The sequence below is a fragment of the Numenius arquata genome, chromosome 6 (genome assembly GCF_964106895.1).
Source record: "Numenius arquata chromosome 6, bNumArq3.hap1.1, whole genome shotgun sequence".
Taxonomy (NCBI): domain Eukaryota; kingdom Metazoa; phylum Chordata; class Aves; order Charadriiformes; family Scolopacidae; genus Numenius; species Numenius arquata.
The window spans coordinates 12,640,947-12,710,169 of NC_133581.1; the positions used below are offsets into that span (position 1 = coordinate 12,640,947).

General features: G+C 38.3%; 2 protein-coding genes across 2 annotated transcripts; both read left to right on the top strand.

Annotated features, from left to right (window-relative positions):
• Positions 1-1,750: 1,750 nt before the first annotated feature.
• ATXN3 (ataxin 3) lies at positions 1,751-16,673 on the top strand. Its single transcript, XM_074148585.1, has 11 exons — positions 1,751-1,800; positions 5,367-5,531; positions 6,066-6,110; positions 7,480-7,565; positions 7,979-8,045; positions 10,609-10,696; positions 10,949-11,081; positions 12,187-12,362; positions 12,794-12,911; positions 13,667-13,746; positions 14,354-16,673. The coding sequence occupies exons 1-11, from the start codon at positions 1,777-1,779 to the stop codon at positions 14,446-14,448; spliced, it is 1,077 nt and encodes a 358-aa protein (XP_074004686.1). The 5' UTR covers positions 1,751-1,776; the 3' UTR covers positions 14,449-16,673.
• A 4,945-nt stretch (positions 16,674-21,618) lies between these two features.
• On the top strand, positions 21,619-56,451 carry TRIP11 (thyroid hormone receptor interactor 11). Its single transcript, XM_074149814.1, has 20 exons — positions 21,619-21,968; positions 24,503-24,579; positions 25,566-25,676; positions 26,822-27,097; positions 28,231-28,299; positions 28,997-29,162; positions 31,454-31,819; positions 32,485-32,525; positions 33,532-33,735; positions 34,821-37,850; positions 39,515-39,655; positions 39,872-40,065; positions 41,110-41,273; positions 41,600-41,703; positions 42,044-42,143; positions 48,336-48,417; positions 49,059-49,173; positions 49,706-49,828; positions 51,964-52,111; positions 54,182-56,451. Exons 1-20 carry the CDS (start codon positions 21,842-21,844, stop codon positions 54,388-54,390), a joined length of 5,847 nt encoding a protein of 1,948 aa, XP_074005915.1. The 5' UTR covers positions 21,619-21,841; the 3' UTR covers positions 54,391-56,451.
• Positions 56,452-69,223: the final 12,772 nt, after the last annotated feature.

A 69,223-nucleotide genomic window follows, 5' to 3' on the forward strand; every position in this document is an offset into this window, starting at 1 on the left:
GTGGCAGCCGCGCTCTCGGACCGCCCCCCCCCAACCCCGGCCGTGAGGGGAGAGTGGGAAGGAAAAGGCAAAACCGGTGGGTTGGGACAAAGGCAGTTTAACAGAACAAGAAAACAACAACAGTAACGCGGGCAGAGGAATATATAACCACGATTAACGATACCACCGCTCACCGACCGGCTCCCCCGTGGCGGCTTCCTGCCCCCTCCCCCGGCCAGCTCCCGGCGCCCCCCTGGGCATGGCTCACATGGGGTGGGATACCTGTGTCCCTGCTAGATCCTGGGGAGAATTAACCCTACCCCCGCCGGAACTAGCACACCGGTTCCTCTCACTCTCTACACCCTGTGCCTTATAGGTACCTAAGCACGATTTCGTGCTCACCCCTCTACAGTGCACAGAAAGATCGCTGTGATTGAAAAAAACAACAAACCAACCACCCCCACAATCCCCGCCAACAAACAGGGAAGGGTAGTACATCGACACAACCAATGTGCAGAAAACAATCTTTTCTGCCATGTACTGCAGTTAATACTCATGTTTCCAGGGATGGGGCATCTCCCACCCTCTCTGGGCAACATTGCCAGTGTTTTACTACCCTCATTGTAATAAAGCCCTTCCTTATATCTACTCTGAATCTTCCCTCTTGTAGTTTAAAACCATTACCCCTTGTCCTATTGCAACAGGCCCTGATAAAAAGTTTGTCCCCATCTTTCACGTAAGCCCCCTTTAGGTACTGGAAGGGGCTATAAGATGTCCCCGGAGCCTTTTCTTCTCCAGGCTGAACAATTCTCTCAGCCTGTCTTCATAGCAGAGATGGTCCAGGCCTCTGATCATTTTTGTGGCCCTCCTCTGGACTCGTTCCAACAGGTCCATGTCTCTCCTGTGCTGAGGACTCCAAAGCTGAATGCAATACTCCAGGTGGGGTCTCACCAAAGTGGAGCAGAGGGGCAGAATCACCTCCCTTGACCTGCTGGCAGCACTTCTTTTGATGCAGCCCAGGATAGGGTTGGCTTTCTGGGCTGCAAGTGCACATTGCCAGCTCATGTCCAGCTTTTCCCCCATCAGTCCCCCCAAGTCCTTCTTGGCAGGGCTGCTCTCCATCCCTTCATTCCCCAGCCTGTATTGATACCAGGGGTTGCCTGGACCCAGGTGCAGGACCCTGCACTTGGCCTTGTTGAACCTCATGAGGTTCACATGGGCCCACTTCTCCAGCCTGTCCAAGTCCCTCTGGATGGCATCCTGTCCCTCAGGCGTGCTGACCGCACGGCTCAGTTTGGTGTCATCTACAAATCTGCTGAAGGTGCCCTCAATCTCACTGTCCACGTCACTGATGAAGATATTGAACTGTACTGGTCCCAGTATGGAGCCCTGAGGGACACCACTTGTCACCGATCTCCACCGGGGCACCGGGCTGTTGACCACTACTGTCTGAATGCGACCATCCAACCAATTCCTCATCCACTGAACACCCCACCCATCAAATTCCTATCTCTCCAACTGAGAGAGCAAGATACTGTGTGGGAACTGCATCAAAGCCCCCAGAGAGGCCCAGACAGGCGGCACCCGTAGCTCTTCCCCTTGTCCACTGAGGTAACGGAGAATGTTTCCAATCAGCCGGGATTCAGGACCCGGCACCGGGCGGGTGCCGCCTCCTCCGCCCGGCGGGGCCCAGCCGGGCCCCGCGCGGATTGGCTGCAGCGGGCTGTCCAGCAAGGGGAGCTTTGATTGGCTGGGGAGGTCACGTGAGGCGGAGGCCTCTGGCCCTTGACAATAAACATGGAGTCGATATTCCACGAGCGGGTGAGTGACTGACCGAGGGGCCTTACTCCTCGCCGGTGGAGGGGGCAGTGCTCCGGGGACGGCTCTGGTTGCACTGGTAGGGGGGCGCCCGGCCTCTGCCCTGCCCGGCCGGGCCGGGCCGCGCTGCCCCAGACACCTTTCTGTTGGCCGGGCGAGGCCGCGGCTCGGTGTGCTCTGTCCCGGGGCGAGCCGGGGCCCTCTCGGCTGCGGCCCGTCCCTGCTGGGCTCGGCGGGGACAGGAGACGTTGTCAGCGGAGATGAGAGGGTCAGGCCCGAGCTCTGCGTTTCCCCCCGCGCGGTGGCTGTTCTTCTCGGGCCTTCAGAAAGGGACTCCGGGCAGGGGGAGGTGCCGGTTGCGGCTGATGCCAAGAGAGCCGGCCGGGGTGAGGGCGAGCAGCGGCGGGCAGGGTTGGGGCTGCGCCCTCCGTCCAGCCTGGCTTGGCCGGGGCCGTGTGGGGAGGAGGGGGAGGGAGAGCTGTTAAGGAAATCCGGATTCATCTGCTGTGCTTCTACGTGCTGAACAGCATCTCCTCTTCGAGAGCACAAATGCTGTTGTGAACCGCTGTGATTTGTCCAGGCTCCCAAACAGCAGATATTTCTGCTTTAATGCTATTCAAATATAAGTGTTTTTTTTTTTTTTTTTTGCCATGTGCTTTGTCAGTGCCTCTGCACCATTATTGCATTAAGATTAACACTAGTTTACTTGGCAAATAAAGCAAGATAGCTGTACAAGATTCTTAAAGAAAAAAATTTAAAAAACACTTTTCTGAAATCCATAGAACCTGAGGAGTGTTCTTTCAAACTAGGTTTGGGTAGCAAAGCTTGGGAAGTGTTGTGGTGTTAAACAGCTGCCAATCAGCAGATGAGTGTTGGATTTCAGTCATTATGGCCCCTGCCACAGTGACCTTGAGTTCCAGTCTAGGTTTGAAAATGAGTTCAAAACAGGTGTTACCTTTCCCTTTTCTGGCCTAGCCTATCACATAGTGAAATTATAACTTTTTTATTACTAGGTTGCTTTATGGTTTAATAACAAAACTCTGCTGAAATTGAGGTGACAGCACATTACATTCAAAGTTACAAGTCGATTGTAGTTGCTAAAGGTTTTGGGGAAGGAGGTTACAGCCTTGGGTGTCTTGCGTGTGAAATATAACTGCTCCCTGGTAAGTTAGTTACACCTCAATGCCTCTTTTAAACTGGAGTACCAAATACATATTATCTTGTTATCATTATATTCTAGGGTAAACTTAACTGAACCTCTGTTGGTTTGTTTTGTTTTTTTCTTAAGGGGTATGTTTTTCCCCCATCGAGTGCACTGTCTCGGTTCCTGTCAAAATACTTGAAGTGCTGCATGTACACGCACACCCTTCACTTGAATCCACATGCCTCAGGTGTTACAATAAAAAAGCATGAAAAACATATTTTGTTAAATTTCCTTTATGAATACCAAAGACTTAAGCAATGTGGCATTTTTAACAGGGGAATGACAATTGCAGAATGTAGGACTTAAGGATGGGGCTCAAGGAGCCCCTATCTTAGAAATTCGCCTTTTCTTTGGTAAGATACAAGTGGCTGAAAACTCTGAAAGCAGAGCAGCAGTTCATATTGGGATAGGTTTCAAGAAAGGGATTTCAGATTATGGGAAGGTGCGGTATTGTCTGCACACGCGAAAAAAAAGGAAGCTAATTTCTGTTAAAAACTGTAAGATCCGTTTTCTCTTCTGCATTTTGCACTTAATATGTACAAATTCTGTATATGAAAATTAATGTTTAAGATAACTTTTAAGATAAAACTAAAAATACAGGAAGGTCCTTTTAGTGAAATTAAGCTTTAACCCTGTAATACAACTCATTTTCAAAGATTTTTTTTTTTAATAGCTCTTTGTTTCTAAATTGTTTTTCTATAATTCTGGTGGAGAAACCTGTGATGCTTGAGCAGGTTCTTCTGTTGCAGTTTCATCATGTGAGCAGCAGCAGGGATGAGGTCCCGAAGGGATGGGAGCTGGTGTTTAGTCTTAAGTTCATTGTTGTGGGAAGGCCGTGAGCTGGAGGAGGTTTCTGGATTCCGTTGGACCCTGGCTGTACAGCCAGTCCAGCTTTAATAACTTGTTGCTCAACTGAGGGGTGAAGCCCCAGGAATATTCTGTCATCTGGGGTACAGGGACTTTTGGAGGTTCCTGCTGTTAGGGAGATCTTGAGGGATTTGTCGTATGACTTGTATGAGGCTTTCATGGAAGGTTAAAGAATATTCCTTCAAGGAATGCTCTTGTGTTCTTTGTTTGTGTGGGTTTGGGGGAAAGGAGGGGTGTTCTTTATTTTTGTTCAGGGGTTTTAGTTCTGTTCTAAATGGAGTGCATGCATATTAGAGTTCTTAATGCAACTAAAAGTGAGGACTGATTAAAACAAAAGAGAAGATCAGGGTTTTAAAACTGATGTTAGTCCTGTCTTGCACGTGTAGCTTAGTTATTTGTAAAGAAAGATTGCTTTTCATGGGAAACTAATTTGGTTGTTTGGGGTTTGTTTTCTGTTTGTTTTTTTTTACAAGGCAATATTTTATTTGCACTTATGAGAATGACGGAGTTTGATGTGCGTTCATTCAGACTAGATATTTATGAATTTGTGCTACAAAATCATGACTTAGCATTTCTGATTTACTCATTTTTAACTTGGGTTGACAGCGCAAAAATGTTATATTACATTTCTGTTATCTCCCTTGTGCTGGATATGCAACAAAGTATCTGAAGTGTTTTCCATTTAAATGCTTTAGCAACAAAAATATTTTTGTTGTTTAATATGCAGAATTTAATATTTTTTTCTTGTCATTTTCATCAAGATTTTAGAACCAGTAGCACTAGCTTCTTTTACCTAGGTCCTATACATAAATTTCACGTGGAAAATGAGCTTTACTGCTCCTCCAGCTCCTAATCACTTTCTCGACAATAAACAAATTGATTATAACCTGGACTGGGTGAGTAACCTGAAATGAAGGAAATAAATTCTGTAGATGTACAGTTTTAAATCTCTCCAGAGTCCTAACAGTCTGCCTTTCTCTAGCTTTATGTGGAGAGCAGGTTGCCGATAGCCACACCTGGCAGGGAAGAGAAATTAAAAAAGAAAGAGAGCATCCGTTGCAGAAAAAACTTGTTACTGGGAAGTAGAGATCTAAACCCTTTCATTTTCATGTGGTGGTCATTTGGAAGAGGACAGAATCCATTGTCCTGCTGGCTGCAGAGTCCTTGTGTGATTTGGTCGGGCCATTGGCAATAGTGTTTTCACTAGTGTTTTCAATAGTGCAGTAGTGTTTTCAAAATAACATTTTTACATGAAATTTATTTCCTCAAAGGAAATAAAGTCATGTGTGTTGGGTTGGGTTTTTTTCCCCATCAAATTGATGGGAGGGTTGTATTGTATAGCTTGCAGTGTGATAGATGTGAAGAATACATGGCATCCTGGGTGAGTGGGGAGGGCAGGAAGTTTGCCAGAATGAAATGGTTGAGTCATTTTACGGAATAAAACATTAACATGTTTTTTTTGTTGTCTCTGGTATTTTTTTCTCTCTTCCAATGTTAGCAAGAAGGCTCACTGTGTGCTCAGCACTGTCTGAATAATTTACTACAAGGGGAATATTTTAGTCCTGTTGAGTTATCCTCTATTGCACAGCAGTTGGATGAGGAAGAAAGAATGAGAATGGCAGAGGGAGGAGTGTCTAGTGAAGAATATAGAACGTTTTTGCAGGTAAAATCTTTTCAATTTGAGGTTGCTTGATATTTGCCTGAAAACTACTGTAGTGTAGCACGGACCTGCTGTTCTTGCATATCTAGAGAAGGTTAATCTCCTAGTGCTCAAACTTCTTAAATTTATAGGCCTTTGCATTCACATATCTTAAATTTGGCATTTTTAAATGATACTAGTACAGCTTTACCATAATTCTACAAAAAGCTATGTGATTTTCATCTTACAGTTAGGAAGGTCAGGCATGGCGAGGGGGAGGATCAGCGATTTGCCTTTTGTTTTTGTAAGCTGATGGCAGAGAGAGGAGCAGATGTTCCCATACCTGTCTGTCTCTTAAGCACTGAGTGTTTCTGATTTAAAGGTTTGAATTTTTAAGTAATAAGCTTATTTAGACATTGTAATCAGCCTTATAGACTAGGACATGTTTAGTTGTTGCTTTAAGTATGTGCAGTTACGTTTATTCTCAAAACAATGATTTCTGACCTTATATGCTTACACCATTTTTCCTTTTCTCCCTCCCAAATTCACACTGAGCAGCAGCCTTCTGTAAATATGGACGATAGTGGATTCTTCTCAATTCAAGTAAGCATGGCTCTTTACTGACAGAATTTTTTTATTTATGCAATATACATTCTCTCATAAAATTTAAATGGCATCGAGCTTTTTCATCTAGTTTCCAGTTTACAGGCTTAATGGGAATAAGTGCTGCACTTCTAAATCTTCAGAGTTTTCCATTAAGAGCAGTGACTTGCAGTTTCTCAGTTCCTGGGCCCTTGAACACAGAGAAGTATGGGCTCCTGAACTGTGAAAAACTGTGTCACCTGCTGACAATAATCTTGATTTCCAAGTTGCTTCTTATGGGGGACTTCAGGTGTAGACCTTGGTTCTCATAGACTACAGGTGAAAAAGCAGACTTGACATTTTCTCAAATTATAAACTGTAAAGCCCCTGGCAATGGTTACACGGTTATCACAGTGATCTGCTGAATGGAAAAAGCTGCAATGTCTGCATTGCAGTTTTTATAACACTCTCCAGATACTTTAGAACGGGAGATTTTCTTTCCTTCTTTTTTTTTTTTAAAGGACCATAAGGGAAAATTAATTAATAAGAAACACTTAAACCGGAACAACAACAAAAAAAGGTATTGAACACTGAATTGGGGCATATTTCTAGATGAGAGCTGTAGGCAATGCTTTGCACCTTTGGCTGTCTCCTGAGCTTTCAGAAGTGATTGTCCACGTTCCAGAATTTCTCAAGAGCCTCTCTTCCTTATGGCAGGACAGGGCTGTTTTTCTACTTGGTGAAAGACCATTAACAGTTTGGCATTTCTTGTTTGCTTAATTGGGCTGCTTCAATATTGAAGTTGAAAAATAAATGCTTCCTCATATTCTACGTTTTTTGTCCTGTCATTGCTTTGCTCACTAGCTGCATAGTTGGCTCAGTGAAAGGAAGATGAATTGTTAATTTAAAATTTCTTACAGTATTATTTCAGACCATTTTAAAGAGTTATTGTGAAAGTGTTTGTGCTAATGTACCTGACTGATCCTGTGATAATCCAGTGGTACAAAATTTCCAATAGTTACTGTGGGGAAGGATGACGTTCTACTTGGGGGGAAAGAGGGCAGAGCGGTACATTGAGAGCTGAGAGATGACAAGTTATGAAGTGTCTGTGGGAGGTGAAGCTACAGCTTTGTCTGGGGGAGTAATCTTATTAACACATCTCAGTTAAATCCCAGTTTTGTTACTTCCCCTTAGATATAGTATGCATGTTATGTTTGCATGTAGATTCATGACAGTTTCTTTCTGAATAATGTGATTCCTAGATTTCCTAGCAATGTTTTGAAATCTAAGTTTTATGAAAACAGAATTGTTTATAGCAGCTAAGATGGTTGCATTGCTTAAAATTAGATTTGACTGCTTTGACTCTTGAAAAGTGCTATTTTTTTAACAGGTCATAAGCAATGCCTTGAAAGTTTGGGGTTTAGAACTAATCCTCTTCAACAGTCCAGAGTATCAGAGGCTTGGGATCGACCCTATGTAAGACTTTTTTTCTTAGCACCCTGCTTTCCTTTTACAGAAAAATAATACTTTTAATCTATCATTTAAATCTTTCTTTAAAATTACTATTTCAAGCTGTGTTGCATTCTGATGTTTTTATTTTCTCATCTCTCTTTAATTTTCTCCTTTTGGGAGTGTGCATGAGTATCTGTCCTCTGTGCCTTCATGATACTCAGTATCTGTGGCATCACAGGTATATAGAGATGTCAGTAATGTTGACAACTTCCTAAATGTTATAAAAGCAGTATGAGTACTCTAACAGCAACAGTTGTATTACTGAAATTTTATGATATAAGTTTAAATTAGTGATAAAAAAAGAACTTAAACATTAATATATACTCCAATATTAGGGTATTTAATTTTTTCTATACCTTTTGTTTTTCTTTTTACAGAAATGAAAAATCATTTATTTGTAATTATAAGGAACACTGGTTTACAGTTCGAAAGTTAGGAAAACAGGTGACATTGTCTTTTTTTATTTAAAATTTGACTTCAGAATGGGGGGTGGAAAAGTGGTTGCGAGTAGACCATGTGTTGGCCTTTTGCAAGCCTTTGCTGCAATTTGCTTTAATAGTAGGCCGTATTAAAAAAACAAACAAACAAAAAAAAAAAACAACAACAAGAAAAAACAGAAAAAAAGAGTAAATGTTTGTTATATCCAAAAATGCCAGGCAGCTTTTCATGAAGGTTAGCCTGGGGAAAGACCCTAGGACCAGTTCCCCAGTGAACTTGTCCTCAAGGGAGCTACAGCTCTGGTAGAGTCTGTGCAACACCTTAAGCTCTTTTCTTTTCTGCATGAAAAATAGCAGAAAAATTTACAGGGCAGGAAGAGGGAGTCCTAAACAAGGATTGGGATCCCTATAGAATGCAAACTTATTTCAATGCACTAAATTATTGACGTAAAAATATTTTTGCTCATTTAAATGGACAGTGGGTATAAGAAAAAGTTCCAATTTCAAATTTATTAGTATTTGTGGTTGCTTGTATTTATGGGATTCCCATCAGAATAAGGTTGGGGAAAGTAGAATCACAACTTTGCACTATTTTAGAAAATTTTCTGAGACAGTTGTACTATAAGCAGAAAATAGTTATTAAAGGTAAGGGATGGCCATAGAAGTATATTGTCCATATATATAATGTCACACTTATGTCCCTTGTAACACCAATGCAGTGCTTTATTTCAGTAGCCAATCATTATTCTGGATCATACTGCATAAGCTTTTGTAAGATGGTTTGGTGTTTGGTTGGTTGTTTTTTTGTCACAGAAAATGTTCATGGAATAAGCTTTTAGATCCTACAGTAGTGGACAGGAATATCTTTACTCATTTGGTTCAGTTTGCAAGCGGTGGCTATGGGCTGGAGCACCTCTCCTATGAAGACAGGCTGAGAGAGTTGTGGTTGTTCAGCCTGGAGAAGAGAAGGCTCCGGGGAGACCTTGTAGCCCCTTCCAGTACCTAAAGGGGATATAGGAGAGATGGGGAGGGACTCTTTATGAGGGAGTGTAGCAACAGGACAAGGGGTAATGGTTTTAAACTAAAAGAGAGATTTAGATGAGATAATAGGAAGAAATTCTTCACTCTGAAAAATTGACCTGTGAGTGAAAAAACTAAACTCTGCTGTTCTGCTTTACTTTAAAAATATTGCTAGTGTTTACAGGCAATTTTTGTATATTTGATATCAAAAAGGCTGAACAGTCTCTTAAAAGTACAGGAATGTTCCTTATTATGAAACATGTTGTGTGGAATTTTATGAGATAAAACATTTTGGGCCAGAATGCCAAGTTGTATGGGGGATGTCTTTTGCTTGTACATGTGGCTTGTAGCCACATGAAGACAATACTAGGTGTCTGTTATCTAGAGAGTAATGAGAAACAACAGACAAAATAGATATAGTTAGATTTGACCTGCCTCTCTCATGTCACAGTTAAAGCAAAATTAGTTTACCAAACCTTCCTCCTCCATGAGGAAAGGTTTAAAAGTTTGTCTGTAATCTGCCTGTCATATTTGTTTATGTAACTTTTTATTCCTCACTCCTACACTGTTGGTGGTCTTACCCTTTCCTAGTGGCAAAGGGTGTTTTTGATAAATGAAGTGACTGAATGATAGAATGGTAGCTGGTCACTTACCTGTATCCCAGGTGAATTATAGTATGGGCCTGACTGCAACTGTATGACTGCATATATGGAAGTTTGGGTAGATTTTTCTGAGAATGGAGATAGAATTCTCCTTCTATCTGAAATGGTGCTTCCTGGTTAAAATTAGGTAATATTAAATGAGTATGATATAAAAAAAGTTTTTCAGATTGTTTGCAATATATTTGGGGTTTTAAAGGTAGAATATTTTGTTGTCCATGTTGACTATATTTTCTTTCTAGAAGTAATATAAATGACTAGCTCTCTTCTTCGGGGAGAGAAACGATCTCTGTGTATTTATCTCAAGTGTCCCCTATTGTAATATTATGCTGTACTATCAGCATATTAAATTTGAGTTCATTTTTCTTAATTTTTAAACTTAAAAATTATCTCAGAGAGAAGTAAACTATAGTTTTCAGCATCAGCAGCTATTAAAGGCAGCATGTTTAATGAAAGTATTTCATGGAAAGAATTTGACTTCTACTTCCTGTATCTATGAGTTTCTTAAGATACAGCATTAATTTATGAAGGGTTTCTTCCTTCATTAGTCTCTGAGCACATTTAAAACTAGGATTAAGCAGAATTTTACAATGATGTCTGAAGTAATTCTTCTACCATTATATTTTATCTGTTTTAATCTGGTACCAGTGTTCAGTAATGGGAGAGAGCATGCAGCCATTGCCCCGCTTCAGATCTCCTCTTAGCTGAAGGGTATTTGAAGGGTAACCTTTAGCAGTATAGGTATTGTGCTTCAAAAGACTTTTGATAGTTTATTTCACTAGATTTATTCGGATATTCCATCATAGAAAATGACCACAATGTACAGAAATGGATTACCGAGTAATCTTTATGCTAATTTGTTCTCTCAAACCTTTTTTTTCTTAATTACAGTGGTTTAACTTGAACTCTCTCTTGATGGGTCCAGAACTAATATCAGATACATATCTTGCACTTTTCTTGGCTCAATTACAACAGGAAGGTAATAGTAACTTGCAGATGTTAAATCTCATTAATTAAAAGTAGGTAATAATCATTATTTATTAGAACTTATGTATTCAGTTAACTACCCTTAGTTTTATGATTGAAATAGTGAAATAACCCAAGTCCTTATAATGAAAGGTAGAGCCTTACATTGTAATAAATTGCACATCATTGTGTTCCGTATAGTGTGCATTTTAGAGTGTTTATGCATGCACCTTAATGCTGTAGACTTACGGTTTGTTTTTCTCAGGTTATTCCATATTTGTAGTAAAAGGTGACCTGCCAGACTGTGAGGCTGATCAGCTATTGCAGATGATTCGGGTACAGCAGATGCAGCGACCAAAGCTAATTGGAGAAGAGACAGCACAGTCAAGAGATCAGAGGTAAGGTAAATAGAGATTTCATTTTAATAATGTTCGGTATGAGTGGTTTCCATGATTAATGCCTACATGGAGACAACTCCCTTAAGACGTAATTCGAAGTACCTTTAGCGCAATATGCATACTACTGTTGCACACAGTAGAAGCAAGTTGGTAGAATACAAATGGTGTATTTTCGAGTGTGCAAAAACTACCTTAGTAAGGATTCAGTCTTTCCATGCGTGTTGTGTAGTGCAGATTTTTAACTTCATGATTATGATTTCTTTCCAACTATAGTGAAATGGGTAAGCAAATCTTACCACCCTATGGTTAATAGTAACCGATCTATAATTAAGACTAGCTTGTGCATTCTGTCATAAGTAGAAAAGAATGAGAAACCCATATCTGAATTCCACGTCATATGAATCATACATATGAATCACACATTCCCCTCTGGAATAATTTAATTGTAAATGTTGTGCCACTGTTGTGATGCGTACTGCTAATACAAAGCATATAAAGTACTACTTCTGCAATAATTTTATCATGTTTTCATAGGAAATAAATTGCACACTGGTAAAAAAGCTTAAGGCTTTTCAGAGGAATTAATTCATTACTATTTCTTCCACTTTATAAAGGTAAACTGGTGTAAATTGATGGAATAAAAACAAACTACTTGGCAGTAACGTAGAAAGTGTGTATAGTTTACAGAGGGCCTGTTGCTCTCGTGCAGTCATCAAAGCTTCCTAAAAAGGAGATCACATCCACTATCTTCTGCTGGTGTAACTGTTTAAATAGCAATAGGTTTGAATAACGTGTATTGATTACTTTTTGTAGCCTTACTGAAGTTTTTCCTATTGAACAGATTCTTGTCACGATGTGTGTGGGTTTAGAATCGCAGTATTTTAATTTTTACAGCTGTAAGCTCTATTTGCAGCTCTTTTCATGCTTTTTCATGTAGAAATGGAAATATTTGTTTATATAACAAGATTTTCACAATAGAAATGTTTTTTCTCCAAAGTTAAAAAAAGGTAGAGTTAAATCAGCAGAACATATTTACTTTAAATCTCACAATAAAAGGTAGTATCGTTTCTGTATGAATTCTGCCATAAATGTATCAACCTCACAGGCTACCCAGAAGTGATGTGGACCAAGCAATAGAAGTTAACCATCCTTTTGATGGAACAGGCATGTTAGATGAAGATGAAGAGAATTTTCAGAGAGCCCTGGCTTTAAGTAGGCAGGAAATTGATATGGAAGATGAAGAAGCTGATCTTCGCAGAGCCATTCAACTCAGCATGCAAGGTGCAGTGCTTATCTAAATTCCTCTTACAATGGTCATGTTGCTTGTGCTTTGGGCAGGTACTGAAACTGGCATCAGGCAGCCACTTTCTCCAGCGTGCATAAAGCTCTCTGAAAAGACTGGCTTTGAGGCATGGAAGGACAATCCAGAATGTCCCGTAGCTATTTCCCTTCTGCTTTTTGAAAAGTTGCAAGTTTCATGTTAGCCTTGATCATTAGGAAGCAAGAACAAATTGGCAAAGGGTGGCATGAGGGAGGAGAAACAGTCCGAAGGTGAGGAGGAGAGATAGTATCGAGTGAAGTTAGCCCAGGTGCTTATTCCTCCAGCAAGTCTCTTTCTTCCTCTCAAGTTTGAAGACATTTTCTTAAGCTATATTTAATTTACTAACTTCATTTTACTGTAATTAGTAGGATATGGCATGTTCTGGTTTTAGGTAGTCGTCGAAGTCAGTTCTCGGACTCACAGAACGTTCCTCAGTCGCCTCACACCAGTCAGACAGACTCCCTTTCTTCAGAAGAACTGCGAAGGAGAAGACAAGCATATTTTGAAAAGTAAAGTAGTTGATAGAAAACTGCATGGGGAAGTACATGGTGTATTTTTCAGTGCTTTTTGGGGTGTGGATGGGTTTCTGACTGAGGTTAACTTAACTTTTATCTCTTAACACTGTTTTCCTAACATTACCTGAATTTTGCTATTCCCAGGTGGTTCCTATGAAGAAACCTGTAAGAGGGGATCTGTTTGTAATGTAACATCAGTCTTGTGAAGAAAGAAAACATACATGTTATAGAAGTCTTTTAAATGAAATCCTGTAAATTTCTGTAATTATCTTCCTGAAGAAAAGTATTCTTTCTCTAAGACTTTGCTTCTGGTGATGATGCCTCTAATGCAATCACATGAAAGCATTCTCAGTGATACTTTATGATGCTGTTCTGGAGTACCTTCTTAATATACAGTTGGGGTAGTGTAGCTTTTCTGTATCTCTGTCTCCTAGTGATGGAGGAAATAAAGACCAGGGAGAAATGCTATGGATTGGAGGAGTTAGACTTTGCATGAGAGGATGAGAACGGAGGACAGCCAAATTCGGGGGGAAAAAAAAAAGTTGCGTGGCTTGGAATATAGTGTTGGAAAGATAGGAGTCTGAAGGTTAGCACGGTGGAACGATTGAAGAGATCTTAGATGCAGGTGTCTTAACTGTACCAAACAGCTTCTACTTCTTACTCTTGGCCTTCCTTACAATGAGATAGACTTGACACGGGTCTCATACTGTTGTTAATCTTACTCTCTTATAAATTTATAATACTTTCAGGCAGCTACAGCAGCAAGATCAGACCCCGAACATACATGCTAAGCCAACTCAAAGCTCAAGCACTGCGGAAGCTGACCCAGGTATTGTTTTTTAAACTTATTTCCAACACTGAAATATTTATGTCTTTTTCACCTTTGTGTTGTGCAACTTCCCTTGTCTGCCTGCTCCTTGCTTCAGCAGCCATCCAGACTATGTATCACAGCCATGACTCTCCTTGGCAGTGAAGCAAAGGGTCGCTTTCTTGAAAAGCCTGTTCTGTGTTGAATGTCAATATCCTGTTTCAAAGTGAAGAGTGTTACTGTTAGACCATTTAAGTTCTGGCTTGGCTTTTTGTTGTTTTGTTTGGCTTGAGCATTAGAAATTGTAATCTTTGGGATTTGTGCCAACTGTTTTTTTAGATAGCAAAGTAATAAACTACTGGAACCAGTTTTCAGTATGTAGGCCTTATCAGTATTAAGTTTTGTTGATCCAAAATTAATGTGTATTACTTGTTACCAACTGACCATTGTGGAGGGGAAGCTAAGTGCAAAATATTCAGTGATTTTTAAAAAACCACAACCAAAACCAGTATTGGGAGTGGGGTGGAAACAGGTGGGTGTGGACAAAAGGAACAAAGAAAGCATTTAACTACAGTTGAGAACTACCTCTTTGCATTAATTACAAGTTCTATGCATTTATTTTCTTTAGGAGGTGATATGAGTGAAGAAGACATGCTTCAAGCAGCAATGAATATGTCTCTGGAATCTGTTAGAAACCACTTGAATACAGAAGAGGAGAAATGACATAACTTTTTTTTCCCCTCTTATTGTCAAAACACTAAGTCTCCATTATAACTTTACTGTGTGGATGTTGCACAAGCAGGGTTCATTTCAGAGTTCTGGAAGCAGGAATGAAAAGGGAAGCTGGAGGTGAGAGTTTAGAGGGAATCTGCAAATACAAAAAAGATTGCACTGATTTAGAAAACTGTAGCACTCCTATTACAGAACATCTGTTCCCAAGAGTGGCTGTATCAAAATTATTTAAACTCATCACGTGAACAAAGTTAGGCACGTGTAGCAGCTGTAACTTGCATTTAAAAAGGAAGTTTAAATTATTCTGAAGAATTCTATAGAAAATACAAAAGGTGTCGAAAAGCAGCACCGATTTCCTTCAGTACTAACGGAAAAATACATACAAGTAATAAGTTGTGCTCATAAATGACTAAGGCCTTTATAAGAAATCACTTAAAATGGGAAGAAGAATTAAATTCCATTTATCTTAGATAATTTATGTTGTGATTGCTTATTCTGAGTGTCAACTTTTTGATCCTGCTGTCCACTTTTGAAATGACCCATTCTGCAGGAGAAACATGAATCCATAAATTTCATACTTTGCAATTAGAAGATCTTCATTGTATTGTTGATTATGATGTTACTCCTGAGTCTGTCAGTTACTTCTGACCTTCTGACGCTTTCTGGTTTTACTTTCAGTTCCAACTGTAAAATTTTCAGTTCCATGTTTAAAAGTAGGATTTTTGCATTGCGCTGTTGTCTTTTGGCAGATGACTTGCCGCCTTTGGTTTGGATTTTTTGTTTTTGTTTTCTTAGGCTCTTTCTAGTTATGCCACTGTTTTGACTATAAAAGTAGCGTATAATCAGCTGGGTTAAACAGGTTTTCTTTTCTACCTCCTCTGGGGTCTTTTTTCCTCTTCAAGCTCAACCCTTCATTCTGGCCTTGCAGTATGAAAGAGCTGTAACTGAGTCTAGGAGAGAGGAGGAGGGGGTTGAGGTGCCATAAAGTCAGTGCCACACACATAAGGTGCATTCCTGCAGTCTGAAATGACCCCTGCGCGAGTAGCTCTTTTGAGAATGAATATTTATGTCTGTGTGGATGTTCCTTCTGAAATGCTTTCTATGAGTGTCTGTCAGAATGTTGCAGCTTTTTCAGGAATGGCCTTTATTCACGCACCTTACAATTTTTTATCATGCTGTTTCTGATCCTGAGAAAATGGGGAGCAAAGTATGTGAGAGAGTTTATTCTATTGGTTGTAAGGCATTTGCTTTGGTATCTGGGATGAATGTGTAACAGGGTGACCAAACCTGACTTTCAACTTCAGTGCAACAATTGAGATGATTCATTTTCCTAAATGGTGCTTGAAATACAAATTCTGTTTACATATAAATTATATGGGGAATATGTTATAGATAGAGTATGTAAACTCTAGTCCACTTAATGCATTAACAGTTAGCACAGGCATTCAGAGAATCTTTTGAAGATTACCCCAGATTTCTTTATCAAAATATTCTAAAGTTATATCATTGCACAATAGTAACATTTAATTAAAATTACTATGAAATGAATGGTAGCTAGATGGAAATATACATTCAACATCAAGTAGTACTGTACATGAAAGGGCTTTTACCTCCCAGCAAAGATTTGTTTACAGCAATGGTTTCTTGATAGCTTAGGATATTAATATATTATACATAATTGGGCTAAATTCTGTTTTCCTCACCTGTGTGCTGAATTTCCACCAATGTTACCAGAACCAGAGGTATATCTAAGACCATATGGATTTTGACAGGAGACAGCATTACTTTTTAAAAACTGATTTTAAATTTTGTCTTTTTAAAATAATCTTTTTATGTACATTATAATTAATATCAGTAATGTCTCAGTACAGCTAAACAATGGCTTTAAAAGTCTGTGTGTGCATATGCCATTTTTAAATGCTATTATTTTTCAGGTTGTAAATTTCTGCTTTCAGTTTAAAATTTATATGAAACTGAAAACAGGAAAGGAGTCTGCAAAGCACTGAATTATTTCTCTGCTCATCTGTAAATTATCCACAGCTTTAATTTCCCTTCTTTTGTTGTGCCATAAACTGATTCTGAAATAAGATTCTCCTTTTTATAAACAGGTATAGGCTCGCAATTTGATACCAGAACTTGGACCTTTTATCCTCTGTTATAAGAATATAATAAAAATGTATTACTTCTATAGCTATATAGTGTAGCAGCCCTATATTAAAAAAAAAAAAAACCACAAAAAAAAAAAACAAAAAAAACCCCAAGCAAACAAAAAAAACAAACAAAAAACCAAAACAAAGTCCCTTGAATTGCATTAACTGTAACCCATGGCAATTACATGTTTTTATAATCACTAAAGCACGGAGGTTTATGTTTGAACTTTCATGTCGTTTTGTAAGTTACTTCATCACCTAAGTGTTCTGATACGTGAGGAATATACAGGAACAGTGCCTGAAAAGCAGAACTGTGTCAGTCATTACAGGGCTTACCCTATTCCTTTCTGTGTTGAAACGTCATTCTACAAATACCAATTTTATGTTCAGAAGAATGTCAAGGTTAATGAAGTAGGTGCATCTGCCTAGTGAAGCAGTTCAGAGGTAGCAATTTAAGCTATGTATGTTAATTGCACCAAAGGAAAAGACTAATACTAATTGCTGACAGTACATATTTATAACCAAGACCTAAAGTTCAAAGTGTGTGGACCTGCCAAGAAGCTGTCAATAAAAAGCCGATCCCATTTTTTTGGCGTGCATTCTTTCAGTGATGAACAGTTCTCAACGTGGCTGAACTATGTTCATCAGGCGTTTACTAATTTTAGAGCCTGTTCCTGGTGTTATCTAGTCTGTCAAGCTGATGGGTTTTTTCCCACGTTGTAGCTTCAGGCCAAAGTTCATTGTGAAGGAGCAGTTTTATTACAGTATGATATTTGAGGGAGCTTCAGATTTCATTCATCCAACAGATTTTTACAGTCTTCCTCACTGTGAACAGTCCATGTGACGTAATTTGTGGTTTTCTGCCTATAGCAATCAAAGGGGTGTTGGGGGAACGAGTGATATTTCATTAAATATCTTCCAAAATTTGTTCTGTAAGTGTAATTCTGTAAACTGCTTTCGTGGTCTTGTAATGAGGGCAGGAGGAAAAAGTGTTGTAATGCAGTCATGCTTGAATGCAGTTCCTGTTAGGTACAGCAGCTATAAATGTGAGCTATTTAAATGCTCACATTTTTCTGGACTTCACACTAACCTGATACAATACTGGCTTACTCTCCAACATTTGGGCTCCTTGTGCCCTTCAAACAACTTCAGCAAGTTAAAATGTAATTTTTGGCAAATATACTATTATTATTTTTCATACTTAATTTGCAGGCTACTTGAACTAATACAAAGTTAAATCTCCACTGTGTTTTAATGTTGGACTATTGTTTCTATTACAAATCTATAAAATGGCAAGGGACTTTAGCTTCTGCACGTCTGCTAAACAATTTTATTTCTGTATCTCAGACAAATATTGTCATTTGCAAGCTGCTTTGCTTTGTTACAAAAATGACAATTAGCCTTTTAAAAATGGATATGTTACAATTCTAAATGTCTGAAATTTTCTCAAATTTAGTTATTGTTTCAAATATAATGATGAAAACTTACAAGTGGTGGCCTTTTAACTGAGAAATATAACGGGGAATAGTATTGGAGAACTCTAGAACTCAGACTTACAAAGAAGTATTAATTGTACAATTCAGGTTACCAGCACATATTTTAAAGGAATGGAAGAAAGAATCCAAGGAAAAGAAAAATTGAAGTGGAAACTGTTCTAAAGGGCTTAGATATAAAATGATGTTGCTGTCTTGGTAAGCCATTACTGGCTTGCATAAAACAACTCCTGGGAAATCTTCATAGTTACTCACAAATAATTTAAAATAAAAAGGAAAAAAAGGTCCAAGGGGTAATAAATATATACCCTTTCCCCACATACACAATTAGTTGTTCAAATAAGAACAATACTTCATATTGATATTCAATTCTTTAATTTCAAATTAGTTGCTTATTTGAGTTATATCCAGGTTTGCATCTTAAGCATGAGCTGTTTTGCAATAAACTTTTTTTTAAGCTGTATACACACGTTTCCCTTATTTGCATTTCAGACATGGAGGAAATGCTTTAGTATTTAACCTGCCATAGTCACCTCTTCCCCCCAATTACAGTTCATCAGAATGTTAATGTATATGTGACTTTTCAACTGCTTTTACCAAATCAAATTTTTGTTTCCTTTATTTTCTTTGTTAAGAAAAGCAAATAATTGTTACTACACTTAAAATTATTTTTTCTACCTGCCCCCGGTATAGCAACTGTGTGAATTCAGGAGGGGAAACTTATAAAAAGGTTTGAACAGAAAGGGATGTAATATTTAAATATTACGGGGGGTGGGGGGGAGGAGAAGAGAAAAATCTTGATATTGTCTTTAAAGCATGCAAGCATTGATAACATTTTATCTTTTGCTACATGAAACCCCATGTGTACAAAACAGTATAAAGTCAGGATTTTGTAAGGGAATTATTTTTTCATCTCTTGCCTAATAGTTGTGTATTTTAGAAATCATTTTCAGTAATAGATTTTTCGTCTTGAGACTCTGCTTTCAATATCCTGTCTTTGGCTCTGGATTCCTGTAAAATTTTTGTCTCTATTTTGTGTATATAAAGCGTATGATACTGAGAAGATTAAAAAAAGGAAAGCTGAAATGCTTTGTCATTGTTTTGACTGGAAAATGGCAGCGCTGTTTGATATTTTGAAAATGCTCCCCAAATAGGCACAAATATATATGGTTGTATTTGATACCATTTTTTAAAAATAAATATTATTATAGCTTCTAATGTTTCTCTCTTGACCTGAGTATTTGCAGATGGGCTTTCCCTTTATATGTGGATTGGACACAGAATCATCAAACATTGAAATTTCACCTTTGATACCAATGGGCTTTGCACCAGATGTTGAGTAAATACATCAGCTGTGGGGTAATTTTCTGTTGCTCATAACTGATGTTTTGTCATCTATGATGCCTTTTCACCTGTTGATATTCAAAATTTATGTAAAGACACTCCTGTCAGGAAGAAAGTTGGTGCTAATTATAAGTTGGTGCTACATCTTTAAAAATTGTACGCTTTCCAATTTTAAAATAAGCAAACATTTGCAGGTTTACTACCAGAATACACATTCTTTTTGTAGCACAATGCACTGTTTTTGTAGCTTAGTCAATCCACAGAGTATACTGGATGACTTCTGTGTACCTGTCACCAAGAGATGAAGCCAGTCAGCTAAAAATGGGTTGCAACGCTAAACAGTCAGTTTCTAGTTTTTCAAGAGTAGTACTTCATTGACTTTTTGCCTTACTTGCCATTATAAAATGATCCACAATAGATGTTTTTATCATCTCTAAATATTTTTTAAAAGTCTGGAGAACATCCCTGATCTTATTTGAAAAATGTTAAGATAGTTTCCCATAATAATTAATTAACCAAACACGACTGGAAAAGATGACAAACCTTCTATCTCCTTTGGACCCAGGGTCTTGTAATCTCAAAGACCGTGTGATAAAAATAGCTCTAAAATAGTTGCAAAATCAATCCATCCCTGGATGGGTAAGCCATTCATTTTCTAGCCCTGGAAACAGTTGTGAAGCCGTTATGGATACAGCTTGGGGAACCAGGATCTTCTTGAGCTGCAAGGAGACTGGGACATTATTCATTGTTCAAAATGGAGTTAGGAGAGCTTACAGTGATCACGTCAGATAGAGCTCATCTCCCAAGGAAAGCATTGTGAACTGGGTGGTGGAGAAGTCCTGAGATTTTCAAGTACCGGACTTGGGAAACCGAAGGAAAGAAACGGAGGAAGGATGAATCAGCTAAAAGTCTGAGCTCCTCTTTAAAACCATTGAGATTTCAGCTGTGAAATGCTCTTTTTCTTCAGCTTCACTTTACCATGGATGTAGTGCTTTAATTATTCATCTTTTTATGGAGTTATTAATTTGCAGCTAGCAATGAGCCAGCTGCCCTGTATTTTATTTCCATTATTGACCATTTTTTATATCAGTATTGTTCTTACTGTTTTAATACTGCATTTTCTGTAGCAGTGCAGTACTCTCCTTGTAGTTCCTAGTAATTTTAATTCATTTGATCAGAACAAAGAAGAACTTTGACTCAGACCCATGTCGGCGTTGTGGCTGGAAATCCAAGCAAGCACAGAATCATAAGGTGGTTTAGGTCGGAAGGCGCCTTAAAGGTCATCTAGTTCCAACCCCCCTGCCATGGGCAGGGACACCTCCCACCAGACCAGATTGTTCAGAGCCCCATCCAACCTGGCCTTGAACACCTCCAGGGATGGAGCATCCACAGGTTCTCTGGGCAACCTGTTCCAGTGTCAAAACCCTTAGAGTGAAAAATTTCTTCCTGATACCTAAGCTAAATCTACCCTCTTCAAGTTTGAAGCCATTACCCCTCGTCCCATAACTAAATGCCCTTGGAAAAAGACCACCTCTGGCTTTCTTGTAGGCACCCTTCATCTAGATGTGTTCCAGATTTCCTCCCCAATTGCAATAGAATGAACACACTAATGAATAAATTTCCACTAGCAAAGTTAGTATTTGAATTTACATGGTTTCCCTTAGGAAATGGTACCTTTCAAACCAGCACAGTAAGAAAAGCAGCATGGAGAACATCTGCGTTTATATACCTAGCTGCTATTCACACCAATACAATTTACATGTAATATTAAAACATAAGAAACGACGAGCTTTTACCTCATTTAAAAATGGTCTTTTACCTCATTTAAAAATTTAAAACCGAACTACCCAATGTGATTTTTCACTACTTTTGTGAACGCAACAAGATAAAACCTGTGTGAGGCACCTCAGGGAAACACCCACCCCCGCAGCTCAAGGGCCCGACTGTTTCGGGAACTTGCCAATTTCGCAAAAACGCATATTCCAATACAAGGACGCGGTGTCTCGGTAGTGAGGGGTGCCCCAGGTATGTGAATGAAGCCGGGCTGAGACGCCCCTCTCCGCTGCCGCCGGCCGCCATCACCCGCCGGCCCGGCACGCCGCTCCGCTCCGCCGCTATCCCGGCATCCCCCGCTGCCGCGCACACGTGACGGCGGCGGCGCTCTGGCCGGCAGTCGGTGGCGGTGGGGGCGGGGGCGTTATGGCTACCGTCGAGGTGGCAGAGGCCGGATCCGCCGGGAGGAGCCGCTGAGCCGGACCGCGCCGCGCCGGGGGAATGCGGGCGGAGGGGTGGCCGGGACCGGTCTGCTGAGCTCGCAGCAGAAGCTTTGGCCCTCCCTAGCCAGGAGAAGGGAGGAGACGGTTGAGCGAGGCCCGGAGCCCTCTTGAGCGGGCGGTGATGGCGTCGTGGTTGGGCGGGCTGGGCCAGTCTCTGGGGCAGGTGGGGGGCAGCCTGTCATCGCTCACCGGCCAGATCTCCAGCTTCACCAAGGACATCCTGCTGGAGGGCACCGAGGAAGTGGGCGGTAAGGAGGACTGAGGCGCCAGCCGGGCCGCGGGGGGGTGTGTGTATGGAAGGGGGTGTGGGTTTGGGGGCTGTGTGTTTCCTGGGGCTGCCTCCGGCCAGTGCCTCCCCGCCCGAAGAGGCCGGTGGGGTGAGAGAGCCCTTCCTCCGGCCGGCGGCTTCCTCAGGGGCCCTGCGGCCGGCCGGGGGGGAGCCGTCCTGCTAAACCCAGGTTTGGTGTTTTTCGGGAGAGCTGTTGGCCTTGTTTTCGTTTTTATTCTGCCTCTCTGACCTCAGGATCCGGAGAATAAACATATTCTGAGGCTATAATAGCAGAGGTCAACCCCTTCGAAGTTTATTATTCAGAAGTTTCTGTGTTGATCAGTAATGAAGGCACCCATTCTGTTTGCTTAGTTTATCTAAAACCCCGTTTGATTAGCTGCTTTTAGAGCGATCTCCTAAAACCGTGGAGTAGTAGCAGTCCAGAGTTGTGGGGTTTTTTTGCCACGGGTGTGATCTAAGTCTGACGTGTCACACAGGCAAGGGCCCGGTGTATCTTATGGTTTTGTTGTTTATTTTTCTGTCGGGCTCAGAGAAACCCGTCAAGTTCTGCCATTCTCCTACAGCCAAGTAGGAGAACATGGCCTTTATAGGAATTAGAAGCTAGGGTGATTTGTATTTCAAACAGAAAGCTGCAACAAAAAAGACATCGAAGTAAGATATTCGATAAAGTAAGAGTAAATGTATTCTAGACTGTAGTCTTTTCTTTATATTTGAAATAATACCTTTGTGTTTTGAGTTTTTTAATAAAACTTTGGGTTTTTCTAGTAAAGCAGCTGTATAATGTGGCAATAAATATCAACAGGTTAATACCAATAGTATTGTTTACCATCTTGAAACTACAGCTTCTTGAAAAAAAAAAAAAAGAGCATTCTCAAAACAGTTAGGAGTAGCGACCACAAAGAACATCTAAGACTTCTGAATACTCATCTTAAATGTGAAATTAAACAATTTACTTTGCAACTTCCCAACTATGAAACATTGTGAAAGTATTGTATAAAACTTGTTGGCAAGCTGATACTACTGGTCTAATACGGATAGGGTTTTTGTTATACAGGTGAAATGTTTGGAAGAGAGAAATTTATTCTGATAACTGCAAAGTTACCTTTTTTTTCACTTTTCTGAAAGACTTGCTTTAAATTTTTTTAAATTCCAAAATCCATATTAGTTTAGTTTTGAAACTTATTTTACACTACTAAACTGTGTAGTCATCTAGTGCGTTTGTTTTGCCTTTTAAAAAATCAGCTGAGATTCCGATTCATGCATTTGTACTTTAGTTTGTGCAAGAGAGATGTGCTGATGTTCAGTAGTTACTTCCAGCTATACTTGACTGCTAGATACTGCTGTGAACAACTTCTGTTTCCTAAAAATGTTAAGAGTAGTACATTTTTGTGGGCTACTAGTCTTGAGGTTGTAAAAATCTAGTGGCATCTAAGTACTCTTCCGTAAAGACCTTTAATACTATGTGGCCTAAAGAACACCTTTTAAGCAGTTCATTACTTTTTTTTTTTTTTAAGTTTCCTAGTTTTCTCAAGTTTCCTCATTTTTAACATTATCCCTTACATCCACTATTTTGACTGCCATCTGAACTGAAGATGGTGTTTGTAAATTATAGACTTTAACGTCTTCAGTGTAGCATTTTTCATGGGTAGATTGTTGCCTCTGCAGCACCTGAGCTGCATCAGTTTTAAACAGCACATAGGAAATTATGAAATACAGTTTTTACTTGAAAACTGTATTTATTTCAAATTTGAAAAATTCTCAGGGTTGCTTTGTGGTCAATTCAGAATAATTTCTCATTAATAGAAGGAAATGTGGTGTTTCTATCTATTAAAAGTGGGACATGGGAGAAGTAAACAGCCTATTTGAGGAAGGTTGATAGTTGAAGGAAGATTATCCAGGAACAGAATTACATGGTTTCGTATTAGATAAACTGGTATGGTAGATGGTGTCACCTTTGCAAATGAATGCGAGTCTTATGGGGGTTTTGTGCCTTTATGTGGGGGGCAGGGTTGGTGTTTTGTTGTGTGCAATACTTTGTGGACTTTGTGGGGTTTGGGTGGTTTTTTTTCTGAAAATTTAGTGACTGTTTTGTGTATTTTATGGAACTAATTCTTGTTTTGAAACTTCACATGAGATTACTGAGAAGTACACAACTATCATGTCAGGGACAAAGTCCTAAATGAAGAACACATTCAGTGACATGAAATAGTTAAGTTTCCATTAATTTAAAGCTTAAATCTGTACTTTTTTGTTAGTTTTGTGGTGTGACTTTAAGCCTGGATAAGAGGGAACTGAATTGGGTTGATAAAGACTCTCTGGTCTGAAAAATAATTCTGACAGTGTTCTGATAAAAGCAGCTGTTGCTATTTACCAAGGAATGAACACCGAAACAGTCTGAAGTAAGATACTTATTAATTACTATGGTCTTAACTGATGTCTACTTACCAGATTAAAAGTAGTTTAATGAAAATGAAAATTTTCACTTTCTTTCAGATGCAGCAACAGAACTCCATGTGTCCAATTCTAGACTCAGAGAAATAGAAAGTATTAATGCAGCACAAAAGTTTGAAGTAAGAAATTTTGGAACCCTATTATAATTAAAAGTAATAAATAACATTTGTTTCTTGTAAAAGTGAAATACTGCACTGAAGTTGCTTATCTCTGGGTAAATCTAGAAACAAGGGTGACAGTGGTGTTAGAACGTGGCTCTTTTTTTTTGGGGGGGTGACAAACTGCCATCACAGATAAGGAGGGCACACTTTTTATTGGAATATGCATGTAGTGCAAGTTTTCATCTTTTGTTAACTGCAGCATCCTGCAACTCTTCCTACCCCTACCATGTGGTCTTGGGCTGCAGCAGTAGACTTGGCTCTGAAAAGCTTGCAAATGTAAAAATCTTAGGTTTTCATAAATTTTAGCTGGTAAGGAGTTAAAATTGATTTATAGCAATTCATACATGACCACAAATAAAAGGAGATCTAGAATGCTCGGTTATGCCGGACAGCATGTCTTTTGCAGCAACCTTCAAAGTACAGAGTCTGTGTGTTCCCTGATGTGGTTCTCTCTCTGTGTTGCCCTGCTGTATGGTCGTTTTGACATAGCTACGCGTGCTCATGCTCTTGCAAAACTGCTTACAAATCCCGTGTGCCCTTGTGGAAAGTGACTTGTGTACTTTTACAAAGGACTTGTTGGTCTTGTGGCTTTATTTATTGCTGTAAACCAACAACTGTCATGTACGTCGTCAGCCCTCAAGAGCATTGAGAAGTTAAGATAGGATGTAGTTCAGCTCTGAATTTTTCATCTTGGTATTTACATCTGGTCACCACAAACCCTTTTCTGAAAGTGAGCTAGAGTCTATGCCATATAAATATGGAAAGCTTGGACGTGAATGCGATTTTGGGCCCACACTTCGAAGTTACTGTGTGTTGTGAGTGAAATAACATGAGAAATCTGTACAAATTTATTGATTTCTTTACTGTTCAGCAGACTTATGCTTTTCTAATTATGTGAGAACTCTTTTCTGAATTTACCAACACTAATTTCTCATTTTTGCTAGAACGAGAGACTGAAAAAAGTTTGTAGTGATTTAGAAGAAAAGCATGAAGCAGCAGAGCTTCAAATAAAGCAGTTATCTATAGAGTACCGAAATCAGCTTCAACAGAAAGAGGTAGGATACAGAGTGAAATATTTTGAGTAAGTATGTCCAGTAAACATATGTATTATGCTGTTTAATCTCTTTGTTATAGTATTAGTGTTCTTTCAGTGGAAGTATTGGTCAGTGTTATGCTTTCTTGGTTTGTTAATGTAGACACTGAGAGACTATGACATATATTTCCTTCAATCATCTAATAGAAGCAAAGCTGCCAGGAGATAGTTGAAAAAAGAGAAAACCCTCTGGGAATGTCATGCGTGTATCAGAATTTCTGTTGTTTCTGAAATCACTGTGAGAAAGGACACTTAAACTGCTTTGTATTTCTGATTCAATTATCTTTAAGGAAAGCAACAAGAGCAAGTTCTCATTTGAAGCAGTTATATTGTCTGTGGATATAATAATTATTTGTATTTATGTATACAGTTTAAGGGAACAGAACTAGCTTTCATAATTTGAAAAGTGTCCCTTTGTAATGGAAACATCAGCTTTATAACCTATTGCGTAATGTGAGATTTCATAGCCTTTTAAACGAAGAAAGTTACCACTATGCCTAGAATTTCACAAAAGGAGTTTTATTTCTTTGTTTGTAAATGCATGTAGGAGCTTAAGGAAGCAGAATTTTGAGATGTATAGAATTCTGCTTATTAAATACAATAACAGAGTTGTTATGAGAAAATTGCATGCAGCTAACTTCAGTTTATTGTAAATAAGTAAATTTTCATTACAATGAGTTGTTAAGGGTAAAAGAAACCACATGTAACATAAGTAACTGGGGGAGCATCATATTGCTTAATTTTCATATCTGAATACCCTCTTTAAATATTTATATTTTTTGTACAACCTGTTAGTGTGAATCTTGGTACTTAGGTACTTGGCTGCTGAAAAAAGCAGCCAACGCTTCTACTGAAGTTTGACTTAACTGAGAACTATTAAAACTTTTAATACGTGTCCTTGCCTGAGATACTTAAAACATCGGCTAAGACTGCTTTTCTTCATTAGGAGGGTACGTGGGGTTTTTTTCCTTTTCTTTTTAGTGAAAGTGATCAGTAATTTGTGCTGGGGGGGAGGTATTTGGTTAGTTCATGTTTCATAAGGCTACAAGGGGTAGAGTGTATTTTGATACTCTTATTAAAACAATGCATTGTATTCTGTATATTCAGGTGGAAATCAGCCATCTAAAAGCTAGACAGAATGCACTTCAGGAACAACTGCAGAAAGTACAGACAGCTGCTCAGTCAGCACAGTTGGGAGCTGCTGTTTTGCCACCAGCCACTACATCAGCTTCCTATGTTCCAGTGGTCAGACATTCCTCAGGTTTTGAAGGAGATGACATGGATTTTGGAGATATAATCTGGTCACAACAAGAGATAAACAGATTGTCCAATGACGTTTCTAGGCTTGAGTCTGAGGTTGACCACTGGAAGCAGATTGCACTGGTGAGTGGTTCCCCTCTATCTTACCCTCCCCTCTAAATCAGTATTTTCATTGCATTTGTTGTTTCTGGAGTGGGTCTTTTGAAAGTTCATGCTGTACAGTTTCTGGAAGCAACATGATTTGATGGGAAAGCTGAAACCTAATGATCTTTTAGTCATTTTCTTGCTGGCACAGAAGAGAAGGCTCTGGAGAGACCTTACAGTAGCCTTCCAGTACCTAAAGGGGGCTACAGGAGGGATGGGGGAGGGACTCTTTATGAAGGATTGTAGCAATAGGATGAAGGGTAATGGTTTTAAACTGAAAGAGGGGAGATTTAGATTAGGTATTAGGAAGAAATTCTTCACTGTGAGGGTGGTTAGACAGTGGAACAGGTTGCCCACAGAAATTGTGGATGCCCCATCCCTGGAGGTGTTCAAGGACAGGCTGGATGGGGCTTTGAGTAACCTGGTCTAGTGGGAGGTGTCCCTGCCCATGGCAGGGGGGTTGGAACTCAATGATCTTTAAGGTCCCTTCCAACCTAAACGATTCTATGATTTGTCAAGTTAGGAAAAGGGTTTTGTAAATATTCGCCTAGAATACTACTTCAGGATTTCATTTTTGTGCAGCCTTTCAAAATACTCTTTTCTTCCTGGCTGTGATATTGATTATATATTGACAGCACAATACCGTTCAAAGTGATAGTTGGATACTTGCATACTGTTTTTACTTACTTTTCTCTCAGTCCATAATATGTCAGTTGTAATTCATTGTCTGCCGAGACAAGAAAGAATATAGTCTTTTAGCTGTTGTTGATGTGAGTCTTCATTTTTCAAACTGTAGCCTGATTTCAGAGGTATACTTTTCCCACGTGGAAATATTCAAGTACAACTAAGCAACACTGTTGTCTTATTAGGTGTAGTAATACCCCTCCACCCCAAACTTTTACACATTTACATGTAATAATTAAAAAATCCATGGAAAATTAAAAAAGTTTCCATTAAAATGTATCATTTTGATCAAAATTACCGTAGGTTTGAATTTTGCTTCACGCTAGCTTTGTTTTCTACTTTTGAGTATCAATAGAGGAAGCACTTACGTGAAAAATACATGTATTTATCATAATTTTCACATGGATATGTGATTTTTCTTTTCTCAGTCTTCCAAAGTGCAAGGGACAAATGATGCTGAACAAAGCGAAATATGCAAACTGCAAAATATTGTTAAGGTAAGATGACAAATTTGACAAACTTGTCTTCTCTTTTGCTTTATTCTTAATGGTTTTGCATATGGTCATATGACTTGTGAGTGTAGTTAAAATAATTACAACACTAGCACTTACATTTTCTCTATTAAAAATGCATGTGGGCATGTAATTGTACTGCTAACTGAAATGTGGCTATATTTACAGTCAGTCAGTTATTCTGAGAAAGGGGATTTATATGATTTGATTAATATAGTAAGCTTAAAAGAATGACATTAGTACTTATGAGGGCAAATTACTTGCAGAAGCTGTTGATGACTTACGATACTGATTTTTAGATACACAAAATAATTTCTTTTCCTTTCTCAGAACATCTTGCCTTTTTTCATTGACGGTGCAGAATATGCATCTGCATGTCATCCTTGAAAGTTACTAGAAATATGTCCTGGTGTGTCCACTTCCTGTGAATGAGTTCTAATCTCTCTACATTCGTTTAATATTTGCTGTTGTGTAGAGCATACTGTTTGTGTAAACATATTTTTAAAAGGAATGTCTTTTAACACATTTTAAAAAAAAATCCAGACCAACAAAAAACCTTTCCTATGAGAAATCCTTTAATAAATCCTTTGTTTTTACTAGGGAAAGCATTTTCTTTCTTTTGTATTTTTTCTTTCTTAAGCTTCTGTACTGTACCATTGTGTTTCTCTGATGATGTTTTTAGGAGCTGAAACAGAAATTAAGTCAAGAAATAGATGAACATCAACATGAGCTTTCAGTATTGCAGGATGCACACAGACAAAAGTTAGTAGAGATAAGTCGTCGACACCGAGAAGAGCTAAGTGAATATGAAGAGCGAATTGAAGAACTTGAGAATCAGTTACAGCAAGGTCTTTATTACCACATGCTTTCTTTTTTATTTAATGTAATTTTGCTTAAAGCATTACATACATATATAACAGTGTAATAGATATCAAATACATGATGTTTAGGAATTTGAAGTTCAGCTTCATGTTTAAGACACACGTGTGTCCTAGTATCTTATATTCACTGTGGTTGGCTTGAACACTGGAATGACAGCATTTAATCCTTTGACAGGTATCAGTCTAGAGGGTCATTTCCTGTACATATCAAATGTAGTGCTCCAAGTTCTACACTACAGGCTGGAGAGTTGGGTGGAGAGGAATCTAATGAAGTTCATCAAGGGCAAGTGTAGGGTCCTGCACCTTGGGAGGAGTAACGTCATGTACCAATACATTTTAGGGGTTGCCCTGCTGGATACCAGCTCTGCAGAGAGGGACCTGGGAGTCCTGGTGTTTACCATGGACTGTTGACAAGTTGACCATGAGGCAGCAATGTGCCCTTGTGGCCAAGAAGCCCAATGGTATCTACCTAGGGCGCATTAAAAAGAGCATGGCCAGCAGGTCGAGGGAGGTCATCCTCCCCCTCTACTCTGCCCTGGTGAGGCCACATCTGGAGTGCTGTGTCTAGTTCTGGGCTCCCCAGTCAAAGAAAGGCAAGGAACTACTGGAGAGAGTCCAGTGGAGGGCTACAAAGATGATCTAAGGGACTGGAGCACCTCTCTTATGAGCACCTGGGTCTGTTTATCTTGAGGAGAGAAGACTGAGAGAGGATCTCATCAATGCTTATAAATATCTAAGGAGCTGGTGTCAAGAGGATGGGTCCAGACTCTTTTCAGTGGTGCCTGGTGACAGGACAAGAGGCAACAGGCACAGACTGGAACACAGAAAATTCCATCTAAACATGAGGAGGAACTTCTTTACTTTGAGGGTGACAGAGCAGAGTGTACCCAGAGAGGATGTGGAGTCTCCTTCTCTGGAGATATTCAAAACCCACCTGGACGTGTTCCTCTCCAACCTGCTGTAGGTGATCTTGCTTTGGCAGGGGAGGTTGGATTAGATGATCTCTGAAGAGATCATCCCGTCCAGCCCCTACCATTCTGTGATTCTGTGTAGAAGCTCAGTAGTTCTCAGAAGGAGCTTTTCTTTGTCTTGTAGGTATTTCATATTCCATAAAAACAGTCATGCCAGTTAGGTTTCCTTTTGGGGCTTTGCACAAATGTATAAGATTTTCCTGTAAACTTCTATTTTATTATCTGTTAAAACTCAGACTTCTAAAGAGTATATACTCTCCTTTTGGGAAAACATAATTTTCTTCTTGGGAAATATTTTCACAGCCTCCTAATTTCTAAGGTAGTACTGATAGGGAATTTATTTCTTAAAACCAGATGCCTGTTAAAATGTGATCTGTCTTTTACTGCAGATACTCTATATACTGCACTTACGTACACCAGCAGGACTGATTTAGTGAAGTCAAAGGCAGGAATCCCATATCTTTTGCATTAAAGTTATCTGTAAAATAAATACTGCTCACAGCTTTTGAAGAATTTGAATATTTTACATTTTTATTTTGTTGTTTCTGTTTGACAACATAATACAGACTGGGGCAGAGGGAAGTGTTTGGACTTACACTGAAATGAATTCACAAGCATTGTACTTTCATTGAGCTTTTTTCTGTACATTTTTGTTTACACCTTTTCATACTGTGTAACTTGCCTGGAAATTATGTTGTGAGGGTAGTACAGAACTATCAATGTTATTAAAGTATGGTGGATATCTAAAAATATCAGTTCTCCAAAATGAGATCTCTATGTGAAAAACTTTGTGTGTCATTTAGCAAATGATGTACTAGTTTGTAGCAAATAGTTCTCTATAACAATCATTCAGCAAACCTTTGAAATTTAATTAATTAAATTATAAACAGGGATTTTGCATCAGGCTGAATTAAATGGGGTTGATAAATTATTCTTAGAAAATTGAGAGATTCCAAATTCTAGGAAGCTAGATTCAGTCATCTCCCCACTGAGAGAGTTGGGGTCAAGTGTATTTTAATTAAATTGTGAACAGTGTATGTCTTACAATGCTTACCTTTTGAGCCAGGTATGTGTAAGTATTCGAAAAGCTGCTTATCAAACTAGGAATATGTATAGCACTGCTTCAAATGTTAATTCTATTTAAGTAAGCTTTCTGTTGATGATGATCATGTCTTTGGATTAGACTATCTCCCTGTCAGGAGAAATGGTGGAAGAGGAGACTTTTAAGCAAAAGATCTACCATGCTGGTTTTGGTTAATACTGCAAATTATCTTTTTTGCTTTTTAGGTGGTGTGAGCGCTGATGCCACAAATGACTCTAAAATTACTGAACAGAAAAAAAATGCACAGAGTCTAGAAGGAGGAAAAGTAGAAGAGTTGCAGGTTGTAAAGGACTTAGAGGATGAAATAAGAAAATTAAATCACAAATTATCTTCTGCCAAAGAAGAAAACAAAGTTCTTCTGAAAGAGCAAGAATTGGCAAAGGTAGAAAAAATCAAAATAACACAAGAATATGAAAATCTGAAATCTGACTTTAGTATGCTTCAAAGTTCTGTTGCAAAGCAAGATGCCCTCGTCAAAGAGCAGGAGAAGAAGCTCCAATCAAAGACATCACTACCAGAAGATGTTGTCAGACTACAGCAAGCACTGTTAGGTACAAAGATGATGATTCTTAATATTTTTTTTTTGAGTGTATCTTCACGGGTTTTCACTTTTAATGCTCAGGAGTTATTTTAAGAATTTGGAACTGAATATGAGAACCTTTTAAAAGTTGCTGGTTTAGAAAAGAGTTGTCCATTGAGGTAAGGCTAAGCAGACAAAGGAGACATAATTAGGACTAATGTGATTATCATAGAGGTTTCTGATTAGGTAGGTAATCATGTCTGCCAGCTGTTTGATAAGTTTTTTCTTTCATTAAAATAGGTAAGCCTCGAGAAGTAGTTTCTTTAAATTCTAAAAGTACACTTTTTGTGTGTAAAGGCAGTCTCTTGCTGATATCTTCTTAAACAGATATGTTTTAGTGTTTCCTTAAGAAGTGTACCTGTATGTAGAAAATCTTTTAACATTGCGTAACTGCTCCACTGTAGTACCAAAGTCCTCCTAATGTGGACTTGGTTGTCAAAGTAATGCTGTACTTTGGGGTGATGACTGATGGTGCATTTGAATCTTTTACAGCACTGATGCTTATCATCATAAAATATTGTGAAACTGTTCTCTTCTGGGCAGCAGAGTTCTGTTGCGTCAATGTGGGAGGATGATTTGGTTTTATTGTTGTTTGGAAAATAGTAAAATTATGTGGATTTTTGTTTTCTTTTATAGAAGCAGAAAATGAAATAGCACGACTTTCGAGTTTAAATCAGGTAAAGCAATTTCTAAGTTAAGCCACCATAAAAGTTTGTAACAATAGAAGCTGATTGAAAACACACATTCTGGCACTATACATTTTTTGGAGCATTCATACTTCTACATAAATAATTTTGTAATCAAGGAAATAGTTGTGGATTAATTCTATAATTACATGTGGAATTGATCGAAAAGATACATTTTGACTTGTGAAACTCCACAGCGTACTATGTTAAACTAGTGGGGTTTCACTTATCCCATTGCTACTTAGGCTGCTTCAACATACATTTTCAAAGTACTAATACATTCTGTAAAATTTGTCATTTTTCACCTCTTCTACTTTGGCACATTTCAGTTTTGACATGGTTATCAGTTGCAAAATATCTTTCTTCTTCCTTGTAGTACTCTAATAACACTACATTCCATCTTACTGATGAAGTTAAGCAGTGGAACATGCAGTTTCTCTGGAAAACACCTTTAGTCTTTGGCAAGGTTGGCTTAGTCCTTTATAAACTCAGGCTTGAGAGATTTGGCTCAGTTTACTTTGTATCCAGTAGGTTTTTCAGCTGGGGTCTTCTGTGTTTTGCATGCTTTCAAGAGTTCCTGTGGCATTTTTCATACAGACATTATTCAGGTTTCCTTGATTAAAACTTCATGTCTCACCGTGCAGCATACTACATGTATCTCTTGGAGGTATAATAATTTATCCCAGCTGTGGATCCGTACCTCAGAGGTGGATATAACTTTGCTCGTCAGACCCTGGCTTTTGTGCAGAAGTTTGTAAATTGCACTCCTGAACTTGGTGATGAGAAAATGAATGTGTGTATATGAGCGGTAGAGACAAATACTTCACAATGAAGAATTTTTAACTGGGATAATGCTCACGTAGGCTTAGAGATTCTAACATAAAACTGCGTGCTTTGCTTTTAATTGTTATGGGGAAATAAACCATTTTAAATCTAAACAGCTTATAAATTTCAGCAAGATAAAGTCTAATATTTAGATTTTTTTTTTTAACTTGAGGGACTTGAGAAGGAACTGACAAGTGCACAACATAAAAATGAGAATGTTCTTTCTGTGTATACGGAGGATCAAAATTCAGAATTAAGTCAGTTAAGAGAAGATCTGGAAAGGAAAGAACATGAATTAAATGAAAGTATTGCTGAAAGAGAAACATTAATAGCGGAGTTGGAAGAACTAGATAAGCAGAATCAAGAAGCTACTCAGGTAATAAATGTTACAACTAATTATTTAACTGCTAAAATAAATGTTTAGATTTGTCTGCATGTGTGTTTATCTTTTAGGTTGATCTTTGAATATAGATAGCAGGGAAATGTAAGTTATCCTCTGAGGCTTAAAAAGAATATTGGGACCAGTGTTTTTCCCTATCTACTGTCTCAACGCAAAGTTCTGAAGTGCAAGAAACCCACTTGTTACAGACAAAGAAATAATATGACATGTTAGCTATCCATAAGGAATGTTACTTTCTGAAGTCCAGCTAAATACTACTTGGTTTTTCCTTGCAAGACTTTTGACAGTTTTTGTCCTACTTAGACTTTGACCTCTGTCCTATGACAGTATGCATAACATGAATGATTTTTTTAAAGTAACTTAATTGTTCAAAATAAAAATAATGAAAAGAAATAAGTTTATTACAAGAACTTAATAATATGAGCATTTGTGGATCAAAAAAGGTCACCAATTATAAGTAATCAAAACAAAATGATACATTTCTGTCACTGTTCTGATATATTTGACCTGTAAGCATGTAGTTGCAAGCTATGTGTTTTTTCAATATTGGTTTACTTTATGGAATTGAACATTTAAAGTGTTGTCCTATGGAATGAATCCCAGCAAGTGTGTTTAAAAATAAGCTGAACAAGAAATTGAAAATAGAATATACAGATAGGAATTCACTTCTGTAATTTGTTGTTTTAAATTTAGCGCCTGCCTATTTTTTAAGTAATGGGTGTTTACTGTGTACCCATTTCAACTGCCCTGACAAATTCTGTCAGTTCTTGTTCTTAAGTAGTTCTTTTTGTTCCTTCATTTAGGTAGTCAGAGATCTTTTGGGGGAGACGACTTTCTTGGGTTTAGTGAAATGTAATCTATCCCTATTTGATATTTGGTTTTAATTAATTTAGCATTAACTGGTTGATACTACTTGCCAACTTAACGTTGGCAACTAGGAAACATTTTTGTTTCCTCTCATTATTTGTTTGTTTTATTGTTTGGAGGATAAAAATGAAAAAAAACCCCATAGTTTGGCTAGTTCTCCTCTCCTAATGAATTCTTATTTGTGTTTGTTCCAGCATATGATTACACTGAAAGAGCAGCTGTCAAAACAACACACAGAAACTGATAGTATCATCAAACAGCTGAAATTTGACATAGATTTTGAAAGAAAGAAAGTATCAGAATTGGAAATTGAGAAGATGGAAACTATTAAGGAATTAGATAGTCAGAAAGAAAAACTAAGCCACTGTTCATATACACTTAATGATTTGCATATAAGTAAGCAGCAGCTTCAAGATAATATTAAAGATCTTCAGGAACAACTAAGGAAAGCCCAGGACTGTAATTTGCATAATAAAAAGGAAATTGGAGAATTGCAGCAGAGATTAAAAGAAAGAGAGGAAGAACTTTCTCTATCCTTGGGCAAGTTAACAGAAAAAAGCAATCGGGAATCTAACTACGCTTGTCAAGATCTGATTCTGAAAGAAAGAGAAGCAGAGATTGCAAAACTACAGAATGACATTTCAGAAAACAAACAACTAAATGAAGACTTAGAGAAGTCTCTTTCTGATGTCAGAATGGAAAACGGAAAGCTGATAACAGCCATTGAAGAAATAAAACAGGAGTTAAGTGATGCCATTTCTGAGAAAAATAAAGTTTACTTGGAAAAAGACACTGTTATGGAGGCTTTGAAAATGGAAAAAAGACAGATAGAGAGCGAGTTAAACCAGACAGAAAAGAGGCTTTTGGAACAAGCACATAAGTATAAGCAAACTATTGAGGAATTATCAAATGCACGTAGTATGGATACCACTGCATTGCAGCTTGAACATGAGCGTCTAGTTAAACTCAACCAAGAGAAAGACTTTAAGATTGCTGAACTTCAAAGGAGCATTGAGCAGATGGAAATCGACCATCAAGAAACAAAAGAGATGTTGACTACTAGCTTAGGAGGACAAAAGCAGTTGACAGAACTCATAAAAGAAAAAGAGGTATTTATTGAAAAGTTTAAAAATCAAGCCTTACAGGTGAAGCAGGAACTTGAGGAATATATGAAAGTTTCAAAAAAGCAGGATGTCTTAAAACAAAACTTGGAGGAAAAAGACAGAAGTCTTGCAGTCATGAAGGAAGAAAATAATCATTTGAAAGAAGAAATTGAACGCCTTAAGGATCAGCAAAGTAGATCTACGCCTGTGGTTGAGCCTAAAACTCTAGATATTATTATTGAACTTGAAAGTGAGGTAACACAGTTAAAAATGATAAAGAGTAATCTTGAAGAAGAAATAGAAGTTCACAAAAAAACAATAGAAGAGCAGAATCAAACAACAGTGCAACTTCAGCAGTCTTTGCAGGAGCAAAGAAAGGAAATAGATGAGTCTAAATTTCAGTGTGAGCAAATGAATGTCACACATGAAAGACTTTCTTTAGAGAAAGATGAGGAAATAAAAAATTTGCAGAAAACAATTGAACAAATTAAAACTCAGTTGCACAAAGAGAGACAGATTATTCAAACGGACTCCTCTGATCTTTTTCAGGAAACCAAAGTTCAGACTCTTAATGGAGAAAATGGAAATGAAAAACATGATTTATCTAAAGCTGAAATTGAAAGACTGGTAAAGGGTATCAAAGAAAGGGAGATGGAGATTAAGCTTCTAAATGAAAAGAATGTTTCTCTAAGTCAGCAAATTGATCAGTTGTCTAAGGATGAAGTTGGCAAACTTATTCGGATCATTCAAGAGAAGGATTTAGAAATACAAGCTCTCAATGCTAGAGTTTCCTCAGCTTCCTATAGGCAGGATGTTCTTTGTCTTCAGCAGCAGCTGCAAGCTTACGTTGTGGAGAGAGAACAAGTACTCGCAGTTCTAAGTGAAAAGACAAGAGAAAACAGTCAGTTAAAAACAGAGTATCGTAATATCATGGATATGGTCGCTGCTAAAGAAGCAGCTTTGGTAAGGTTGCAAGAGGAGAATCAAAAGTTATCTAACAGATCTGAAAACAGCAGTCAAGACATGTCTAGAGAAACTATTCAGAATTTATCCCGTATCATTCGAGAAAAAGATATTGAAATAGATGCTCTAAGTCAGAAATGCCAAACCCTATTGACTGTCTTGCAGACTTCCACTACGGGTACTGATAACGGGTCAGGTGGTGTTAACAGTAACCAGTTTGAGAAACTTCTACAAGAACGTGATAAACTAAAACAGCAAGTAAAGAAGATGGAAGAGTGGAAGCAACAGGTAATAACCACGGTTCAGAACATGCAGCACGAGTCAGCTCACCTCCAAGAAGAGTTACACAAGCTTCAAGCACAGATTTCAGTTGAGAGTGATAGTAATTCAAAGTTGCAGGTAGACTATAATGGCTTGATTCAGAGTTACGAAGAGAATGAGAAAAAGCTGAGAAGTTTTAGTCAGGAATTAGCGCAAGTTCAACACAGCATAGGACAGCTTCATAACACCAAGGATCTTATCCTGAGTAAGCTTGATTTGGTATCACCGCCTGTGGCAGCAGCTTCCACCATTGCACAGCTTTCAGGCGTTCAAGGCAGTGCTCCTGAAGTACTCAGTGATGAGTCTAAACTCCTTCAAAAGGAGTTGGAACAACTGAAACAAAAGTTGCAAGAAAAAGATGCAACTATTTTGACTCTTCAGGAAAACAATCAACGATTATCTGATTCTGTGGCCACAGCATCAGAGATTGAAAGAAAGAATCAAGAAGGGACTGAGTCAGAGATGAGGCAGATCAAAGAAAAACATGATATCCTACAGAAATCACTGAGGGAAAAAGACATATTAATTAAATCTAAAAGTGATCAGTTACTTTCTGTGAGTGAAAATCTTACTAACAAAGAAAATGAAAATGAGCTTTTGAAGCAAGCTGTGACTAATCTTAAAGAAAGAATTTTAATTTTAGAAATGGATATTCGAAAACTGAAAGAAGAAAATGAAAAAATAGTTGCAAGGTGTAGGGAAAAAGAAACGGAATTCCGAGCACTTCAGGAGACCAATATGCAGTTTTCAATGATGCTGAAAGAGAAAGAGTTTGAGTCTCACTCAATGAAGGAAAAAGCTCTTGCTTTTGAGAAGCTGTTGAAAGAAAAAGAACAGGTACGTGCATTCATATTTATGAATATCTTTTAAAATTAGTCACGTGGTAATCTGTTTTTGTGTGTATGTAGCCATCAGGTGTTTGCCTGAAATATGTTGCGACTCCTTACTGCATTACACTACAACAAAAATCCTCCCCCTGCAAAGTTAAGAAATTAAAAGTCAGCAGGTGAGTGGTTTACAATGTTATCTGTTAATTGTGCCTCCATAAACTGCATTTTTCATTTATTTGGGAATTGCTCATTTACTGACCAGCTGCTTAAAATGTTAGTTTGGCCCTGTTGTTCATTAATGCGTTTATGGCTAGAGAAGCTCCACTGCCAAAAAAAAAAAAAAAAAAGATTGGGCAAGCTGAATTAATGGTTGCTGCAATTCTGCATGGAAAGATCGATATTTTATTCAAAGCATATGTTCAGCTAAAAGTCGTGTAGCTTATTAGTTATTATGTATGTAATTTGAAGAAAAATCTTTTTTAAAAGAGCAAAGAATTATGCGGCATCATTGATACATTGGTCAACAGCACGTTGTATGAACTGCTGCTGCTGGAGTCAAAGTAATGTGTGAATTTACAGGATGTGAATTCATGTAGTGGATATCTGTGGCCTACAGACTTCCACTCACTGGAGGCTCAGGCGTTCATTTTCACAAGCACGGAACATTTGTCTGGACATTTTTCTTGTGGAAGTTGGAGAAATTCCTGTTAAGTGCTTTGCATTCACCATGGAGAACTAGGAAAAAATAGTATTCAGTTTTGCGTTTTGTGTGTGTGTGTCAGAAGATAACACGACATAAACCTGCAGGCAAACCTTCTCTTTTTATGTTTCTGCTGCAAAAAGAATTTTACTATATTCAGTTTGATTAATAAAAACAAATAATTTAAGCTCATAAGTATTAGTAATGAAGATTGGTATATTTTTATCCAACATATTCAATAAAAGTAACTGCTTTCAAAACAACATACGAGACAAGGTAAAGAGCATGCTGAAAAGTTTCATATAACTGAAAATGCATTCACACGTACCTGTGAATTCTGTGTAACTGTCATACTCACTTCTCCATTATATGCTGATGTAAAGTTGTAGTAAATTGCATGTAAGTGGGAACATTACTCATTGAAATTTGATGTTTGAAAATGTGATGGACACTGCTGTGATTCATTGAAAGCGAGTCTTTGGGAGTGAGATCACTTTATGGTTTGTTTTTAAAGATTTCTTCGTGTGTTTAGTCTTAAGTTCAGACAAGTTGACCTACCTAGGCTAACGCTTTACATGTTCATGGCCTAATAAACAGGTATCACAGTCGATAGATTGCGAGCACTGGGGGAAAAGTGAAATTTTCAAGTATTGAAGTGTCTGAGACACTATGTACATAGTATCTATCCTCCCCTAAAGGTGGGTAGGTATCTGTTTGTTCATGGCAGTCAGTTAAGACAATGCATCTGTATAGTGTCTTTTAGCAATAACTTTTATTTTGTCTCGTAACATATGAGTGAATAACTTCAAAATAATATTTTCCCTGAATGTTTTTCTATGCTGTAGGGCTATGGGCATCCTGCCCTTTTTCTTGTTACATCAGTGTTGTCTTTACGCTGTTCTGGCAAAGACTGTGTCTCCTTAGTTAAAATTATTTGTCGCATTTGAAATCCTTGTTTGTGTCTTCAACAGGGCAAGACAGGAGAATTGAATCAACTGTTAAATGAAGTTAAATCAATGCAGGAAAAGGCTGTTACTTTTCAGCAAGAGAGAGACCAAGTCATGGTAGCACTCAAACAGAAGCAAATGGAGAGCAGCGCCCTGCAGAGTGAGGTACACCACCAAATAATTTACAGTTGCAAGAAATAAAAGAGAGTAAGAAATCGCATCTGTAATGTTTTCTGGATTATTTCTTCTAGCAATTACTTGTAAAAAAACATTTAAAATTGATAACACGTGCAATGTGCTTCAATGGACATGTTTTACGTTTGCTTAAATTATTTTTATGAAAGATGATAGTACGAGCAACTTAAGGTATGTTCTACACAGATACAGCATTTGCGTGAGAAGGAGCAGCGCCTCAACCAGGAGTTGGAGAGATTACGCAGTCACCTCTTAGAAATGGAGGACTCCTACACACGAGAAGCTTTAGCTGCAGAAGACAGAGAGGTCAAGCTAAGAAAGAAAGTTTTGGTTTTGGAAGAAAAACTTGTGTCCTCATCTACTGCAGTGGAGAATGCCAGGTAGTCTTTCAATTTATACTGCAGTGGCTTTATGAGCATATATATATAAAGCAAGATGCATTAAAGTCCTCATGGGTAGCAGAATCTGGAAGGCTAAAGCTAATTGTGGTTTTTTATTTATTTGCCATAATCACATTTTTCAGCCAGAACAAAGAAAACCCAAGTATTAAAATTACTCAGTCCCTATCTTGACTGCTCTAATGCTGTTTTATTTAAAGGAATGTTGCTTACTTTGGGCAAAAGAATTTTTTTCCTCATCTTATTACAGTTATCCAAATGAACAACTATTCTAATCAAAATATATTTACGTAGCTGCAGTCTTTCTTTTTTCTTTAAGTGCCAAACATGGATTCTGCTCTTACTGTTTTCAGCAAAGAGATTTCTGAGTTGAGTGGAATTTGTTGTGAAAAACTGTGGAGAAAGTGGAAGAGTTAGGAGAAGGTTACATAGAAACTGTTCCTCAGAACGTTTTATAATTCTTCATCAAACTTGTCAAATATCTTTCAAGAAATGCTGCCTATTTCCCACCTCACACGTGCTCTTTAGAAAGACTGTCATAGGAGTAAATCAGGTGCATAATATTTTTGCATAATAGGAAGTTAAATGGGGCGTTCAGTGGTCAGTATGGAGCAAGATACACCGAGTTCTTGGAGACTGGCTTTAAAAGTGAAAATTGGTGGAAAAACCTATTGATTCATGTAGTAATTGAAGCAGACAATTAGCAAGAGGTGGATTTTTTTTTTTTGGTACAAATACTGTTACAATAATAAGCAACAAAGATCATTCTTTTTCTAATTCACTTCAAACAAAAGGAGGTGTTGGGTTTTTTTCTGATTGCCAAAATTTTATTACCAGACATTTTAAACCTGTTGTTAGAATTGCTTTTTTGGTTGTTTGGTTGGTTTTTTAAGAGGAATCAGGGAAAAAAAATGCTTTCATTTTCATCAATTGAGCAGAAAAAGGTAGGCTATTTTTGCTGGGATTTCTTCTTTGTGATGACTTCTGTTATTTTCTTCATAAATAATGTATTTTATTTTCATTAAGTCATCAAGCTAGTCTGCAAGTTGAATCTTTGCAAGAGCAGCTAAACCTGGTTTCCAAGCAGAGAGATGAGACTGTGCTGCAGCTCACCATCTCCCAGGACCAAGTGAAGCAGTATGCATTGTCACTGGCCAACCTGCAGATGGTACTAGAGCAATTCCAACAGGGTAAGTTGTGTCAAGAAATAGCAAAGATTGCAACAAGCGTTTTTCAGCTGCGATAGTTACCATGTTTTGGTGCTTTTTAAATATTACTTACTTGGTTTTCTTTTTGATAGCTTGAATTTCAGAATCTATTGTCTTTTAAAAAAAAACTGAAACAGTTCTGGCTCTGTGAAAACTGATGGTAGTGTCCTATTTATGAAATTTGAATTCCACCTCTTCCTCATGAAGACCACATATGATAATGCTGAGGTTTTGCAACTGTGTATCCCAAAAAAGAGTTACATGTTGTGAATGAAGATTTGTTTTGTTTTGTATTTTTAACCCTTTAGAAGAAAAAGCTATGTATTCAGCAGAACTGGAGAAACACCAAAAACAGACTGCAGAGTGGAGGAGGAAAGCAGAAAACTTAGAAGAAAAAGTTGTGTCACTGCAGGTGGGCTGAATAATGAAATTGAACCCTATGAAACTGAATGCTTATTCTTGACTGATTTTTTTTGGTTTTAACTGCTGTGTTGTTACTGTTTAAGAATACATCAATTTAATTATTCTCACTTCTCTGGAAGAGAGAGGGGCACTAAAAGAAGGAGAGCGAAGTAGCGTTCCTCTTCTGACCATCCATTTTCAGAGGTTATTTACAGTCCAGTTATTCTAAAGAACAAGTGATTAAGGTCTCTGCATCTGTTGTTTGATCTGTGTTCTATTAGCCTAATTGTGATAGTGAACTCCTTTGCTTCTTTTTTTGTCCCTTTCCTCCTTTCCTGGCTTCTATTCAGGAAAGTTTAGAAGAGGCAAATGCTGCACTGGATGCAGCATCAAGGCTTACCGAACAGCTTGACATCAAAGAGGAGCAGATTGAAGAACTTAAGAAAGAAGGTAACTTTTTTTTTTTTCATCTCTACTTAAAATATTCCAAGCTGCTGAGGAGACGATGTACTAGTCCTAGAAACTTACCAAAATCTGTCTCCTGTGAGGAAAAGAGTAATTCTGTGCCACCTTTTGAGAACTTCCTTGTTTATAAAGCAAATTTGAAAGAATATCGTTACCTTCTCTAAGGGGGCTTTTTCAAAAGAAAGCCCTATAGTAGTTTTTTTTGTTTGTTTTTTTCCCCCTGTAAATACCAAAGCCCTTGATTTAGCATGGTAAATGTCTTTTTAAAAAGTTTGTGAGATAGCAAACGTTGTCAGATTTTTCCAAAGTATGTCACCTACCATATGTGACACAGGCACAGGAATACAGTGAGGTAGAAAGAAAGGGTGTGCTGTCAGTAAGAGATGTAGAGGGAGCAGCTCTTGCACAGATGTTAGGCTGTCTGAAGAGATTTTATGGAAGGTCTTGGACACATCTTCACATTATATTTTTAGATCTCATTTCAAATAAGCTTCCTGATTGCTCATATTTAGAAAGATGCCTTTCATATTGTTCTCATATTAAGTACTCTAATATTTGATGAATGTCACTACTTTGGATGTGAAGACAAAGCTTGGCCAGATAGTAGAGGAATTTGCCAGAAGAAACAGTTCTGAAAAGGAAGAATATTTACAGTGAGGGTGGCCAAACATTGGAATAGGTTGCCCAGAGACGTGGAGTGTCCATTCATGGAGATAATTCAAAACCAACTGGCCGTGCTGTAGGACAGCCTGCTGTAGATGACCCTGCTTGAGCAGAGGGGTTGGACTAGATGATCTAGAGGTCCCTTCCGACATAATTGTTTCTTTGATGTTTTTGGATTCTGTGAATGTTTTGGGGTGTGGTTTTGTGGTTGGTTTATTCTTCTTCTTTTTGACATCACTGAAACATGAATTCTGTATGAGATGCATAGCCTTCTCTTCGACAAACATGTTTAGCATTAAAACTGTAGAAAAGCCTAAAAAGGCAGAATAACCTCTTACAAAAAATTGATATGAATCCAACGTATGGCCTTACGCTATTTAGTCTAATTGAATGGAAAAAATGAAGGGTAATTTCTATACAGTCTATTTGAATGTTAAACATCAGTAAGATTTATAAGCTCAGAGACTCTCTTGGAGGTGACAAAATAGTAACATAAGGTTACTTTTTTTTTTAAATTACTGCATTAATTTTAGTTTTCATGAGAAAGGAGTCATAGCATTAGCCAAAGCAGGACTTAAGACCAATAATAATTTTGCTGGATTTTTGTACTGAATTCTCAGCCCCGACTTGTAATTTTGTCTGCAATGTTTCATTGAACCAAGAGGGAAAATTACTTCTCTGTGTTTAGTTGCATGACAGTTCTGTTATGGGTGAACTTGTTAACAATACTGACTGCTGAGGGAATATTAGGCTTTTTTCTTTTTTTTTGTCTTCATCTGTCTTTTCTTCATTTTCCCAACTGAGTCCTACTTTCTCTTTCCCTCTTTATTTCTGTGGGTCAGCATATTTCCCTGTTGCTGCAGCATCTTCTGTCACTGTGCACGTGGGTTAAACTAAAATCAGAGGAAAACTTGTGATTGGTCCCTGATGTGGCTCTAAAAAAGGGAGCTTGAAGAGCAGAGGTTTGCTCTCTCTCTGTGGTTACTTAACAGCTCTTACTTTGTGATTTTTTGGGGAAATTTTTGGGTGAATGCCTTTAAGGCTTGCTGGGGGAACACCTGGTGCATCATCTCTGCTCGATGCAGTGGTAACTCTTGCCCTGAACAAATAGAACCAATTATTGCTATTCATTTTTAAATTATAATTTGTCTTACTTTGAAATAATATGATTTCTTAAAGCATACTTGTTTATGATCAGATAATTTCAGCAAGAACTCTCCAAAAGGTTATGACTTCTCTACTATGCAATTGAATATGTACTTACTTAAAATTAGTTGTGTCTAAGTGCAATTTGGCATCCAGGTGGGCATCCTAGGAATGCTCTGAGCTCACATATGAGTTTTACAAGCTAAATGAAATTTCAAGCTGCTTACATGAATGTACAACTGTATATTGATTTGGTTTTGAATTCTCACTATAGACAATCACGGCAAAAGTTTTCAAACACCCTGATTTAAAAGTAACTTTGGCATAGGCAAATATAGCACTCTCAAACAGGCAACTCTTCATTACTGGTTAATTTTGATTGCAAACCTTTGCATATGAAAGCAGGAGGGGTTTGAACTTTGAGAGAAAATCGAATCTCAGTATTTTATCAAGCTAAGTTGTATTGGCAAGTGATTTACTTGGTAAAAAAATTGAAAAGGGATTGTTGCATAAAGAAATCAGCACTTTAATGTTGTTGTAGAATAAATCATTTTTATTGAGGAAAAAACCAGGCTACTCCATTTTCTCTATTTACACAAGAAAACATATAATGTCTTACTGAAAATTGGCCAAATACATTCCCAGACACAGTTTTGTTGGCCAGATCTTTTGAAGGATTTCTTTATGGATTTTTTTGGCAGGAGAAGTGATTTTAATGGAAAAGTATAAGATGTACCAGATGCAGTTTTCTGGATTGCCATAAATGGTTAACAAATTATTGGAGACTGTTGTAAATGTCTGGTTTACAACAGTCCATGCTGAATTTTGGCTCAGATCTCTTTTGTTATTCAGTCTTTTCATATACATGAAGTACATGTTTAAATCCTTTTCAACTGTAAGATTCTATTTTAGAAGGAAATATTCCATTAAAAAATGTTTAGTGATAGAGTTGCATATTCACTGTGGATGGAATACAGTTGTGTAGCTGTCCTTAAAAGTTGGTTCTCTTTGATATAAAATCTTTTTGCCAGGTAAAAATAGAAAACAACAGTAACATTTCATTTAAATTATTAATACATTTGTTTTAAAGTTCATCATGTGAATGAATATTGAAAAGGAAACCCAGGATTGTTTTGCTGTGTAGAGCAGTAGCAACAGAGTGAGGTTTACTTGAAACTTGTTTTCAGATGCTGTTTGTTTATCTTTTTGTGGCATTAGTGGTTTAACTTCTTTAATTCCCTTTTATTACTTGGGTCTCCACAGAGTAACTAAACTTCCATGTATGCTCCTACATAATTATATTGCAAATGTTTTTCTTCAAGTATTGGGGTCCTATTTAGCCACATTTACAAAGTAGCATAATTTTAAGTAAATTTAAACCTTGAAATCCTGGATTAATTCTCCTGTGCCTCACCATTGTGTTCTGAAAGAGGAGTGCTGTAGAGGGGTCACATTATTGAAATGGATTTCAGTGCATATGGATGTAGTTGTTACAAGATATGTTGTTGTATAATATATATAACTTTGTTTGGTTTTTAACTTGTTTTGAATAAGGAGCTTAATCCTTATGGTCCTTGAATAAGAACTTTCTCAGCATGACACTCGTTAGTTTATTCTACTCTGTACTTTCTAAAATTCATATTTGTGAAGTAAAATGTTTATATAAAGATGTGGAGTATTTGAACAGGACATAGGAGGTTTTATCCATTTCCCAGCCTAGCTCTTTGATGTGTGCGTACCTAAACTCTGTGTGGGTTCTCATGGAGTTATTGGTGTTAATTGAGAACCATGTTGTGTCACCATAGTTGTGGTGTACATTTATTAAAGATTAAAATTCATGTGGAAACTAGAGTGAAATGTTTTTCATGCATCCCAGATGATTTGGAGGGTATAAAATTTATAAACGACACTTTTCTTGTAAAGATGTTGAGGCTTTTTAGAAATTAACTACAAGATAGATACAAGAGAAATGTATCTTTTGTGGGTTTTGGTTTGTTGTTCTTTTTTTTTTTTTTTTTTTTTTTTTCATGGAGTGCTTTTAGTTAGCAGGAGCTCCAGAAGTGTAAAAACGGTAAGGAAATTAAGTTGATTGGCAGGTTTTTTATAGGATTTGAAGATAAGCGTTCAACCTTGAAGAGGAGAAAAAGCTCATCATTTCTGCTTATGTAGCTGTAGGGTAGAGCTGACCTTCACGTGGGCAGTCCATGTATAATATATTTGTGAAGCTTCGATGTGTGGTTTAGACTTACTTGTACTTTTATTAAGAAAAAAAGTAACTTCAAAGACAGTATCTTAGAGAAATTTAAAAAGTTATATTTTTGCTGTCTTGAGGTGAAGCCATTTGTAGTTTATCTTTTAACAGTTCTTTGTACCTTGTAATTAGTCATTTTCTTGTCTGAGAATGTGTTACTGCCGGTGTTCTTAAATCCTGTGTTTGGGGACTTAAGTGAGATAAGTTTTTCTAGCGCTTTGTATTCTGTGTTTTTTGTACAAACTTGTGTAGACCCAAACATCAGGTGCACTAGAAACTGGATAAAAGTATCTGAATTTTTAAAAAGAGAAAGTTTTGTGCCTTGTTTCCTTACAGTCAGAATGTTGTAAAATATTTATGGCAAGTAAAACTTTTAGGAGAATTTTTTTTCTTTATTAGGAGCTTTATTTTTATGAGTTTTGTGGGAGGTCAGAGGAAACCTGAGTTACTGACACAAAGGGATAGTTGGGTGTATTCTGCATTTGAGCTAACAAGTAATTTGTGTTAGTGGAATTTTCAAACTGTAGAGCAGTTAGTGCTGTGAAATTATTGGGCAAGAGTGAATATAACGGTATCATGCCATGGCTCCTTTTAATGAAATGGGTTACTACGTTTTTATCTCCCTCATTAAACATGCTGATGGTGTGAGACTCAAGTGTGTAGATAGACAAATCATTGATTAAGAGCAGGAATTTTGGAAAGCTGAAATTTATAGCACTAGTGAACGCAGAATCTAAACTCCTTTCTTAATATTCTAAGTAGTTCCTGGTTTGAGTTTGTGGAAAGGAAAAATAGGGTCCTTTCTATCGGCCAAGAATGTCATTATCAGTGTTGTGATATTGTAGATGAGCCAATTTCATTGCAGCCACTATGGAACGGTATAAGAATTTGGAGTCAGCACGCAAAAAAAGGCAGAAAATCTGTGTAGTGACTCCTAGCACACTCCTAGACAGTCTCATATTAACTAAGTTGTAGTACTGGCCTATTCACTTAATTTGCGGGCCATGATGCCTGATTGAAAGTGCTTGCTATTTTCCTCTTGGTTTTGTCTTTGGTTCATGGTAGCTCTGCATTTCGTCTCTGCCATTTTTAACTGAAGATTTGTATTCCTAAAAGTATGGGGAATCTTGCATAGATCTCTGCAGAGCCTTTCTTGCCAGAATCATGAAGCCCATCACTGGTTCTAGGATGCATTAGTGTTTCCCAGCGTGCCGTTTCAAGAGCTTGCATCTGTGATCAGGAGCAGGAAAGGTCCTAGCAGAAGAGACCCACAAGTTACTGATACTGCTCTGCCAACCAGTTGTTCTCCTGGGAGACTGGAGAACTCCTTAGTATCTTAAGGCTTTAGCAACCTGATAGCAGAGTATGCCACAGGGCACTGTAGAGAGGTTGGTGCTGGTCTCTTCGCACAGGTAATTAATGACAGAACAAGAGGGAATGGCTTCAAGCTCCAGCAGGGTAGGTTTAGACTGAACATTAGGAAAGAATTTTTCACAGAAAGAGTGGTCGGGCATTGGAATAGGCTGCCCAGGGAGGTGGTTGAGTCACCATCCCTGGATGTGTTTAAGAGACGTTTAGATGTGGTGTTGGGGGATATGATATAGGGAAGAACTTTGTAGTGTAGGGTAGATGGTTGGACTCGATGATCCCAGGGGTCTCTTCCAACCTGGATGATTCTGTGATTCTATGCCGAATAGCTGGGTTTAGGAAATATTTGAGGTTAAGTACTGAGATCGAAAGACTTGATGTCAACATGCAGTTTGGTTAGGTTATGAAAAACATTGCCACCACAGGACTATAGACCTTGATCAAGAGTCTCTTTGAAGTTCTGTATTATCTAGGTGGAACAGAGCAGTTCATCAGACATTCCACAATTGATTTATTTCTGTGTGTTTCTGTACTTTAGCATTGAGTATTGGTCTGGAAATTTTAGCTTATGATTTCAAATAATAATCACTTAAGTTGTCGCTTTTTTATAAAGAAATCAAGCTGATTATTTTTTTAAAAGCACTATAACAACATTAGCGTTTTTTTAAAATGTGTATTATTAATAAGTTTTGCAACAAAGTTTTGAAGTTTCAATTTTTGTTTATTTGCTCTGACATAACATTTTATAGGTGAGATCAGAAGAGAAATGTTAGAAGATGTACAAAATAAACTAATGAATCTTATGAACAGCACAGAAGGAAAAGTGGACAAGTAAGTCTTTCATTAAAGACTGGGTATACATTTTTGGTTTTTATTCCTCATAATGTTACAGATTAGTTGTTTTGATTAGTGTATGTAAAGCTGGATTACTGATGTGTTTCTTAAGTAGAAGTGCACTTCAATAACATGAGCTGTGCAAACCAAGATAAAAGTTTTTAATGAATGTTTGTTATAATGTCTAAGGTGTGAACAGCAAGCCCTTTACTGTAGCAAGCAGCACCTGGATGTTGCATAAATCTCTCTTCCTTGGGTGCTTTTTTTTTTTTTTTGGTCTTCTCTTTACCCTTTAGAACTGAAATGGGGATAGGCACACGGATTCCCCTCTCCCCTTCCTTACATCTTGATTTGGGACTGTGCATAAGTATCTGTTTAAATGCTCTCCCGAGTCAAGATCTTAGAATAAACCTTTTCCCTGATTGTAGTACTTAACGTCAACACTGTCCAAAATGACACTTCCTTTACAATAAATGTTATAACTTGTAGGGGAAGGAAATTGGTGATGTACCCATTTAGTTCCTTGTACTAGATTTATTTGGGTTATTGTAAATGAGGCAAAAGTATGAGGAATCAATGTTACAGTATCAACTGTTACCTAAGAGCAGATTGTTTGACAAGCTCCCTTTGTTCTGCAGGCTCCTGATGAGAAATCTTTTTGTTGGACATTTTCATACTCCAAAAAATAAACGTCCTGAAGTGTTAAGGTTAATGGGAAGTATCTTGGGAATAAAAAAAGAAGAACTTGATCAGGTAATACTGTGCAGAAAACTAGACTTCCTTTTTTATTTGCAATGTCCTTACATGGAAATAAAAGGACTTGTTGCTAAACTAGATGTGGCTGTCCTTGTATTTGTTGTGGGGAAAGTATGTTTTTTGTTCTCATCTGAATTCATTTTTTATGTGGAACACGCTGATCTTAATGGAATATTTTCATAACATTATTCTAATAGAATGGGTATCATTTTGCTGAGGAATGCTAATGCAGAAGGGATTTAACTTTGTGCTTTTTTGTATAATAGTTGTAATATGTCAGTTGCAGAAAAAGTAAGTCAGTTTTATATGTACCACTAGGTAATATGAAGAATGTGGGGCTTATATTTTTAAATAAAGAGCGCGGTTTTTAGGCTGCCAGTCTTTGGGAGGCAAAGAATAAGGTTTTGACAATAAGTAAAGAAAGACAATAACCACATAGTTATGGTGAATAAATATAATGAGAACAAATGTTGCACTTTCTTTTATCTGCTGCTTTTTGTTTTCCTAACTTTTTTTTAATACTTTGTAGTTATTATCTGAAGACCAAAGAGGAGTCACGAGATGGGTGACTGGCTGGCTTGGTGGAGGAGCTGGGTCAAAGAGTGTCCCTAGTACACCTTTGAGGCCAACTCATCAGAACATTTTTAATAGTGTAAGAATTAATTGTGCGTTCTCTATGTTTGAGTGGAAAAGACAGGGCAGTTGCATATTAATGCTGATTTTTGCCTCATCAGTCTGTTGAGCTTTATTTACTGATGCTACTGTATCTTGCATTATTTGTTTGTTTTGTGCAACTGCTTTGGCATAAGGTTTTTTTCCTACACTAAATAAGTATGTAGGCATTGATGAAAATTATACAATGCTAAGTGTTGGACTAATATGGAAATCCAGTTACTGTTCCACTGGTTCCTGGAATCCCGGACTTATTCATAGATTCATAGATTGGTCCAGGCCGGAAGGGACCTCCAAAGGTCATCTAGTCCGACCTCCCCGCAGTCAGCAGGGACACCCCCAACTAGACCAGGTTGCCCAGGGCCTCGTCGAGCTTCACCTTGAATATCTCAAGGGAAGGGGCCTCAACCACCTCCCTGGGCAACCTGTTCCAGTGTTCCACCACCCTCATGGTAAAGAATTTTTTCCTAATATCCAATCTAAATCTCCCCTTCTCCAGCTTAAAACCATTGCCCCTCGTCCTGTTGCTGCAGGCCTTTGTAAACAGACCATCCCCAGCCTTCCTGTAGGCCCCCCTCAGGTACTGGAAGGCCGCTATGAGGTCTCCCCGGAGCCTCCTTTTCTCCAAGCTGAACAACCCCAGCTCCCTCAGTCTGTCCTCATAGGAGAGGTGCTCCAGCCCCCTGATCATTTTGGTGGCCCTCCTCTGGACCCGCTCCATCAGGTCCATGTCCTTTCTATATTGAGGGCTCCAGACCTGCACACAGTACTCCAGGTGAGGTCTCACCAGAGCAGAGTAAAGTGGCAGAATCACTTCTCTGGATCTGCTGGCAACACTTCTTTTGATGCAGCCCAGGATGTGATTGGCCTTTTGGGCTGCGAGAGCACATTGCCTGCTCATGTCCAGCTTCTCATCAATCAGCACCCCCAAGTCCCTTTCCTCAGGGCTGCTTTCTAATACCTCATCCCCCAGTCTGTATTTATACTGAGGATTGTTTCTTCCCAGGTGCAGAATCCTGCACTTGCTTTTGTTGAACCTCATGAGGTTCATCTGGGCCCACCTCTGGTCCCACTTCTTACAGTATGGACTTTATCTTGCAAACTGACAGTGCTGGAGGTTAAATACATGTGAGAGTCTGAAATTCTGCAATACTAAATGATATAGAAACCATGACATTGTATTTTAATGACTGTGTTCCCATATGTCCTTTAAATTTCATTTTAAAAGCTCTCTCGGCTGCTGCAGCTGGTGCCTCATATGTGCATATAAAGTTGATATTTTAAGCTTTCAAATACTGTAAAGCAATGGTTCTCATTGCATGGTCCGTGGGAGCAGTTAACCTATGGAACTTCCCATTTTGCAGACCAGTAAATAATTCACTCAAAGACAGAGCACTGAAGGACTGGATTCACTTTGAGTTTTTGCTCATTGAGCTAGAAAAGCATGTTGAGATGGATGGATTGAATGGATTGCTGTAAATTATCTTGAAGTGTAGGGATTGTTTTTTGCCCACTAAAATAACATAGGCACTTAGGCTGCCAGAGGATTATGGTTGGATTAACTGTGAACGTAAAAGAGGAAAATTTAATGCTTTTGTATGTATAGTACAGGCTTTACTAAGCAAAATTTTAGCTTGTGATGCTACTGATGCCTTAATCATTCCATGCTTACTTTATTCAAGATTTGTTGTCAAATGAAGTAAGCAATGGGTTTTAAGAGAAATGTTTAAGTTTTATGTGTTTCTTGAGGAGTGGTTCACTTCAGCATGGAAATAGGAAATACTCTGATGTCAGTAGCAGCATGGGATTCTTGAAACAATTGGCTTAAAGCAATAATGGAACCATGGTGGAAGTATGTGTGTTATCTTTAGAGTTTATCAATTTCACATAAATACCACTTACTGAGACAACAAAAACCTCTGTATTTTGAAAATAAATTTCATTGTCACTCGCTAAGGACTACTTAGTACCAAGTACTAAATACTTCGTACTAAGTAGCAGTACAAAATTCTGGAGGCTGTTGACAGCTTTTTGTTTTATGCATTTATGTATTTTTAACATACATACTTTTCAACAGAGCATCAGTAAAATATAGTAACTAGTAGCCTCTTGTAGTCTTTTTCAGAATTGTTTGTGAAATTCCTTGAAACAGAATCTTGCCCAAGCCTTCCTCCACCCAAGCTCTCTGTTCATGATATGAAGCCTTTGGGAGCAGCAGGAACTAGTAAAACTAGCAGTACTCCATCCAACAGTCAAATGCAAGGTAACATTTGAAGGAAAATTTGAATCTTTACACAGAACAAAAATGACTAAAGGTAGAGTTTTCAAGAGAATTTCAATGATTCTGTGCTTCCTCACTTGTGAACTATGAATTTGATTTCTCCCCCCACCTCAGTTTCCTACTTTCTCTTCTTTTTTTTTTTTTTCCCTTCTTCCTCCACCCTTCCTTCCCACTGCTTCTGTACCCCACTTCCTAAAATCTCAGTACAGAAGACTGAGGGACCAAATTCCCTTTGATATGGAAAGGCTTTAGCAGCACCTGTTAGAGCCAAACAGATACCATGCAGACAGCTCCATGTGGTACATCAGTGCATCCAGCCCTGGTTTTCAGCATCCGTGTTGGTCAGCTTGGGTCTCACCAACAATGCAAGTAGTAGCAACCTTGCAGTGCCTCTCTGGTATGGAGAATCTGGTTGGTCAGAGAGGAGTGAAAGAAAATCATTTAAGTGTATGGCCTGATTACAAATCTCTGTAAGCTGAGCATGAGTGTTAACTTTGATTTTTCTGAGGCAGAGAACAGTTATGCTTATATTATGCATGTTGAAATAATGCACTTTTGCTTGAGATTTGCATCTTACATCACTTAGTACAAACTGGATCAGTTAAACTTACTTTTTTAAGTGCATTTATTTAAGACTTCACTTTAATAGAGTCCTGATTTGCAGAAACTTGTTTTGATTGAAACTTTTAACTGTAAACTCAAAAAAAAAAAACCAACAGCCAAACAAAACAAAGCAAAAAAACAACCCCCAAAACCTATGTATTATATAGACCTACAGAGAGAGAGAGATATATGCTAAAATACCCTCTTTCCATTCGCCTAAAGTAGTTGGACATTACAAAGTATAAATGTCTACTGTGAAACACCAATTTTATCTCTGAAAGTAGTATTTTATTTTTTTAATAAACCTGAATTAAGTTTTATTTTCTTTTTACTCTTCTTCCTTGTAGCATAGCAACAGTATAATAGGTAAAATACCTATTTTACTTGGCAAAAAACCAATGTCCTTGTCTGGAAGAAGTAAATTCTTGGTTCCTTTTATCCATTCAGGAGCTAAATTGCTGGCTTGTAAAACCAGGCAGCCATTATATATATATATATCTTTAATTGTTTAGGTACTTTTTAAGTTCACGAATGTCAGTATAATATCCACACAGAAACACATTTATGAAAATTAGAATGTTTATATGATGAAAGACCTTTCTTAAAAAAAATCTGAATAAAATCACCTATCCAAACAATTAGTATAATATGGGAATGTCAGTTTAGTTTCTGCTTTACATCTGGTGTAGGAACCTTGAGAACAGGTTACATCTGGAGCTGAGTGAGGATTAGATGGGGGAAGGTGAGGAGAGACAAGCTGATTGTTGGATGAAAAAAAATAGTTTATTAATACTTCTCCTTATTAAAACTAAAATTTTGTTAGAAATTGACTAAAGAGTGAAGGTTAAGTTTCGTCTCAAGGCTAAATTGTGGCTCACTGTCTGTGGTGTTTATTTACAGGGGTTTTCTTGGGGCTGTATCCTGGGGAAGCTGTGCCCATACACCACGGGGTGGGAAACCTACCTGTGTGCCCCATTGTAGTACACAAGGGCTCTTACGCCTTTGCATTGTGCTAGAGTCACTGTGACAGTTATTTCATGTCCAACATTGCATGCAAAGGGTGTTCATATTGCCTGTGACAGAGGTGGATCGATTTTCTTGGGTAGCCTGAGCTGTTACTGAATTTCAGCTGCCAACAGGTACTCTATGGTTGGCAGGTCCTGGGAATGCCCTGATCTTTCAGTCAGTCTTCTAACTGGTTGCTTGAAGTGTAGACAAAGGAATTGTTCAGCCAAAGCAGCAGTGGCAGATGAGATCCAAGGTTAAAGAAGATAGAGGGAGTGAAAGTGAGAGTATCTACAGTCCATGGCAAGAAGATAGTATTTTCATGTTGCAAAAGTAATAAGCAATTTTAGAACTTGTTTGTGAACAAATGCTGTAAAATTGGGTAGGCTTACGAATGCTTTCTAACAAAGTGGTTTTGTTCTTGGGTTTTGTTTTACATTTCAGATTCTGCATTCTCGGGAATGAGCAGAAGACCAGATACAAATCCATTTTTAGCACCTCGATCTGCAGCAGTGCCTCTCATAACACCTGCTAGTAGTTCTGGACATCTCCTTATGAAACCTATTTCTGATGCGTTGCCTACTTTTACACCACTGCCAGTGTCCCCTGACGCCAGCGCTGGTGCTGTACTAAAAGACCTCCTAAAACAATAGATGATCTTGTATCAATAGGATAGTAGCACTTTAAGGAAAATGAGAACACTATGCTGTATATAATTTACCACAATGAGGCCTTCTGTAAAAAGTCATGTACTTGTTTGCAATTGTACCTTGCTTTTCTTTTAATTATGAACTAACCAGTGCTTTGGAAATTCTAATAGTGGCATGAGTAACTGCCTTCTTTATAGCAGGCATTAATTTTTGGCGTGGGTTAAATCTTAGACTGAGGAAAAAATAAGTTTGTCTTGTTGCTAGATTGTCACAAGACAAACCGAGGATTTTTAAACCTTAGTTACATTCTGAGTTGTTTCAATTATGCATAGACAGCATTAACTCTTTGGTGTTGAGACCCATTTTTCCATTAAATCTGCCGTTGGCAGTGAGCCTTCAAGAACCAGAATTTAAAAAAAATCTCCACCCAAAATTGATCTTATTTGAGGTGTTCAAATTATGCAAACTGCAAAGAATAAGATGGTGAGCGCATGGGAGTGTGATTATTGAGTAGCTGCAGCCTTCCACAAACAATTTATGACATTTACTTAATGTGCACTAGGACATGTATCTCTTATTTACAGGATTGGTCACATCTGGGGGCAATTTGAGGCATGTTAATCTCTTTTTGCACAATGATTTCATTTCCCGCCCCCCCTCCCTCCCCTGATTGATAGCTGCTTTCAGCAGTCAAACCCATCAGCACCAAGGAGTTAACTGTGGAAGTGTGTGCTTCATTTTCTAGAGGTGTCCATGTGGTGCAGAGTGAGTAATTTAGCAAAATATAGGTTAACATATATAAAGAGACTATACTCTAATGGTCTAAGATGTATATTTGAGAGACTTTTTATCTTGCAGGATTTTGTAGATGCAAATATAGGCTTAAAGCTTGAACACATGTATAGAATTTAAAGGGAAGAAGATGCTTACTTATCTCAAATGTGTAAATAGGTCTTTGTGAGACCAAGGCCAAAGTCAATTATTCTGTAAATTTTGCTGTTATAACTTGAACACTTTGTTTGGCAGGTAAAGAATGAAGTTGCATACTAAAGGATAGAACCCGGAGAGTCATCTTGCAAAAGTCATCTTCATAGTGGATCTGAGATAAGACATCTTCAGTTTAAAATGTGTAATTCCTGAATCTTTTTGTATGCCATTCCTTGTTTAGTCAGTGTTAAGATAACTGTTGTGAAAGTTCTATATTAGAACTGTCAACCTTTACTTCTCATTTTCATTAAGATTCTGGATTAAATTGTTGTAAGAATTATATTTAAATAAAATTAATTATTGAAACTTGTACAGAATCAACCCAAATAATGCAAGAAATCTTTGCATTTATTTATGTAGAGGTCGAATAGTGATTTTTTTGTTGTTGTTGTTGTTGTTGCCTTGAAATCTAGCAAAGTTTTCTTAATTCTTGTATTTACCTTAAGAACTGCTTGACTCCCTTTTCTCCAGTATGTTATTGTTTCATGGAAGACTATTCAGATTTGGAAGTGGATTGACCGTGTTGAATTTTTATTTTAAATTTTTTACTCCATTATAGACAAGGTAATTAATTTGGTAGTTTGATTTCTTAAAGGATAGCAGCCACACGTAATATACCAAAGTAAATTCTGCATTACATAATAAATGTAATGAGAATTTGAAATTACCTCGGCTGAGAACATTTCAGTGTGGTACTACAAATGCATATCTTCATTTAAACTGGACTGGAATAGGTACCTTTTTCTATAACAAATATCAAGGAAACTGAAATCAAGTGGCTTCTGTGCAGTCTCTCTTGTTCTTGTGGCCAATTCTATTTAAGGATATGTAGCTGCTTCAGGATAAAATCACCTTGTGGTGAGCCAAAGCAGAAGGAAATGTTTAGTTAGTTTTTAAAAATTATGTGACCTACATATTGTAAATTACAAATGGACTCATGCTGCTCACTATCCTCTGAATATATTAATTGAGCAGATTTTAACTTTTTTGTGCAATTTTTTTTCTTTAATTGCAGAGAACTTAATATGTATATGTTTCTCTTCCAGGAAGCTTTATAAATACCAATAAATAAAACATTTTAAGACCATTTGTTTCTGCATGCTGTAAATGAGCTACATTCATCCAGTGAGCTATGAGTTTGAGGAGGGAAATCTAAAACCAAGCAAAGGTATTGAAAAACTTCAGAGTTCCTCATTAAGCTACTTCAGAGAGAAGAAAATCCTCTATAGGAGAGAGATAAGAGGCTTCAGTCCTTAAGTCATAGGAGGTCTGTTGAACTATGGAGAAAATTCCCCTGTCTGAGAGCTTTCTGTTCTAGGGCTTGTTCCACAACTACACTGGTGGGTCTTGTTGCTTTGTTAGAAGTCAAATGTGCTCTGTGTTCCAGGTAGTACTTTCCCACTGAAAAATGTAGAACAACTTCATTGCCTTGTTTCTCTCTTCTTTCTTCGACTGTTTCACAGAGTATTATAAACCTTCAAGATTTGTTGTTATTGAAAGATTAGCAGATAGAGATTTTCCTCTAATTTTTGTTCTGTGTTTACTTTGTGCTTGATAACTGTTTCATACATATTTACCTTACCAGTTTCTCACATGTAAGTATGTGACTCATATAGTCTATCCTGTTAATTGTGTGGGTCTTTCACGCATCAGTGGGGGGTGAGGGTGGGGGGGAACTCTCTGGAACTTATGGGCAGGTGTGGTAGTTAAAAATTTTTGTTCTTCATTTAACTTAATTGTTGTCTTTCACCTTGTGTTTGCAAGAGAAGAGTATGGTCCTCCTAGTTTTGGTCTAACAAGCTGTTGGTGATCTCTAGTGGTAAGGTAACAGAATTCTAGTAAGAAATTAATTTTGTCAAACTTGATGTAAGGGCGAAAAATAAGAGCTAGGATTTTCTGTTCTCTTTAGACTCATTTTTTGCTGTTCTTTGCTCATCCTGCATTCTGTGCAAAGGGAAGGAAGTAATGGGTTGATCTTCCTAATTATTATTGTACAATAATATACAAATTTTTTTTAGATTAAACTCTTCTGCATTAAACCAGTTAGTCAATGCTATACAGCCACATAATTTGTCACATTACAGGGACCAGTGTAAGAGAGAATTTCTTAACCAAATGTCAGTTTCCAGCTATGTTTTATTATTGCTTCTTATTCATGTTCTTGACCCATTTTACATAAATAGTTACTAATAAGGCAGGCTACCAGGAATATATATAGCGGTGACTGAGTGATAAAGCAGAAGAGACAGAAGGGGAGATGCTTGCTGTGTAACTATTTCATGTAATCACATACCTCATGAAAGTTCTGCAATTTTTAAGCCTTGAGGTCGTCTTAATACTGGTTTTGATGACTTTATTGCTGCGTTGTAATAAAGTTCAAGAATAATTTTCTTAACCTGTTTAATCAGACATACTTCTAAACTTGATGTCACATCATCTCAAATGCTTCCAGTTTGGGACTAGATTTAACTAGTATAAAATTATTTTTTTGTCACATAATTGAAGAAAAAATACAAAAAGTTGTTTAATATGAAGAGACATTAGAATACTGTGGAAATAGCAGGGCTAACAGCTTCATTCATTCTTTCAAACACAGGGAAGTCTTTGATTTATCTAGATATTCAAACCAAAGTAGTCATTGTGTCAATATACTTTTGTCTATGTTTAAAATCGTACATATATGTATATATAAACATATGGCAGTGGTACCAGTAAGGCTTGAGGAATTAAAGACATTGTATGTGTTTGGTTTATTTTGGCTCTTTTTTTCCCCTCCCAGTAAAGTTAATAGTTTGTTGCCTTGAGTAGTTGTCTTTCAGGTGGAAAGCTTCTAATTAGCTTTCTTAGAAAATAATATAGAAGAATTACCAGCCTACAATTTTTGGTCTATTGTGTTGTGCCATTATATGCTGCTGAACTTGCAGCCCCGCAAAGCTTAAATAGGGAAATGAGTCTTCAATAAATATTGAAGGAATAGACAGCTACTGGCATTTTATTTCAAGGAAAAACAGTTTGTACATGGCATGTTGTTTGCAGCGGTGCAACACTTCAGTCTTGGACTATTGTATTCGTCTCAAGCTTATAGAAAAGTGTGGCATTCTAAATTTCAGTATCTGAAAGCATTAGCTGTCTAAGTCTGAAATACGCTTTGTAGCGAGTAGTTGTTAAAGCCTGTTTCAAGAAATGGGCCTGTTGTTTGCTGGTTGTGTTAAGTTCGTTGAAAGGCTAATTCGGACAAATTTATTCCAAATTGGGAGTTCAGCCGTGCTGCTAAAACCCTCAAACATTTTGCCAAGCAGAAGGAAATTGTATCACACAATTGAAGGCTTGTTTTTCTGGTAGGAAATAGCAATTGCGAGATAACTTAATTTTTTTTTATACATAAAAAGGGTCATTTATCATTCAGTTAAGTGCCCATATTAAGTAATTTGGTGTCATTCTGTGCCTTATTCAGCTTGTGGCATTGCTGGTTAAATCTAATTTATTTTTAAGTGTTCACAGATGTTGTACATCATCCTTGAGCACTGATAGTGAATTAATCTTTCTCTACTCTCGTGTTAGCATAGCCATTAAAGAGCTTCTCACAGATTAGATTTTAAAATTAATACCACTTGTACTCAAGTTTCTGGCAGTCTCTGCCAAACTGCCTTTGAAAAGGTTAACCTTTTTTGGTCTGTAATGATCAGCTAATACTGTGAATACCCACAGTAACACTAAAAACGTTTCCCAGGCCTCTTAAGCAGACTGAAAACACCCCTTTTTTTTCTATTTGTAGGCATTTTGATTTGAGTTCTTTTACGCCTTGGGTTGGGGGTTTTGAGGGGTTTTTGGATTGTTCTCATTGGGAACCATACACAAAAGTTTCCCCCTTCAAGCGAAGACGAGCAGCTCCCTTGCTGCTCCTAGTTCCAGTGATGTGGAATGTTACACCCAGAAAGTAAGTGCCCCTTTTCTTAAGTCTGCTTCTGCTAATTCTGTCTTATTCCTATTACCACGGTAGTATTTTCTTCCAATGTCAATATGCACTATTTAGAGTTCCTCCTGTAACTATAAATTCTTGCTCACATTGTAGTACCCCAGCTGGAATGCCTCTTGTTGTTGCAGAAGCTGAGCATGGCTGCTGCTAGATCACCTAACGAGATAAGAACTTCTTTCAAATGTTTGCATGTAGTTGTGGAGTTCGCAGCTGAAAAAGGAGTGACCTCTTGAATTGCTTAGAAAGAGATGCCAATTCAGAGCAAGTCAAAAGTTTAAGGTAAAAAAAGAGGGGAATGGGACAGCACCCATGCTCCTTTACTGAAGTCTAACTAAAATGTGCCTCTGACAGCAGAAAATTTGAAGGTGAAGTTTTTTCTGAAGAAAAGGGTGTTCTTCACCACCAAAACTAGAAAATGTCTCTCTGAATGTACTTTGCCATTTGTGAGTGTCCTGACAAAACGAAAAATAACTAATATCGTTCGGTGTATGCAATGTGGGAGTTGTCTTCCTACAACATCCTAAAAAAGGAGAGTATTTCTTGTGTGTCTTGCATCAAAACCTTCTCGGCTTCACTTTTATCGGTACATTTGCTCTTGCTGAAGTGTGTGTGACAGGCTGTGGTCTTCTGCTTATCCCCAGAGATACACAGCTTTCTTTACAGCTTGCTTTAACTCAATACTCGCTTTTCAATATGCCCCGGGCTTTGGGAGAACCCTTCTTGTTACCAACAATGTGTTGGTTTTAGTACTTCATGTGGCTGCTGAACTTGGCAGCAGCAGAGAGTTTTGCATGTGGATCAGGTGAGAATTGCATGAACGAATGAATGAAAGAAGTTCTGTGCAGTGTTTGCCAGGGAATAGACCCCGTGGCTTGATCTAGTTTTCAATGCTTGCAATTAACCATTCGTTTTAATGAGAGAACCATTTAAAAAGTATTAGGGTGTGGAAGAAGGTTGAGTTATGGTCAACTGTTATTAGAGGGTTTTGTCAATGATTGACAGAACAGAATTCCGAAGCCCTGTGTCAGGTGGCATTTCAACAAGCACTGACAGGCTACGGAGTGATGGGATCAGGGAAACAAACTACTTATGCCTATTTTTTGTGTTTGTTAACAAAGTGGGCAAGTCTGACCCTTGTTGTACTGACAACCTAGAACGTTGGTCTGTCTCCCTTAGTGTAAAGGAAATCTAATTCTGTCTGGAGTCGGAATATCAACCGGTATCATCAAGGTGAGCGGAATCCGGCAAATTTTCATTTGCAGCATCAGATGCTGCGTGTGTTACCCCTAGTGAATCTCAAGATGGTCATGCAAGATGGATTGAATCGCAGCAAGGGCAGCTTTGGGGCACAGACCAAAGAGGTTTTACGCATTTGAGGCAGTAGGACGTATTTCTTTTATACCATTATGAAATAGAATCATAGAATCGTCCACGTTGGAAGAGACCCTTGGGATCATCGAGTCCAACCATCTACCCTACACTACAAAGTTCTCCCCTATATCATATCCCCCAACACCACTTCTAAACATGTCTTAAACACATCCAGGGATGGTGATGCAACCACCTCCCTGGGCAGCCTATTCCAATGCCCGACCACTCTTTCTGTGAAAAATTCTTTCCTAATGTTCAGTCTAAACCTACCCTGCTGGAGCTTGAAGCCATTCCCTCTTGTTCTGTCATTAGTTACCTGCGTGAAGAGACCAGCACCAACCTCTCTACAGTGTCCTTTCAAGTAGTTGTAGAGAGTGATGAGGTCTCCCCTCAGCCTCCTCTTCCTCATACTAAACAGTCCCAGCTCCTAGTAATAGGAGCTATTAGCCATCACTGTAGCACAGCCAGTTTGTATCTAATGTTTGTTGGTGGAATAACTAATAGTGCAAGGGGTCAGGGAAAAGAGGCACATAACATACTTAGAATGGTGTGTATTTTATCATTTGGCAGCTTTCTGTGAAGGCAATTCTATCGGGCAAGGATAGTTGCATGATTGATCTCAACCTGGTAAAAGCAGAGTGGTGGTAGCTCCTGACTCCCTGGAATGGGAAGTGCTGCTAAACACAGTCTTCTGAGAACAGGAAGCCAAGAGTTATAATGCTTTAAATCTAAACTTTTGTAAATCAGGGAGTCAGGAGCTAAATGCATGCTGAGGTTTTGAGACTTTGACACTTTCCTTTGTGTCACTTTGGACACTGTCCAGAGACACAGTCTGGGGGAGCAATGTCACGGGAGCCCATCCTAAGTTTGACAGAGGCAACTGGATTTACACAACTAAATAAAGGTACCCTGATTTATACAACTTAGGTACCCTTAATCTTATGGGGTTCCTGAACAGTACGTATAGTTTTATCAATAACAATATATTTCACTTAAGCAACAAAGATGTAAATAGCATAACAGCAAGTGGTAGTAGCAGTTCTGAACAAATAAGGCAAGTTGGATAAAAATATTAGTTTGTTAATGGAAACATGTATAAAAGATGAGAGCTGCCAACATTATTTCTCAGAACAATTACTAATGACCGTGACAGTGATTATGAACGTTTTCAGGTGCAGGTGTCTGAGAAACTGCATATAGGAAGGGAAATAAAGGATTTGGGTTAGTTGTGAGGGAACCAACCACATAAAAGGTTGGTTGTAAAATTAACCTTTATATAAAAATGTTTCCCTGTCTCCTGCAGTTTCCTCTATTTTTATAAGGTATTAAAGTATTTGAGTGAAGCTTTTGTTTGTAATAAAGGAGAGTTTTCAGAGTTACAAGCAAATCAGTGAGTTGACTTCGATTCATCCATATGTTTCTGTTTACATACCCTACCATGGATCCAACACTAAATTGTCCCAGGAGTAAAAATACAGTAAAGAAAGTGACTTGAGTGGTAGACTGGAGCACTGAAAAATAGTCATCAAAACTGAAACTTTTTTCTGGAAATAGAATTGGAAAATATTTAGACTGCACTTTGCTCTGTATGCTCAAGTAGTGGGTGCCAATAAAAATGAAGGCAAACAGAAGACTGCCTTATTTTTGACAATAGGAGCAGGAACAGATGTGTTTAACAGTTTTCAGCTAACTTAGAGCAGGCTTATTATGAAACTACAACAATTTGAGGAGTACAGGATTCTAAAGAAAACCGAATGAGTCATAACTAGACTTGCCAGATCTGTCTGGACCCAAACCCAGACTCTGAATGCACTCTGTCTGCAGGGGAGGCAGGATCAAGGACCTGCAGAGTGCCACCTGCAGGCAAAGGTCTTGTAGGTGGTACCTCTGTCTTTACTGGACCATTGACAGAACCTCGACTGATGTGCTGCCCAGAACCTGCCTACTTGGACTGGGGATGCAGGGAGCCCTAAGCACTCTGGCTGCGGTGGTCTTCTCCTGAATTCAAGCAGCAGCTCCAGCTTCCTTGTACTGGTAGTTTTCATAGTCAGATGCTTTGCAGGCAACCTGAAGCCTGCCCGGCCCTGGCCAGATGTCATTACTAAATCAACTTAGACGCAAGAAAAGATTTCTGTTAGAAACCAAAATGGGAATTGATCAAAACCTGAAGGGCCAGCTGAGTTCTAGTACTAAGGCAATTTTGCGAGAGGTTCCACTTATGGTAAATAACTCAGCTGTTACATGTCTTCACATTTAATTCAGTTACACTTACTTTCTAAATGTCAAGTGAGTTCTGATGATCTCTTTTCTTTTTTACTATTTTTTCTTTTTAATTCCACTATGGGAACATCTTAAAGTTTCTCTAGCAAATGCAGATGAAGAAAAATCACTTAACTTTTTACTATGATTTTATCTTTTCTAAGCATTATTTTTATACCTTGTTCATCTGTTGGCTTTGCAGACTGTTTGGCAGTTTTCCTGCTCTTGGTGTGTCCGAAAAAGAAATTTTTTTTTTTTTTTTTTTTTATTAGCTTTTATGCCTCTTATGATTTGTTTCTCAAACCTTCTTGGCCTGTTTTTCTGTTTTTCACATTGGACCTGTCAGAGTATTTGTTCCTTTCTATTCTTTTCATCTGGCACAACTTCAGCTTCTTGAACTTTGCTCTGGAAAAAGGGGACAAAATGGGGACTGATTGCTTTATCAGGCTCCAGCTAGGGGCTCTGTTAGCAGCAGAAGTGCTTCTGGTGGGAGAAGGGTCCAGTTCCACCAGCTTTCCTCGTGGCTGCTTGAGGTTCTGGTTCCCCCCCAGCACCCAGATGGACTGGGAACAACCAGGCTGATTCTGTGTGGGGAGTTCCTGGTTCTGCAGAGCTCCTTCCATTTTGCCAACCAGTGTGAGTCAAAGCAAAGGCTGGCAGATTAAAAAAAAAAAAGAAAGAAATCGTGCTGTAAACTGCATCATTTCGCAAGACTTTGAGCACTGCAGCATGTGTACGGCAGAACTAGCCAACCGGAGTATGTCCCCTGCTCCCTGGAATTACTACCTATAGTGCTCTGAACTGCTTCCTTCCAGCAGCCCTCATTGCTGCAGAGAGGTGACTAATGACTCTGAAAACAAATAGACAACCCACGTCATTTTTATCACCCAGTTTCATGCCAATTTATTTCCAAGCAGCATGGGTAACTTAGAAAACCCCAAAATTGCAAAATGGTGTAATCCCTGCTATGGCAATAAATAAATTAAGTGTAGTAGTTTTTGGATTGAAGAAAAGTTTTATAAATGTCTCCTAGGGTTAGGAAAGCAGTTGAGTAAGTACAAAACAGTCAAAATTATCCCTTTCTTCATATGGAAATTTTCTGCCACTCCTCTATTTATCTAACATATAACCTGGGAAATTGTAAGATAAGGAAAAGATCCAAAACCATGGGCATCTTGCTGATTGTTTTGCTGGAAAAAGAAACCACAAGCCTTTGCTTATCTGTGCACCTAGAAGAGTGAAATGTTTAAAAAGGGAATGTTTTCCACCACTTGGAAAGAGAGAAGCTCTGGAAGAGAGGGCTGATGTCAAATATTTTTCTACTCTGGATTCATCAGCAGGGTTCTGGCAGGTGCCCTTACAAAAATACTGCACATATTTGTGAACATTCAAACATCCCCGTTGAGAGATGGCATTTCCACAGACTTGTTTGGGTTTGCTCAGAACCTGAAGTGTTTTAATGGAGAATGCAGAATGTACTTGCCCCTATGGAGGGTAATCTTTTGCTCTGGCTAAAAATGAAGAGAATTGCCGAAGTAGGCTAACAGGAAAAAGGATGCTCTACTAAATCTGGAAAGAAAAAAAAAAACCCACCCAAAATGTAAATTCTGTGTGATGGAAGTGAAGTACCTGGGAGAGGAGGAAGCACAGGTGAAGCTTTACTAGCACAGATGCCCCAGCAGACAGGGAACGCTGCCAGGTTAACCTGGAAGGATGAACTGGTGTCTCCAGTCAGCCTGATGGTGCTGTGCCAGATGTGTCCAGCCTGTATGGTATGGAGCATGAGTTAGTAAAGAACTTGAGAAACTGCAAAAGACACTGTGGTCTTGAGGCATTTAAGCATAAAATAAACCGGCTCTCAATATTTCCAAGGAAGATTTTAGTACATACTTCTAACTGTCTGCTCATGATTGGAGACCAATGGTTTCCGTATCCCAGGCACTTGCAAAGACTGAACGTTGGCTTGCTCAAATAGTGAACAGATGTTAGTCTTGGTCCAGAAGTATTAAGAGGTTTTAGGCCTTTATTTATGGAAGGTCGTCTTAGCTGAAACCGGCCGTAAAGGATTTACGCTTGTTATTGAAGGGGGCTGGTAAGCATCTTATCATGAGATTAAAGAGTATTGTTTTCAGCCGCGCTGTCTAGACAGTTTGACAAAAATGCAGGGGAGAAAATACAGCAGCCTAGCTTATGTACATGTCAGTCATAAAATAAACAAAAACAAACTAAAATGTCAGTCTAGTTTCAGGCAAAATGTGAATTGCAGTTACCGGAACTATGCTCAAGGACAAGATTCAACAGAAAAAAAAAAAAGTAAAAGTATTAGTGGTGGCTGGGGCATCATGTTCTCGATACTCACAACAACTCAAGGGGGAGCTGTGAGTTCTCAAGGAGATCTTTTGTCTTCACTTACAGGATGATGTTCTATACACTTTTTACATGAAAATAGTTTTAGATGCTGGTCATTTAAGGATTGAAAAATCAAGAAGAGTGTTGTATACTGTTGCAAATGAATGGTAATATGAAAAGACCTGCTGAGAGTTGCCACGTGCACCAAAAATGCTGTGAAAGACTCTGCATTTTTCCTGGGAATGTTATAAAAAGGGTTTAGTTTGTTTGCTTGCCTTACTTTTGTTGGGGGAAGAAAACCCTGAAAAATACTGAAGCATTCTGCCAAGAATATTACTCTTTTTTGCCTCAGGTGGCCTTCCAAGACCCTCCTAGAAAACAGTACAGCTAAACATGCGACCATGAACATCAAATTTGGTCTCACCAAGGGAACTACACCTGGAAGAGTTTTGTCTTACAGCAGGTGCAGTTCACTGGGCATAGGTTGAAACTGAGTTTCAGGATACATACTGCTAGATCCTACTTTTCTTCATTTAGTGGGATGGTTAATGTGTTTTCAAAGCAATAGAGTGGAGTCAGATGCCAGCCCACATTTAATGCTGTTACTTTTCAGAATGGACCCAGTGATGCCTGGGTTTTCCACTGATTACTTTGTTCCTAAAAGAAGATGTGCTGTTAGAAACCAGTATCAGAGTGACCATAGACCTGTAAAGATAGCTACATTTATAAGATGTAGAGTTAGATAAGGTGAAACAAAAGCTTTAGATTATGTGGTCTGTCTGGTAGGGTGTTCTGAGAACATCTGCTACAACATTAAAAGGGGACTCTGCTTATTGGTCTCGGGAAGCAGTGATCTCCTCAGCGGTACTGTCATCCCAAAGGAATGCATGCTTCGGACAGATGGGTGACATCCTGGTACAGGAGAGAAGAAAGGGATGCTGTATTGGATCTTTTTCCCATGGATATCTTGCACGGATGGTAGCTGTACCATATTGAGACAACTCAGCCCCAAGCGACAGCAGCACAACAGGAACTGTTACCCTTTCTCCTTCCTAACGACAGAGTGCAACCTGCAAATCGACACAACACGCCAAGACACCTCAGAGCCTTTATGTTCACACGACATTGTAGTTAGCAGTAGTGATGTTTTTAAAATTACATATTATGTTAATTCTCACTGTTAATTCTTGCTTGTGTTATGTTTGGCTAGGAAAGGAAAATATGTGTGGGATTGTGCTTTTGAGCTTCTGGCCGGAGCCATCTGGAAGAGGTTATTGCGTCATTGATGTTATGAGATGGCAATTACAGTTCAGACACTGAATGAAGCAGACCTTGGACCTCTCCCATCTTTGAAAAAGGAGAGGGAATCTTCCCCAAACACCAACGGTTTGCGATTGGGATCCTGCCCTGGGAAGTGGAAGAAACCAGCTCTACTCCTTTTCAGACAGAATTAGGGTTTGGGACCAAGTTTCCCAGCTGCTTAGTGTATTCATGTGGCAGTAGGGCGAGATGTGTGTAGTTCAAGCCACTGCCTGTCATGTGTTATATCAACGTGTGACAATATCAAAAGCTTGCTTATTTGGCAGTCTCCAAGAACACTTAGATCCATCTCCATAGTCAGGCAAAAGCCCAGCTTGTGAATCTCATGGAGCTTAGGTGCTATCAAAACGTAATTGTTCCTGTGAATGCCTAGCAATTGTTCTCTAAGTGTTTTACCAGTTTTTCTGATAGAAAATTTGGTTCCATAAGGTTTGGTAGGAGTAAAATGGATGTTTTGAGCATCTAAAGCTTGGACATAGGCCCTTAAAATGTCAGTTATTGGCAAAGTGCTTTAGTGAATTCAGGTCTGTATGGCTGTGTCCTTGATAATGTTCAGAGAGGGTGAACTTTAAAGAAATGACAAGAACATCTCAGAAGGGTGTTTGGCAGGTATAGTTCTGGAGAAATGTAAGTACAATTTCAGATAGAATTCAAAAAGAAGGTGAAGCGTTGTAAAAGGTAGTAGATGAGGACTTGTTCTTGTGAAGCAAACTTTTTGTTCAGGAGTGCTGAGTGTAGTTAACTCTTACTGAGTTCCCTGACCTAAATGCAGCTTTTGTCTTAGCATTCAGAAGCTGTTAGATTATGTTCTCTGGTGCTGAGGGTCCCTGCGAACCTAATGTTGTGCGTTATCTGCAGGAGCATGTCGTAATTCATACATTCAGCCTCCTCATCCAAGGAGGGTAGAGTTAAGGTTACGCGACATAGCTTGTGCCCCTTATGATTATATATTACACAATTTTCAAAATCCAAGGCTCAAACATAATTAGAGCTATAGTTTCAACTCTAGCTATGCACAGAGCACACTGGTAAGAGCATACTCAGTTACTCAGTAGAGCCCCGTTTTGTACTGTGGACTGTTCTGCACCACCTCGTGAAGACAAAGAAACCGTCAATAACTAGTGGATTTTATAATAGGGGTATAGTTGAGACCATCTAAGTGGGGGTGCTGCTAGACCTGAAGTTTAGCCACCTTCCTAAGCATAAATGCTGAAGGCGTCAACAGATGGTGTTGAAAGATGTGTTGAATTGTCCATATTTTTATAGGGTGAACAAAAGATTTTTTTATGTACCATGAACCTCTTCCTTTATGCAACTCTTCATATCAAAGAGAATGGCGGTAAGAGTGTGGCTGCATCTCATTGTTTTGTGGCTGATGGTAGTTACAGAAAGGTGCTGCAGAAATTCCCCTTAGCCATAACATTAAATCCTTTTATTTAGGAAAAAAGAAGTCACCACACTGTAAAGTAGCCCAAGTTGTGGTTTGGTACACTTTTTATACTCTGTTTTTTATCCACTCCAGCTGTCAGATGGAGACAGGAAAAATCAAAACATTTGCACAGTATCCCTTCTTAAGGGAGCCCCTTAGGTGGTCAGGTCTGGATCCACCTCCTGTCTCCAGCGTTGGAGCACCTCTGCCAGTTGGCTGATGAATCAAAACTCCTTAGTCTGGCACACATACAATGATCTTACCATGTGATGGTGAGAAAAATGCAGTGGATCAGCAAGTGAAGTCTCAACAAGTATAGGAAACAAGTTCTTCATCCACCAAATGGATGCTCAGAGCACCTGCTTTGCTGTAAAGCTGTTTCTCATAGCTTCAGTAGATCTCCACACATCTAACATAGAGTAAGCACTGCTACTTTTAGACTCGGTAGCTCTCCAGATTGTTGAGTGTATTGAGAAACAACAGACACATGGAGCAATGAGAGTACTCACTGTTAACCTTTTGCCACAATGAATATTTGCCCAGTCTTTGCTTTCTGTCTCTTGCCTGTTTGCTGACCCATGAGAAAACTTTCTTCCACAACATGCCCAGTGAGCTTCTTCAGAAGATGCTTGTGTGAGTTTTTGTTAAGCTTCTGGGAAATCTATTTAAAATAAGTTAATTGGTTCTTATTTATCTGCAAATATGTTTGAAAAAAATGTTTGAATAATTGTAGGAGAGTGTTTAATTTTCTATGCAATGCAAGTGATGTAAGCAAGTCACTAAAAGACAAACTGTCAGAAATGGCACAGAGCATCTGGTGTTGTCATTTTTTAAAAGTAATTCAGACAATTACAGCCAGTTAGTGAGATACAGAGCTCTTGCACTTCCCATTGGCACCAGTATGACTTGTGGGTGCTCAGCAACCTTGAAGCAGCTCAACCTTTGCATCTAAAGCTGGATATCCATGCTTAGAGGCCAGTTCTATGAATATCTGTTATAACAACTCTGTTTCTCATTCTGTTACAGAGAGATGCATGTTAGATTTTATCTTCTCGGACATTTCGTGTTCCTTAGGAATAAAGGGTTTCCTCAGGTGGAAGACTCCACAGATATTCAAAGTATTCATTTTATGACTATGTCTGTGT

What these genes read in the sequence shown, in the direction of transcription:
- ATXN3 (XM_074148585.1), top strand. Translation starts at nt 1,777, where the DNA reads ATGGAGTCGATATTCCACGAGCGG. An exon ending in CATTCAACTCAGCATGCAAG is followed by an intron (nt 12,363 to 12,793) that starts GTGCAGTGCTTA and finishes TTCTGGTTTTAG; the next exon opens with GTAGTCGTCGAAGTCAGTTC. An exon ending in CACTGCGGAAGCTGACCCAG is followed by an intron (nt 13,747 to 14,353) that starts GTATTGTTTTTT and finishes TATTTTCTTTAG; the next exon opens with GAGGTGATATGAGTGAAGAA.
- TRIP11 (XM_074149814.1), top strand. Translation starts at nt 21,842, where the DNA reads ATGGCGTCGTGGTTGGGCGGGCTGGGCCAGTCTCTGGGGCAGGTGGGG. An exon ending in AACTGCAAAATATTGTTAAG is followed by an intron (nt 28,300 to 28,996) that starts GTAAGATGACAA and finishes TGATGTTTTTAG; the next exon opens with GAGCTGAAACAGAAATTAAG. An exon ending in ACTAGAGCAATTCCAACAGG is followed by an intron (nt 41,274 to 41,599) that starts GTAAGTTGTGTC and finishes TTAACCCTTTAG; the next exon opens with AAGAAAAAGCTATGTATTCA.